At 42.5% G+C, this 72089-nt stretch overlaps 1 protein-coding gene across 10 annotated transcripts; it reads right to left on the reverse strand.

The window, feature by feature from the left end:
• Positions 1 to 1405: 1405 nt before the first annotated feature.
• GNE (glucosamine (UDP-N-acetyl)-2-epimerase/N-acetylmannosamine kinase) lies at positions 1406 to 34813 on the reverse strand. 10 transcript variants are annotated; one of them, XM_054811039.1, is made up of 13 exons: positions 25052 to 25114; positions 21331 to 21382; positions 20812 to 21020; positions 17559 to 18010; positions 16256 to 16408; positions 15604 to 15816; positions 14825 to 14912; positions 13553 to 13763; positions 9850 to 9979; positions 6558 to 6779; positions 5370 to 5552; positions 4596 to 4712; positions 1406 to 3875 (listed from the first exon to the last, which is right to left on the reverse strand). In XM_054811039.1, exons 3-13 carry the CDS (start codon positions 20973 to 20975, stop codon positions 3640 to 3642), a joined length of 2169 nt encoding a protein of 722 aa, XP_054667014.1. In that variant the 5' UTR covers positions 20976 to 21020; positions 21331 to 21382; positions 25052 to 25114; the 3' UTR covers positions 1406 to 3639. The 10 variants fall into 10 exon arrangements, with proteins under 10 accessions (XP_054667014.1, XP_054667015.1, XP_054667013.1 ...); XM_054811040.1 differs by lacking the exon at positions 25052 to 25114 and adding an exon at positions 24397 to 24686; XM_054811038.1 differs by lacking the exon at positions 25052 to 25114 and adding an exon at positions 23138 to 23230 and having other exon boundaries at positions 21331 to 21355.
• Positions 34814 to 72089: the final 37276 nt, after the last annotated feature.

Here is a 72089-nt window from a genome sequence, read left to right on the forward strand (position 1 = left end):
TCATGAGTGTTTTTAGTTGTTTCTGAAACATTATGTACCCACAGTGCAAAGCATCTGCTTTCAGATGATGAAGTAAATGTAGCGTGGTGCCAGGCTAAAACAACTGTACTTAATACATGGCTTTGGCACCTACACTTCAGCTGCCAAAGCACTAGTTCTAATGTGCCTTTGATAAACTGTTTTCCATACACAATTATCTGGAATGGTCCAAGGGGTATACAGTCCAGCTGTTTTACCCTTAATGCCTGTAAACTCTCCACAGCATTTGAAAGGGGCACAGCAATTAGATTTCACTGATGCAGACTGAATCAGAGTATAAACTCTGTCTGCACCTTACTGTCTGTGATGTGTTTCTGTGATACAAACCTGACAGTGCTTCCACTGGTAGTATGTCCTTCTGACAGTTTTGATACACTGAATGTAGGAAGGACAGTGCTTCAAGACCACCAGAAGGCTGAGGCAGTTGTTACTTTTGTGTCCTGATGGCAGATCAAAATACTGCAAAACTAAACTTGACGGTCAGGAGACCAAAAAGAAATTCCAAACCCTGATGCTGTACTGATTAGCTACATGGCTTGCAAAGCATCAGCAATAATCTCTAAAAAGACAGCTAGCAAAACTCAGCTGGCCTCGTGGTCCTTCGTTCTGGCTCGTTTGGTTTCTATGCTTAGGCAGAGCTCTTGTGGACAAAGCAGTCTTCTTCCAGATCTGGGGATGAGGAGCAATGCGGTATAGGGACTGATAGGAATCTTACATGGTGTTACATCAATTAAAAGCTACATCACCAAGACCTCCAGTTTTAAATCACTTTCCAACCTTTTGGCACTCTCTAAGTGCTGCTGGTTCTTGCTGACACAATGCTGATTATAAACATGCATGTCCATGAGGCATCTCCTCCTGCCAAAGCTCTTGAGTATGATATGCAATTCTGCTTAGAGGGCTGACAGTGGCATTCTTCCTAAGGCTTCAGCACAGTTAGGGTACTGTATGCACTTATCAGGGATACTGCAAAACCAAGCCTCTTCCTACAGCAGGTGGTATTAGCAGATGCTGCCAGTGCAGGTAATAAGGCACTGCTTCTTTAGGCTCTGAAATGCTGATAATAGCTGGGGAAAGAGTTCAGCTGTTGCTTTGTGCCTTTGCTTCTTCCCTCCCAGTAATGGATATAAAGGCTGGCTTGCCCTCTTAGATGGTATGGGCTGCTCTCAAGGACAGAGGGCCAGCATCAAGTAATGAGATACCATGGTACTGCAGGGGTTCTGTGAACACCTGATGTTCACTCCCTCCAGGGCTGGACACAATTGGGAGCTAGCGTCCATAAAAACCTCTGGTCCGCAATAAAGTGCGTGAAGCACGAGGGAGGTTGTTTAAACAGGGAAGAAAGGAGAAACACATGAAATCATTATTTTGCTATTAAATATTTTTTTTATTCTTTTTGATTTTTATAAACCCACAAACTTATCAGGGAAAACTGCAAGGACTTCTGCACCACTTGCACATATGCAGCAGGTTCTTGTCCAGTTGACAGGAAAAACCATGTTCAAAAGCATTTCAGGAACCATTTTCTTAACAGGATTAAACACCTTTACTGTTTAGAGTAAAACTTTTCAACTGTGTTTTAGTCTTTCATGTTTTCTCTAAGCCTGCACCCTCCCTTCAGCTGCTAGGGAAAAACATACCTGGAGTCCATCAAAAATATCCTAGCTTCAGGAGGTCTGGAAAGCAAAAGCCTGGTCCCACTTTTAGTCAGGCATTCCTTGTGATGCTAGAGGTTGGAAAGATGAAATGATAGGGCTCCTTTGTGTTCCTCAATACTGTTACTCCTAACCTGAGCTACTATCACCACAGAGCAAAGCTGATTTCTTCTTGACCTGCTCATGGAGCTACTGCTCTGGTATAGAAGTTACTGGGAATTGCCAAGTAAACCAAGACACATAGGAAAAGGAACTAAGAACCCCATGTGACATAAAGCCTACTCCAACTTTGCAAATGGTTAAGAGCCAGTATTTGCTGACTCTGAGAAAAAACTATGGTATAGAAGCTGTGCAATTATTCCTGGAGACATCAAGGAGGAGATCTGGAGGTGTTTCTAAAGTCTGCTGTGAAGATGTGAGTTCTCAGTAAGATTCCTTGTGCAAGAGAGGATCAAGTAAAGGAAACTTGTGCAGATTATACCCCAGAATTATCCAGTAGAATGGTTCACTACACTAACAGCTATTCAGTCCAAAATTATTGTACAGCAGAGCGCAGTGGTTGCAGAAGGTTGTTTCATTTTGGTTGGAGAAGTTTGAGTGTGGAAATATTTTATTCCCCTGTACTAGTACATTACTGGGCTTCTGAGAATATCATCAGTGGTGGCTGAGTCAGATGTCAAAACAGGCCATTAAATGCAGGATAGAGGATGGTCTTGTGACTGTTCCTCCACAGGTATCTTCCTTCTAGGATAGCTGATATGTTAGATAGGTCTGTTTTTCAGATTCTCCTTGTATAAAATAGTTGTCGTTACTACAGTATCTTGAAAGTGTGCTAAAAAGCAGCTGGATAAAGACAGAGCTAATCTCAAAGAAGGACTAGTTAAAGAAACATAAACCATGGTTTACCTAGGCAAGCCTTCACTGGTATTTGACATACTTTGTTCCCAGGCTTCTGAATATCTTGAAGGTAAGGATGAGGCTCAGATTTGACTTTCCATCCTGCGAGCTGATGGTGAATACAGGACAAGAACAGTGTACCTGCAGCCACCAGAACTGCTGAGAAGATGCACTATGTCAGTCTGCAGTGGAAGAGTTTTATTGACAAGTAAAGTCTTTATGCTCTGATGTGCCACATAGCTGAATTTCAGCTAACTGGCTACCAAAGAATAAACAGTCTCTCTCTGTTAATTTGGCAGACAAAGTAGTAGACTAAGTCCCTTGAGAAAACCCCAAACAATAAAATTCAAATAATTTACTGTTGGCCATAGCCAGAAGGCAAAGATGCTCATTGCTACACTTGTCAGTTTGGACTACTCTACAAGCTGTAAGCTTACTAGACCACGATCTTTTTCCTTCATGCGCAAAGCTTCTAAAATGGGTCTCTGCCCTCTAAAGATGATGTAATAAACTGCCTCCACCAAGGTCCTTCATGAACCACAATTTCTAGATGCAGCCTTTGTGATTGTAGAGGCAGCTTCCCTTGTTTCCACCCACTGAAATTACTACCTGCTATTGGTGATTTCATCATATTTCCTTTGTGGGTGGAAACCTGGAAACTGAAAAGCTGGTCGACAACATTGTAGACTTCTCATTTCACATAGGTGGGAAATGAGATATGGATCCCCAAATGTTAGCTCTAATTTGACACACCATACATCAAGATATGTTCATAAATAATTCAGCTGCACTTAAAACAACATACGAGCTTACTCACAGAGATGATTAAAAACAACAGAATTGCACATTAATTTCCATGAAGTCAGATGAAATTTCAGAAAAATACAAAAAGATAATACCTCAATTAGGAAATGCTGAAGTAGTCACTAACTATTCAGAACACTACTCTGATTCAGTAGCTGCTCTCATCAAAGAAAAATTTTAGGCAAAGTATTCCCTCCACCCATTAGGAATTTGAACAGTCCATTTCTGTAATTCTTCCAGGTATCTAGTATATTCTACGTGTAGTATAATCCAGTACCAGACTAGCAGCTCCAAGAAGAGCAGGATCTGCTAGATTTGAGACTACCACATCCACAGTTTTAACAGAGGACAGAGCCTGTCGATTTATCACATCTTTGACAGCATTAACATAGTGGCTAGCTAGAACTCCAGAAAGGATCACAAGAGAGGGGTTCATGGTGTGCAGAATATTCACAACTCCAAGGCCTAATGCTGTTCCAGCTGAAAAGATAAAATAAAAAGAAGTTAAATAGAATACTCAAAGCAGTCCAAGCATCAGTTGTTGAAAATAGGTCAGTTAGCAGCAAATGACACTGCCAGGAAAGTGTTCTATTCCATATGGCAGACAGTCTTGAGTTTATGGTATCAGACAATATGATTTTGCCATTAATTTTTCCTTCAAAAGTAAAAGGAAAAAAAAGGCAATTTTATTGCACAATAATGTGTTATCTAATGATATGGATATGAAAGACAAAGCAAAGCATTACCACTCTTGTAAGCTAAAAGAAAAAAGGAAAGCATTATTCTACCATCTTAGTGCTATCAGCACAGTGCATGAAGAAGAGGACTGTGTTTAAAGCTAGTAAAGCAGTACAATATCCTATGTAAAGTAATATGTAAATTGCCTTTGCTTACTCAGACTAGCCATTCACTTGCCTACAATGAAATGTCCCCAGATTTTCCAAAATGACAATGTTGAGACGTCACCTTTTTAAACTGATCTTTGCAGAAACTTTTCATCTTCTCATTTACTGGAACAGAGACTTGTAATACTCACTTCTGCTCACATTTCCTCCAACATTTATATTTAACATTTCATTACCATTAGTAATTTTATATAGAGAGGTCTCAACGTGTAGAGTTCTGTACAGTGTACAGTTCTTTCTGTATTCTCAAAAATCTAATCATGGGAGGGTTCCACACTTTGGGCTATGTCCTCACCTGTTCTCAGAATGCTGTCTGCCTTTGTGTTCCCAAGTTTAGCTGCTTGAATGAGATGTGCAGCGCTAACAACGTCCTCCTTCTTCATTGACATTCCTTCCACTAAAAGCAGATCCTCTGAAGAGGAAAAGAGAAAGCCAAGAGAAAAACATTGTAATATGGTAAGTCAAGAAATGGAGGGTGACAAACAGGCAGTTAAGATCTTTACGTCTCTCTTACTTGCACACTGAAGCCTAAATCCTGAGCTATCTACCCAACCCTGAGTTTAGTGAAAGTGGTCATATCCATATTATTCAGGAAAGTACCTGTAGAAGCAGGGCATCAAACTCAGACAGTTATTGTATGGGAATTCACTAGTCTTGTCAGCCCCAAAGTTAATAAAATAAAATATAAATGTTCTCAAACTTATCTAAGACTGAGAAGGTATTGCTGAAAGACAATCATTGTGAAACCAAACATCACAGAATGCCTGTCAGATTACCTCACACCATGCTTAAAAAGGAGAGACTAAACTCTACTACATACTTCTGGTAATTCTGAGACCAGTAGTTCCAAACGTGGCTTGCCTGGGGTATTGCCATCACTTGTATTACACAGGTTCTGGCAGCTCCTGGGTTGGCCGTACACAGGAATCCTATCTGGTTGCCTGTAAACCTATTCTTGTCTCCTCCTAGAAAAAGATGGCAAGTCTATTTTTCTTAATATTACCTTTGCAAATTTCTTTCTCTACTGCAATTTAGTAATCGTGTTTTCAAAAATAAAGCACATAGATACCATCATGCAGTTTCTTAGCTTCTCTCTGTAATGCTATTCCAGAGGCATATGCTTCTATACATCCTTGGCTACCACACAGGCACTCTGGTCCATCTAAAGATACAACAATATGCCCAAGCTCAGCAGCACAGAAAGAACTGCCATGGATCAGTTCGTGTTGATGAACAATTCCACCTCCAATTCCTGCAAAGATATGGAAACTTATATGATTAAAAAAAAAAAAAAAAGGTAAAATACATTTTTTAAAGGCCCCAATTCTGCAGGACATTGACATCTGCTTATTCTAATACAGACAAGACAAAACATTTGCATCAATCATCTTCCATACTGGAAACCAAAAATTACTGGTTATTGAAGAACTCTCCTCTGTTCACACACCTAATAAGCAAGCTTATAGTTCCCTCCTATTCATATATGTATCAAAATGGTATATGATGCTTCTCCTTTCTTAAAAAGCCTATAGATGGTACTGAACTACTATGGCAGATCTTTTAAGCTTGTAAGTCATGCTTTTTATGCACAAAACTAACCTTCGAAGTGGCTTTAAAATTTTGCATTTCAGATGAGATGTTTTAATGTTGTATTTAGACAGCTAAACCTGTGTACTAAAGAGCCAGGACACTTAAATCTGCAATCCTCTGTTGCCCCTTCCCAAACCCTGGGTAGAGATTCATCAGCTAGTTGCTACTGCCACCATTCTAAAGGGCTATCTACTTAACAAAGAAGAAAAGTTACCCCACATTTGCATTTGAGATATAATAAGCATCATCTCTCATATTCAATTGCTTATCTCTCATATTCAATTGCTTATCTTCTTGATACATATTCTGATCTGACTTGTATTTCTGCAGCTGGAAGAGAATTAAGCTATAAAGCTGGAAAAAGGAAAATTATTCCAGCTAAAGTTGCTTAGATTTTCCTTATTTTGAAAGGATAATTTGCCTGCATAGCTGTATCAGTAGAACTTCTTTTCCAAGAAGCTTATAGTATGCAAAAGATTTAATTTGCTTAAATAATTAAGAAGTACCCTAAAAGAAACAAATAGATGTAGCGGCAAAAGGATTTTTGGTTTAATATATGAGGGTTTTGCAGGCACAGTGGTGGTGTTTGTTTCTAAGATCAGCTAAGCGTCTGAATGATGGTGCTGGTATTTTGACTTTGGGTTTCATTGAACTATAACATACCTACCTGTACCAGTAATGAGTGTTACAAAATTTTCTATTCCTTTTCCGTGACCAAATTTCCTCTCTGCTAGAGCAGCACAGTTTCCATCATTGTCCACCCAGACTGGCAGGTGCAGAGCATCAGATATTGGAGTTCTGAGATCCACAGAGCTCCACTCCTGAATGAGTTTTGTAGAGTGAATCACAATTCCTTCTCGGGGGTTTACTCGTCCCCCTGTGGAAATACCTAAGTCCCAGAAATACAGGAGAGAAAAATCAAAACTAAGTCTTTGTAATACTTCAATTAACAAATCTGTTTTTCTCTTTGCAATGACACATATTTTAATTTCTAATACTAGGCTTTGAAGCAGAGTGTGAAAGTAATTATTTCTAAGTATTACTGGCGGTGCAGTTTCTGACAAGTAAAGAAAATTCACAGAACTCCATTGCTCTAATCACAATGCACCCAATATCTTAGAACTAACTAGATGGGTAATGGTTAGTGTTAGTCAGAGAGTTAATGTTCCTACTTCAGGCAAGATTGCAGCAAATCACTTAATACTTGTGTTTCTTTTTAGTCATATATGAAAGACATACAATAGCAAACTGTACAAAATAAATTGTTCAAACCCTGGAACAATAGAAGCGTTCTGAAATTTGTTGTAACTCTCAACATTTAGAATGACTAAAAATAATCACTGGACTTTGAGTTGTAAGTTCTACTTAAAAATACACTTTTTTCCAGAAAAATCAAAACTGTCCAGAGATTTGTCTACTTAACAGAATAGTGGCTAATAATAGGCACTATTAGCCAAACTAGTTTTCTCTAGCTGGAGAGGCTTCCAAAGTTCATGGACTCTGTCAGGACTTCCAAAAAGCAGGCCACTCTATTATGGAAGTATTTAGCTCTAGACAACAAAGTTTGAACATTTTATCTATTCTTGTATAGAGATTATATAATTGTGTCACTTATCTTAAGATGTTCAGAGAAAAGAGTCCCAGGGTTAACATTATAATAGAAAGCAGCACAAAAGCTACAAGACAAGCAGTTGAATTGAACATTAAAGCTGTAAGACTGCCCCCCCGCCCCCAATCTCACTTTGTAAAGAACAAATCATCTGAGAACCTGTCAGCAAGTACCTAATAGAAATGACATTCCCAATGTCAATCTGTGAAGGTCTCACTAAGATTTTAAGAACCAAATGTTTATTACAACAAAACCTCATTTAATACTTGGCTGCTAACTCAGCAATAGCTTAGTAAAATGTGTCTACTTTTTCTACATGCTGTAATTCTATAATTGATGTAAACAACTACGGGAATTAGCAGAAGCTATCTCTTCATCCTCTCTACTATCAGCTCCAGAAAGATAACTTAAATACTGCCTAGTAGCAGTAAATTGATAGCTCTCACAACTACCGCTATGCAACATTTGTGTATAGATCTGAGTCTCCTTTGGTTTAAAATTTTTATTTTGTAAAAGTAAAAAAAAAAATTCAGTAACAGCTGCTAGTGTTCTTTGAGCCTGATAGTCTTTACTTTTCCCTCACTTTCATAAAGCTGTTTAATATAAATGTTTTGTTTTGAGTGAAAACACGTAACAAAAATAACAAAATTGAAACTAACTGCAGAGCAGTTGCAATCTAGACTGATCATCAAGACAAAAAGATATTGAAAATGATGATTTTTTCAAGAGTCCTACTTTGCAAACCTGTTTGGTATTAGTGGGAGTTCTTCAATCGAAGTTACGCTCATGTAGCTAGTATTTTGAGTGCTGACAGGAGTTTGTAGGACTAAAGAGGAAAACACTTCTTTTCATTGCTTTTTGATAGTAGCTCTTTCTCCTTATTCATTTCCAACAGTTATTACTTTCTTACCTATGATAGCTGGAAGAAAAGCTGATAGCTGATAAAAAGTCCAGGATTAAGTCTAGCCCTTCTGCTCAGTCTTGCAAAAGTTTCTACAAAGTTGTAGGAACTCTCCATCTTATGGTTATTAGCCTTAACGAAATGACTAGAATCTAATACATTAATTATTCCCATAGAAATTATATGTCATTCTCTAAAGAGAACTTTCAATTTCAGCTAGTATTCCGATTAAAACTGTGAGTCTGAGTGAGGCAAAGAGCAGCTAACAAAAATAGCTGGGTAAGAAATTTCTGACTCTGTAGCACAACTCTTCCCCTCATTACTCAGTAATTGAACAGTAAGCCATCAGTCACAGAAGGAAGGGGGCTGAAGAACAATTAAGAATGTAATTCTATGTAAAAGGACAAAAAAAAAAAAGGAAAGATTTTTCCCCATATATAAACCTCCGTAAACCAGTTTATGGTTTCATTGTCCTAATAAGCTGTTCTTAGATACTTGCAATAGTGACTACTGCAGAGTTCACCATCTTTTCTACAGGAACTATGAGGCTTTCAAGATTTAGCATTTGGACACAATAAAATAATCTGGGTGGTTAAGTCATGTGTATTACCCAACAGATAGTCTGAAAGATTTGACTTGAAGGTCTGGCATATTTCTTCTTATGGCTTTGTGTACTTAAGGTAGTTTTGGAAAATACTTTTAAAAGAAGTTAAAATTAACTTTTTTTTCTATTGTGTGATTCAAGTAAGTTTTGATCTGGAGCAATCTACTTTTCTGGGGAGTATTTCTCAGCTAAAATGAGGATTTTATGTCCTCAAAAATTCAGGACACGTTAATCAACACCTTCATAAATAACTGCAATATCTAAGACCAAAATTTCCAGTTGTCATCAAACTGAAGAAGTCCCGTCTGGTATAAACTCTACTACAGTGTAAGTAAACCGGCCACCAACAGAAAGGCTGCTTTTGTCTCTGTTAGCTGCAAATTTAATCTAACATTTCAGCCTTTTAGTCTGCCCTACTGTAACTGAGGATTCTGCTGCACAGTTGTTCCTGGCCATAAAGAAAGGCTTACAGGCAGTAGAAGAAACTTGACTCAGCTGCAGTTGTTTCAAGAGCTGTCTCAATATACACTAAGCATCTGACTCACAATTTGGAGATGGCAGGGAACTTCAAAATCCACCAAAATCTGTATAGCACACATTTTAGATACAGTTTAGATATAATTTAGCAGATTGCTTTTGTGGCTGTTACAGACTGCAGCAACTTCAGTCTTTATAGTCAGCTTCTCATTTTGACAGACATTTTAAAAAGTTTTTGTGTTAAAAATGTAATTTAAGAGCTTAAAATACATGATTCATTTTAGAAAAGTGTTTTAAATTAATCAGTAGTGATTTCATTTCATGTGGAAAAACTTAGATGAAAAGACAGTTAGTATTTGTTAACTTACCTACTCCCAAAATTCTGCAGTTCACATTTACTGCCTCCGATGCAGCCTCTACACACATCTTTAGAATTAATTCTAGTCTGTCTTCATAAGTTTTAGGGTTGAGCTGGGTATACTTCTTGACTATTTCACCCTAGAAATTAGAAACAACAAAACATGCCCCACAGAACTGTATTTCATGATGAGATTTCTCTTCAATTTAAACAACAGGTCAACTTGGAAAAGGAGAGTCATAACTTCTCTTTTTAAAAAAACCCAACAAAAAGATGCGTGCCTTAGATCTTGGTCCTATAGCCTGTTTTGTGCAAGATTCCTGACAACTCTGGGGGACTAATTTGCAAGATTAGGCATCCCATTCTGCTTCTGTAATCAACCTCCCTTGTCGGAAATAAAATACATAGTTTAAGGAACACATGGATTGTGTAAGGAAATACCACAGGAGCTGCTGGATCTGTTGTTAAGAGTAAACTGTGATACAACAATGCACCTAAGCTCAATACTACAGTGTTAAAAAAAAAGTAAGAAAGTAGCAATTGCTGAAAAAGACAGAAAACCCACAGTGCTTGAAGAATAAAATGTTTCCAAGTTGATTAGATGAAAGTTTCACAGGCTGTTACATACACTGCTATTTTACCAGCAGGAGGACAGAAATGCCGGAAATTTCAATGCAAAATTTCCTTTCAGAAATAGCTTTTCTTTTAAGCAATTATACTTCTGAGTCACTTGAAATATTTCTGAAGTACCATCTACTGTGATGTATGCTGTACAGGGGAGGGAGGGACCAAGCAGAAGGGATTCCTTTCAACCCTAGGAGTCATGCAGCGGTAATGAAAGCATTCATTGTGCATGCCTGAATTTGTGGCTACTACAAAACTGATTTTAATGTTATGTTAATAGTGCAGGATTAGGCCAGGAAACTGCAGAAGATATGCTGCTTAACAGTGTTATTCTCCCTATTATATCCCCAGTATTCTACAATATATCTAAGCGAACAGCAGTGTATTAACACAACTAAGCCAAGAGGAGTAACAAAGACAGTCTACATGCAACTAGCCGAGTCACTGCCAAAGTGACTTAGAAAATTCCAAGATATCAATGGTTTGAGTATTAGATCCTACCACCTCAGCATCACATCAGCAATAGGTTTTGGGGATTTTTATGATGTTTAGTTTCCTCTTCACTTTTGGTTTGGAGGGGGAAGGGAATCAGAGGATGCTATTTTGGAAGACAAGGCTGCAGCAAACATTATGAGCAGACACAACAGCTCTTAAAAGGAGCTTTTGAAAACTCAGTTATTTTCTTCATGAAAAGAAAACTACACCTTCAACTCTGCCATTTCCTGTTAAATGCTTACATCTGTTGTGTAAATTTTATCATGAAAGTCTGATCCTTTTCTCTCTTACTTGCATTTCAACTTTTATAAATGCCACCCCAAGCTACAATCTGCAAAATGGACAAGATTTTTTTAAACTCTGTTTTTCCCCTGGCTGTGTTTGCAGAAAATGTGGTGTCAATTTTACTTCTAAAAAAAAAAAAACCCACCAAAAAAACCCCCAACTTTAAAAAGTTTTCTTTAAAACCTTAAAGATGTGCCAGATATCTCCTTTTAAATGAATGCAAAAATTCTGTAATATATCAGGTCAATTTACATAGCGTTCTATCTTTCTGCAGACAACTTACTTTTGTTTCTGGGTAACTATGTCTAACTGATCTAGTTGTCTGGAAGTATGCAGCGTAACAATAGGAGTAATTGTCCAATACTGTTGAGAATAAAAGCAAAAGACTTCTCAATATGAGTTTTATTCACATCTTTAAAGTGCTACTGAGTTAAGGATTTTCATGGGGTTTTTTTCCCCAAACAGTAAGATGGGTATCTAAATGAGTTAAAATTCTTCAGTCCTAACCATGCTTTCATTTATCAACCTGGATAAGAATTATTTCCAATATTTTTACACCATCGCCAAGTAATTTTTGTCCCATAAACTTGAAGCGCACAAGTTGAAATAGAAATTTTGTGGGTTTTTTCATTGATCTGGATAATTACCTGATGGACATGGGTGTATTTACTTGTTTCACTACACGATACCTTTGCAAGTGATCTGGCACCACATTGATACTGATGCCATTTTGGTGGCCTCACTTGCAGTTTTTTAAGACTTCAGGTTTTGTTACGTTTGCCAAGTATGAACTTTCATCTTCGTAAGTTAGCTGTCAAACATTTGTAATATGTTGTCTATGACTGGCAGAGCTGTGCAAGCAATGCATACTTATTAGTGCTATGACGCAGGCAAAGCAAAGCTTTCTACTGTGCCTCAACCAGACAAATGGGTTGAGGAACTTCTACGCATGTGACCATTAAGTCGCGCAGTATCCCTAAACCTGAACACCTCTCCATACAGCCTTCACAAGGCTGTAACTTCAAGCCTATTTCAAATGGGTTACTTTTACAGAAGAGAGGCACATCAGACTCAAAACTCACTCAATCTTTAAAGTCTCTATGAATTCTAGTGTATATATCAAATTCTACTTACTTCGATGATGGTATTAAACCATCAAGCACCTCTTTTCATACATCAAAGGATACAGTCAACACAATTAAAAACCAAAACCAACCAAAAACCCTGACAGGAGTTTTAGAAGATCAAATCCACCACCCTTTACCAATGCAAGATCACCAAACTGTAATTCAGCTGGTTTTGAGACCTCTTTAAACTGGTTCCTACTATTTTGGCAATGAAGACACCAGGCCCTTCCAGACTATCTATTCCAGCCTTCTCTTGCATTGACAGCTAAGCTGGATAATAAGAAAAACTTCAGAGTAATTTTACCTTCTACTACTCTAATACTTTACTACTTGTTCATGCACAAGTGAATCTGATTTTCCTCTTCATTGAAGAGGCTTCTACATTAAGGCTTTTTTTTTCCCCTCAGTCAGTTTCCTCTATTCTAGACTAAACAATTCTGGTTTCTTCAACTTTTTCCTGTTTTTCTTGTCTGTAATAATTACTGTTTTTCTCCTGATTCTCTCTCCAATTGGTCTACTTCTCTGTGGTGTGATGCATTACAGTGAACACTGTTCCAGCTGAGGCTCGGCACTGTCTTACTGATAATGCTTCTATGCAGGAAGATTCTGAGAATTTTTGCTTACTGGCTGTTCTTCTCTTGGTAGAAGAGATGCAAAATTCTGTACCTTGAACTCAGCCACCACTCTCCCTCAGTGAATTGCTTTGCTAGATGCTGATTGTTGCTCGAAATGGTTCTGTGTGTCCATTACATGGCTGTGTAAGGCAGTGGGGAAGTAAAAAGACTGCTCTTGGAGCCTTTCCCTTTTTTGCTTGACATATAAAAAGTTGCAGGGTGAACCAAGTCACCTTTTACAGGGAGCCAACACATCTGAAAGTTGTCCTATTCTCTGAAGTCTGTATGACTTCCACAGAGAGGGAGCAGCTAGGGCCATGCACCAGCAAATGGGCTTTGCTAGTTTAATAGCAGCCTTAGAAGAGCAAACCAGCAGGCGAATTTTATCAAGGCTGTATGAAAGGTGCAACAAGTGAGGGAAAATCTACTTTACCTCTCAACAGCAAAAGCCAGTAGGACTGCTTTGTTTTCGGGCTGTTTAGCATAAGCCTGTATCTTGACTGTAGGAACAAAACCACAAAGCCCAATGGAGTTTGCAGAATCTCTGTAAGCACAACAGAATATTTACCTTCATACTGACAATTGCTACTCGGAGATTAGTTCCACCTAGATCCACAGCCAGAGCACTCTGTGTCTCTAGAATATGGTCAATATCTTGAGAGATATTATCTTTGACAGGAGGAAAACAGAACTTCTTTTGCAATGGCTCTTTGAGGTCAATAGATTTGAGGAACTTCAAAATCCTTGGAACAGCATTACCATCTCCATATATTTTTGAGCTATAATATGAAAAAAAAGGAAATTACACTATAAAGTTCTTTATATGATAGAAGGCTGTAACACTGTGTCATTACAAAATTATGTTGTGGCTACTATGACAATACTGTAGTTGACACTACTCAAGTCTGTCATGGGATATGGTAGATAGTGTCAGTAGTTTGACGATCACACAACAGATTGTGCAAGCTGGGCATTAGCTCCATTTTAGAATACGAAACATGGAATGTAGAAAACTGGAAAGCTAATGATGACAAAAAGAAAAATATAAAAATTAAGAGTTTAATGAAATGACCCACATACTAAAGCTCTAAAATTACGGAAAGTTTATATGTGTGCTACATGTCCAGACAAGATGTACTTCTCACACAGATGACAACTATGTAATAATAAACAGTACATTCATGGCAGTTTGCAACGTATAAGTCTGGTTTAAAAATATCATCATACGTGCTGTCAGACATTTGGTATTACAGAATTCAGTTTTATTACTCTATTGAGGTTCTTAAGAAATAAACTTTTGATTCTTGTCCTTAGTTAGACAAATATGATCTCTTGAAGTTTCTAAGAACTTATACGTTAAAGAACTGAAGGTCAATACTGTATGGCTGAAGAATAAAGAAAAGCATCGTGCTGTGATCCTGCAGCTCCCCAGGAAACTTGCACTCAGGACTCTCTATATATGATGCCTGAGGTCAATCCAGCTATAAAGTAGCGTGTCCTTCAGGCACAAGCCAGAGGCAGGCACACAGGATGTTCTCCCTCATGTTGCTTGTATGGAACAGTCATGCTAGTCTAAGCTAACATACAAATTTTGTCGGATGTTAAATTACTATTTGTATCAAAACATTACTAGTAACATTTTGCTCTACAAATACTAATCTGCATACCAAACGTTGCACTATGATTCTGAATGAGACATGTGAAATGAAAAATAATTTTTAACCTCAGACTAGTGCATTAAAAGCACTCCAATCAAATATGATAAACCACCTCAGGACTAAATGCCTTTTACTCTACTGCTTTAGTATCCTCTCCAATGAAGCCAGATGAATGTACTTACCATGGATACTGTTTACCAAACTGCAGCTGAAGAGCATGCAGAATCTTATCCTGTGTATCGGCATCACGAACATGAAGAACATTTTCACCTAGATGACAAAAGTTAACATAATAGGACATGTCAGCTCCTCAAATTACATTAGAGGATAAGAACTGCTTAAAAAATAAATAATTATTTTTGTTTCCTTTGAGCATGAAAGACTCCAGCCAGATCAACATTGCTTTTCATCAGTTATGTGCCTCCCCCTGCTCCCAGTAAAGCAATGGTGACTCCTATGACACACTGTCATGCATTACAAAACACTAGGGAGCAGAATATTAGCCTTCAACGGAATTCCATTATTAAATGTAAAATGCACAAATGAAAATGGGCTAAATGGCTATTTGTGTCATATCTGCATATCTGTGAAATACCACAATGCAGTTACTTCCTGAAGTGGTGAAGAGTTCATCTTTTCTGAAGTGAAATTTCAATGCATGTCAAACATCAAATGAGCTATAAAGGAAAACAATTAGTTGCCTATTCTGCTAAATGCAATCCACTACAAATGGAGATATATTTTAACTTGTCTATAGATAAAAGCCTGATTATCTTACATGAAACACACAAGCAGTACTAACATCATACAGGAATAGCCAGCGAAGCTATAAAATGGGTCAAAAATTATGTTGCACTGATAGTGCCAGATGGCCTTTGTCAAGCATTCATTTGACTTTATCCTGTGGAACAAAAAAACCTCAGAACCATGAGGAAATGAAAATAGTTAAGAAAACATGTACCTGTTTCTCTTCCTGTCTGACGTGTCCCCAAGTTGATGACAGGTGTACCAAATGCTCCCACCTCTCTGACACCACAACTGCTGTTACCAATCATACAACCAGCATGAGCAACTAGCTGAATGAACTGGTCAAATGGGACATGCTTTACTGCCCGAAAATTGGGATGATGTTCAATGCCCTTCTTCCTCATCACCCGAACCATCTCTTTGCTTCCTAGAAAAAACAAGAGGTAAAATAAATGATTCGAGTTCTGTTGTTAAACTGAAAGTCCAAACATGCAAAGGAGTTAATAACTTTTCATTGAGTTGCCAGCTCTGAGCTGGTTTTGTTCTCTTTTTATCCTCACGCTTTAAGTTGCAGAGCTGGGCACATAAGCCCAAGTTTGATCCCAAAATCCACTGCAAAAATCTTTCTGTAGTTTTTAGTTAATTTGAGAGGCTCTAATATTGCTTTTGCATATCACATGGTTTCCCCTTCATCTTTGTCCACACACTGAGAAGTTGAAATGCAGCGGATGCACACCTGATGCTGAGACCATCCACCTATTTCCATCTGGCTGGAGGTTCTGGGATAAAAGTACTCCATAAGAACCAATGTATGCTTTAAAGACATTCTGTTATGTGTCCCTCTGTCATGAAGGTATTTTACTCACCTGCATCCACATTAGGAAATAGAACAAGTGTTCTCTTGTTGAAGGAGATGAGTGCATCTAGTGTCAGCTCAAACATCTTTATGGAATGTTTAATATCTGTGGTTACAGGATGTTGCAGAGCAACTATATAATCTCTGGTTTTCACATCTTCACCTGTCCAAATGGAGCCCAAGAAAAGTTTTTTTATTGGCACAGAATAGTAAGACGAAGGGAGGACATACTTTTGAAACTACCAATGTGAAAGCCTGAACAGTCAAAGTGCAGAATGGGATATCTAACACAAATTTCAATGCTATCATAAAACTCAAGGGAATACCAGGAAGATCTAGTTTGTTATCTGCTCTCTGAGAAAGTCCCAGAACTTTAGAGATCACTCCCAAAACCCCAGCAAACTGTTAACTGGCAGGCCTACATTTAAAGCTTTGCAAGACTATATCAGGGTCAAGAGCCTGTTCTCACACCAGTGTAAATCTGGAATAGCATGAAAGCCCTGAAGCTGCTGAGGTTTTCTGTCAGTTCTCCATCCTCAAGCAAAGACTTCATTCCCATTGCTTTAAAAAAAGTCAGTCATACCTGGTTTAGTACATTTGATAAAAAAGTTTATCTGCAAAATATTCACTTGCTGATCTAAGAAGATTCCAGCTTCTGACTATACAGGTTAATGTGCCATATAGGAGATTGTTTTGTGAAAGATAAGAAGCAAACACAATACCCCATTGTTTATAGGAATTATTTGTAAGTAAATGAACGTTAAACAACAAAAGCCTTTGTTGCATGTTGCCCTGTTGCAGTGTGTTCCTCAAAAGAATGTTCATAATATAAATTCCCTTTGATTTTTTTTCAGATAAGCCCTGAACAGCTCTGATTCATTTTAAATACGTCCTTTACACCAAAGTAACTGTTCATATAAGACTGTTCTGGTTTTGAATTGTTTAGCTCAGGGAAACTACCCATTCAAGGAGTTATTTTTTCAATTTGGCAAACAGACCAGATGTGTTTACTAGGGCAAATTTGTAGCTTTCTGGCTATACATGGTAGAACACAGATCAAAAGAAAAAGAAAGTGTAGAAATAAATAAATACTAGATACTATTACCAAATATACTAATTCTTTGAGAAGAAGCAGGTTGATGCTTGATAATCATCTCCAAGTAAGCAAACTTGCAACTTACTAGCAAGAAGTCTGTCCATTTCTTTCCCATACTTTTCTCAGAGCCACTGGTCAACAGATCCCACAGACCTTGTTACTGAGTTTGTCAAAGGTTGAAAGTCATAAGAAAAAGATTAAAAAGTGGACTGCTCACCTAGCCACATGCGTATAATACTCATGTAGTCCTTATTTTTGGCAGAGAGAAGCTTGTCATATGAGGGACAACCTGCTAAAAGGATGCGGTCATGGTCTTCACACATGGCTATCAAATGCTGCTCTGCACTCCTTGTGCAGCACACATGGTAATGGGCCAGTTTGGTTATAGCGTGTCTGATGGAGTCATCAATGGTCCCACTGACTTCCCCACCTTCAATGTGAAGAATGCGAATATTCATCAGGGCTGCAGATGTGGCCAGGGCCAAAGCATCAAATCTGTCCCCGTGAACTATCATTATGTCAGGTTTCAGGCGGTTCAGGACATCCGGCAACTTGACTAAGGCAAGGCCCACTGACTCCACCATAGCTGCCTCATCCTCCCCTCTCACAATGGTGTGCAATCTTGTATGGATATCAAAGTCATCTTGTTCAATCATACGATAGGTATTACTGAAGGGAAGAGGAAAAGGGTTAGAGTAAATACAACTTGGTTTCACAGCAACATAGCTCAACAAAATAACTGCACATTAGAGTATTTGTACTGGGGTTGAACAAAGGTCTGCTTATCACATCTCCTTCATTGAGGAAACTAGTTTTTAAGATTTTAATAGGATGTTCTCATCCATATGAAGATCTCCCCTCATATTCCAAGCATCAAGTTCTTCTAGACACCTTTATAAAGGAGGAGCCTTACTGAACGTGTCCTGGAAACCCTCATAAGTCAAACTCTTTGTTCATGTGTTTGCAGAGCCTTTCAGAGAATAGACATGGCATGATTTCTTTTCAGGAAAGGTATGTTGACATCTTGCAGGTAGCATCCATTTTTCAGATTCTGTATTTGAGTTGTAACAAGACTTATAGACTTAAGAAATCATTACACAAAGAGGCCTTAAGTTCAAAGGAAACAGGCTTTTGCACTGAAAAAAGTTTTTCCATACATACTACTAGCTTCATTTCATAGTGATAAAATTAAAATATTCCTTGAATAATGAGAATTGTTATTGTTTACAGTTACATATTTGAAATAGGAAAGATCATACATCTGTATGAGATTAACTACCTTCCACAGTCACTAGACCTGACCTAAGTAGTCTGCATACTCTGGCTGGAATAAGAGAGAAAAAAACCACAGAAATTTCCAATTTGTCTTCAACCCATCTGACACATTCACTGTCTTATTCAAAGGATCACACTTTAAAACTGATTTAAATCAGATTTAATTTTCATTAATTCCACTCTGCTATTCACATTCTGTGAATGAAAATCTCACAATCTGCAAGCTAAGCAAAGATACCAAAGATTCTAAAGTGCTCAAGAAGCAATCTCCATTCTGCGTAACTAAAGAAAACCCTATCTACTACTCATTCTGCTCACTGCTGTATCACAGAGGATATTTTCCTACAAGTAACTTGTCAAGTAATTTGTGGGTTTTTTTAAAGGCAAGTCCTTTTTATGTGACTGAGTGAAGCAGCTCAGATTTTTACAGCATACACTGCATTACATTTCCAACTCCATTCACAATTACCCTTCATAGACCTGCCTTTTTCCCTACTATGTGCATTTCTCTCAAAAAACTGAATTCTCTTTTCTTCTATATTCTTTCCCTTCTGAAAGATCAAAATCTAGGGAACAAACAAGACTGCATTTTTTGTGGTTTAGTGTCTTTTACTATCCTCGAGATGTTTCAGTAGTAAACATTTCACAGGATCACTATAATTTGAATTCTGCCACTGTTGATTACCCTACTCACATCACTGGAACACATAGTTTTGAGGACCTGCTAATTCTCTAGGATCTCCCAGATTAAGTAGTGCAGGGCTAGGTCCTGAAAAAACACCCAAGCAGTACCAGGGTTTAAGAATAGTTACCATAAAGCAACTAACAGCAACATCTGTCAGATCAAAATCTCTATTGCTTTGTGCATTAAAAATCATTTACATCAGAGAGACAGGTGTTAAACACTTTGGAACTGGAAAAGTAGTATTTCGTATTACTTTGCACCAGTCTTGTAGACAGCAAAGGGTTCAGGACTATATAAAAATCAGGGCCATGTTTCTCCTCTTCAGCAAATGAAACTCGATAACCTTATTTCTCCAATCAGGATGCAATTCAACATGCTAACCTGGCAAAAAGTTTGATTGGGTTTGGTTGGTTGGTTTTTTAAATCAGGTTAGCTTTGTGGTGTTGAATCCACCTTGCCATGTTATGTTATTAGATGGAAACAATGTCCCGCGCAAAGCAAGGAACACAGCACTATACTGAGAAAAGGCAGCAGTGGAACTTGTGGTTTTAGTAGTTGGAGATAATATAACTTCCTCACCCCCTAACTTATAAAGTGACGAAATTTGTCATTGGAAAGTCCAAAAAGTGTCTTTACTTGAAAAACATGCATAACATTTCTAAAAGTTCAACAATGCTGATATGCTACAAGCCTTATGCTAGTGTCTGATTTTGACTTGCAAACTAAACATTTTCCTACCTTATTTCACTTACTGGGCCCAATCTAGTAAATGCAGTCTGAGCAAAATCAACCAAACAACAACGACAGCCCCAGCAAGAATATGCATGCTGTTCCTTCTTCCTTCTCCCCAGAAAACAGGAGAATATTCACGCGGGATGTGGGAAGTCCTTCCAAAGGAAGAGATTTGGACCAAGACATTCCATTCTCCCAAGCAGGTGATCTGACTGCTTACTTACAGGGTGTTACAGAGGGGACCCTAAACTCTCCTGCCAAACCATACCTAACGTATCTATCAGTTATTCATTTTGTCAGAAAGAGACAACCACCCTTTCCTTCCTCCACAATCCTGAAAGGAAGAACTAACAGTATTCCCCTGGGATACGGAACATGTAGGTACTTTCTCCAATAACTATAAGGTGGAAGAGCTGCAACTTAACATGACTGAAGATTATCTTCTCTCTGTGAAAATTAAAAACTGTAGCACATTCTCATTTGATAATCACCAGACTCTTAGGGAAATCTGAACGAATTAAGTCTGTGATCCTACTGAAGATCTCAATTACGGCGTTTACACAAAACTTTCTAAAATTCCAAGACTGCATATTTCTGTGGGTTTTTTTTTCAACCAATCTCAGAAGGAGCTGCAAAATGCAATAAAATCTGAAAAAAAAACCATTTAAAATTTTGTTGTGTACATTCATGATGATAAGGATTTTGTTTACCTAACATTCGTGATGTTATCATTAACACCCCAGAAAGAGATTGGCAGAGATACAAAGATTCACCATACCCATAATCATCAATCAGGTGGGAACCAAGCACTACGACATCAAGCTCAAAGAACTGTGGTTCTGCCTTAATACCAAACATAATGGGAGCTAATTTTGAATAATCAGCACGGTTGCAAGTAGCAACACAAACACGAAGTTTGTGGTTGTTTTGATTCTTCTCCATGACTTCCTTTTGTTTCTGTTTTGAAAGATTCTTGAAATACACCTCCTGAAATAATAGGGGAAAAAAAGAAAGAAAAGCAGCGGCATTAATAATAATCTTTATAGAAAGTAAATGGTACACTTCACGAACAGCATGCACAAATGCAGCCCAGAATTGTGGACACATATTAACTCATCCATTGATAACAGACAACTGATACTTGACAGTACCTATCATTAGAACATTTTAGAAAAGGACAGATTTTTTTTTTTAGTTAAAACTCACTTTAATACCTCTAGTTCTATAAATAATATATGAAAATTTTATATAAACAATATCTAAGTATTATGAAATTCATTATTAAACAGTAAAATACCTTTTTCCTGGTCAGACGGAAACTTCTGTATAAGTGGAAAAATTATTGCTGCCTTAGTAAATGAAAGAAAAAAAAATCTCATATTCCAAAACCACACAGTGGAACAAACTGCTGAAAGATACATCCACTGACAGACTCAGTGAACAAAAAGAGAAAGTTTTTGCCCAAGTCAGTTTACATATCTGTTAAACACACTTTGGTAAGGTAAAGCGAGTTAAACATTGACTTCTAAACCCCTTCCATACTATTTTGCAGGCCAAAGTACACGCAGATATTAACTAATACAGTATTAAGTTACAGTAGGACAACAACTTTTGGAGACAATTAGACAAATAAGGATGATAATTATCATCAGGCAATTTGGGGGCTATTGAAAAAAAAGGGGGTTCTGTCAATTAAAATGCCACAGAAACTCAGTATTTTTACAGGCAAGATCAACAGTTACTGTAACAAGACGTTTTTTCTAATACAGTTTTACAGCTTGTTTAGTAGCTGATTAAACTATGCAATAATTTTTAATATTTACCTATCTTCTGTTTACCATTTTGCCTTACTGCTCTTATTGTGATTTGTATTTTGGAAAAAATTTTTTTTGATTTGTAATTGGAAAAAACATTGAGAAAAAGAAAAGCCTATAAAAAAAGTATACAGCAATAACTCCCCCAAAATAACCCAAATTTCCTCTCCCCCCCCCCCGAAACTGAAACTACTGAGTTGGTTGCAGAGGGCATCAGACTAGCTATTTATAACTTTTTTGTTGTTCTCCTTCAAAAAATAACTGGATTTTAAATAAGTACCATCCTTTCAGTATAAAAATCTAACATTGTGTCAGATTTTTACTCTAGTTTAATGTCAAGTAAACTTTTTCCAGATTAATGCACAAGGATTGCTCATCTCTGACTCAGACAAAGCAGTATGAATCTCTCTACTGGTTCTGACAGCTGGGGAAGCTCTTTCTGAGAAGCTTCTGTGCAAGCATGACAATATTGACATCTAATTTCATGCTCCTTTTATATTACATTTACTTTTTTTTTCCCCAGTAAATTTTTAAAAGAAAGGCTATTGTGACATCCCAGTCCTATGAAACTTATGAAATTCAGCAACTTTTCAAAGATTTCCCTGTTTTTAACACAGATTATCTTAGGTTTCATCACACATAATGAAACAATGTTTTGGTACAATAGTCATGTTAGGGTGATCAGGAATCTATCCCAAGTTATGAAAGCTAAGAGACATTTCTAGTCTCCCCTTGCAATCCTTTATGGCTCTGCAGAACTATGACTGACAGTGATTTTTTTTTTTCTAGTTTAACTCCAACAACCATGACTCCTGAGAGAGTAGTTTACACTACCTTTCAGAATGAAACTGAAGTGGAGAAAAGCAAAGAGGGCTGCCGTGACTAAGCTCAGAAGAAATGCCATTTCTCATTTACTGAAGCAAAGCAGCCATGGCAACGCCAACCAACTTCAGTAGGATAGATGCAGCCTGGAATTTCAGCATTTGATTACTATTGTGACAAATTAAGCCGAGTTCTATGGTTTTGGCCATAAGGTAATAGATACTATTTGATTTACATTGAGCCTCTTCATTTGAATTTACGTTTGACCCTTACTTCAAAAGTAGTATGTTAATTAGTTTTACACTTTCAAAGGGTCAGATGATAATCCTTCAGGCAAATTAATTATTTCCTCACACTGAAAACATCTGCAGTTATGTGCGTATATGATGGCTGTTTTAATTTAATTTTTGTCTTTCTTTTTGTCCAACAGGCTTGAAATATTTTAAATGTACGTAAGAAATTCAGTACCTCATGTCGAAAACGTAGAGAGTGTACTTTGCAGGATTTTAGATGCTGCATAAAGGTAGGTTAGAGAGCATGTCATCCTGTGTCACTGAGTGAAATCTGAAACCACATCAGCTAGATTCAGATCTAAGGGAACCACTGCTTTCTCATCTATAAAACAACCTCTTTTTGGAGATGGCTCTCAGCACTGCGTATGTAAAAAGAGCTATTAATTCAAATAAAATCCTGTTCAAGATGTGAAGGCCACTTCTGACATCCCTACAAGCTTTGTCTTCGAAACTGCATGAATAATGTCAGTATAGTGTCAGAAGCAAGCCTCTCACAAGACTCTTCAAGTCAGCCATTGCTGCGTACATATTCTATACCATACAAACTGAGAAGCCAAAGTAAAAGGGCACAGAATAGGGAAGTAACAAAGTGAGCTTACCCAAAGTCTGCTCACTCCAAGTTACCTGCCTGAGCTAGAACCATCACTTCCCCTCTGACAAAGCAGTTACCTCTTCATTTACACAAAGCAGGCTTTTGAGAAGCAGAATAGTTTTCTGTCCTCCTTTCCTCCTTGATCTTCAAGCAGTGTCTAAATTTTAGAACCCTTCAATCCAAATCCAGAAAATACCATCTCCTAAAATAGTAAGTCTGTGAGTTGTAAGGAAAAAAAAAAAAAAAGAAAAACTCATGGTTCACCATAACTACAGATCTACCAGAACTGAACTGCTAGATCACACATCTTTCTGGCCACACAGATCACATTTAATTACAGTTGCTATTGCCTGTAACAATGGTCTCTTGGAATAAGTTTGGAGGAAGACACGGAGATACTTCAAAGGCATATGAACTGACCAGAATCAAAAGCAATTTGTGCTATTTGTGCATTTCAGCTTCTGTTAACATTAGGCTTCAGCAAGCCCCAAAGCAGAATTATTTTTAGCACTGCCTTAAATCTCTATGACACAATAGTTTCAATAAGTTGCAAGTAAGGCACCCACAGGTCTTGGTGCAGACACAGTTTTTCTATTGCTGTCAGTTTTAACACCCGCTTTTCTGAAGACCCAGAACATTTACCCTAGCAAAAGGACTGGTAACAATCCAATGTGAGTGCTGACTGCATGGGGAAATTTACCACTAATTAAACCTGTTTAGTGTTTTTCAGTTTAAGTTGGATGATGATTTCTAAAGAAACGTGATGTATTTCCTCCTTTCTCCCACAGCTGCAAAGCGCCACTCCTGCCGTACACGCACCCGCAACATACGCTAGCACACACCTCTGCACGGAAAACCCTCCGGCCATCCGGCACACACGTGTGCGCCTATCTGTCCGCTGGGTCGTTTCCTCCACAGGCCTGTTAAATCCGCGTGCGGAACGCCAGTCCTCCAACACGCACAACCGCGCACGTGCCTCTCTGTGGACAGCCTTCCCATTGTCCCCGATTTGCACACGCGTACACACCCACACCAACGGCCGTTGTCTTTATTCCCCCGGAAAGGGCCGTCTCCCCAAGACACGTACAGGCACGCACGCCTTGACAAGGCCGTTCCCGCCGAACGTCACCACAGACCCGTGCCCGTGACCCCCACGCAGGCCCACTCGCTCCATACCCCGCCGCACACGTCCTCACACGCCCTGCGCGCTCCGGCCGGCACCACCCTGGCGGCAGCGCCCCGGGCGCATGCGCCCCCCCCACCCCCGCGGGCCGCGGCGGGTGACACCCCCCAGGCGCAGAGGGGGCAGCTCTTCCCGCCCGATGACGCCCCGGCGCGGTCACCGACGGCTCTGCAACGCCCCCGCGCCGCCGGGCCGTTAGCCGGTACCACGCGCCCCTCCCCCCCGGCAGCACGACTCGAGCGGCCCCGGTCCGTCTGGGCGCCCAGACACCGCGTAGGCCGGGTCAGGACTGCGCGGCCCCGCTTCACGGTCACCTCGCTCCGCGGCCACCTCACCGCCCCGCCGAGACCGCAGCGGCGGCGCTGGAAACCGAGCGCATCGCAGGCCGAGCCGGCACGAAGGCACCACCCCCGGCGGAAAGGTCCCGCCCCGTCCCGCCCGCCTCCGCGGAGGGCTGGGGGAGGGGAGGCCGGGCCCCGCTGAGCAGCGGGCATCCCCCGGGCTGCCAACAGCCGCGCCGTGATCTGCAGCTCGGGGACGGCCCCGGGGCCGGGGGCCTTCCCTGCTGGCCTGGCAGCGCGCACCTCCTGCCGCGGCCGCCTTCGTAGTGACAGGGCAGGAGCCGTGAGCACCGTCCAGCTGGGACATCTCCCTGACGAAGGGCTGAGCGGGGCGGCTGTCCGTGGTGGTGGTTCTAGGTCATACGCTGGTTTGCCTTCGTAACGAGGAACCGCATCCTTGTGTCAGGACAGCCTCTTACTGGCTGTTTATATATGGAATAACCTGATGGAATAACACATCAGAGCAAGCCACTTAAAACTGCTGAATGATCTCAGAGCTTCAGTGAGGACTACCATTACGTTAAAGGCTTTTAAAATGAAGGCTGTCTGAAAACTGTGGACCGTGAGGTTGCCTGTAGGAGATGAAAAGCGAGGACAGAAACAGAAAATAAGGAGGTTGCCTGAACTTGCAGGCCGTGATGAACTAGAGCCCTCTACAGTTAGAGCACCTGCCTGTAGGTCATGAAGAGTTTCTGGGCGTGCTGCTGAATTCTATGACTTTGGTCATTCAGTCAAGGAATACCTGCAGTTCCTGAGGGTTCAATACCCCAGGCACCACGGGTAACAACAGCAACCTATGCTCGCTGTATTTTGCTATGGAAGACCTAAATAAAGCATTTTGGTAGCTAGTGTCATGCAATCCTAGTAAAATGAGAATTCTTCACCCATTTTTCTCCCTCTGATCTGTGTGGCTGGAACCTGACAGTCTAATGTGGTAGGGCCATCCATTTGATCAAGCCTGTGCCACATTCAGCTGTTTGGTACCTGCACTCTGACAGTTTTTCCGTCCAAAATGTATCTTTGTTCATCCATATAATATCTGAGGTGTCTCAAATCCTTTCTACTTTCTCCCTCTACTTTTCAGAAAAATTAGCCTTAATAGTGACTCCTGTGTCTGACTTACCTGAAAGAAATCAGATGCAAGGAACGGGAATGGCTGTATTCTTGTCCTTTACTAGGGAGAAAAAGCTGACTTTTCTAGCAGTTAGGAAAATTTGTTTAGAAAGGCTTTGAGGAACAAGTACTGAAGTCTTCAACTAAAAGAGACTCTTAAATAGGAATTGAGGAAATGTAATCTAAAAAGTAAAGTAAAAAGCCTTTAGACTTGCCCTTGGGAATTTAAAATTCTGAATTGACTGTTTCCCAAGACAGACAGAAAGAACATCTTACGGTGACGTTCAGAAAGTCCTCAGACAGCTGTGGTCCAATGAGTCATAGCTCCTAAAAGCCTCAGTGTTTTGAGAATATTGCAGCACACCCACTTCTCAAATTACCGGGGATCTTAACTCGAAATACTGACCAGAGGTAGTAATAGCAACTGGAATGCACCTTAGGTTCAATTCATGTCCCACTTAAGTCATTTTCATTGTTCTCTGCATCACTAGATTTTCTTTGTGCATATTACACCTTGCTTAGAAAACTACGTGCGTTTCAGAAATGTCATTATAAGTAATTTGAATTGTCTCCTGTAAATGCTATCAGGTTATGATAAGCTCACCGGTATATCTACATCTGGTTTCACTGAAACAAAATGCTGAGGAAAAGCCTGAATCATACTTGAGCATGAGTGTATGAAAGTGTGTATATATTTACAAATTCAGAATTATACTAGTACTTACGCAGCTAGAAGCAACTGCATTGAGAGTCAATTATTCTTACAACAGCATCAGTGCATCTCTTGATGTGTTGGGTTTTTTTTTCCAGAAATGTTCTAATGGTGTTTCAGCATCTTGCAGCACAAGCTGCAGAAGAGGGAAAGTTTATGTTCCTTCTGGTTATTTCTCCCCCACAGACCTCACATATTACATAAATAGGACGAAATTTATCTCGTGTTACTGAGTAAGCCCTACCCCAAGTCTCTCCAGCAGAGAGACAAAGGCTCTCCAGAAAGATGAGATGGAAGGAGAAGCCTCAGCCCATAACCTGCCTGCTCCAGTTAGCCTTACCCTTTGCTGCTCGAAGTCTCCAATGACAGTGGCCCCCTCTCCTTGCCAAGCCCTGAGGCAGTGCTAGGGCTCATTAGAGGAGTAGGATCTCTGCTTTCACATTAATTCATTGGCGCTCTCCTCATCAAAAAGCTATGCAGAAATGGTAACAGCCCTGCAGGGACTTAACAGACATTAATACACAAAGTGTTGGGAAATGCTGGAGATGAGGAGCTTGCTTCTTTCTAGAGAGGTCTTGCTGCTTAAGATTTGACCAGAAAGACCAAGATCATCTGATTTGGTTTGCAGCTGGCTCAAAGATCATACTCTTTGGAAACCCATCCTGAAAGAGGTGAAAGGTGCTAAACTGTGGTCTGACAAGGGATTTGTCAGTGCATGACTATGTCCAGGAGATGGATAGTGTGGACAGACTCAGTAACACTGCGATCTTCTGCACTGGGGCTAAGCACCATGTTACTTCTTCCCTCCTGAAAGCAAAAGACTATGTCTTTTTAAATCAACATCTACATGAGGTGGAGCTTTAATTACTTCTTTCCTTAAGTCTTCATTTACATCCATTTTATTTATGTCAAAACCAGTTGCCGAGTATAAGAAAGTGAAAACATAGGCTAAGATTTTCAAAAGCAACTAGAGGCAACTGTCCATGTCAATTCTGTACTGTCCAGCCTGAAACACTTGAAAGTAACCTGAATTTTAAAGGTAAGGGTCACAGTGCATTCAGAAGAGCAGGTCCTTCTGACAGAGCCAAACTAATAACTTCTGAAGACTCTGGCACAGCGGTGCTCTGCTGGTGTGAATGCACTCCGTTATGAATATCCCTTATAGGAAAAGACCACGTGTAACACATACTACACGATATAAGGAGAATATAAACAGATACAGACAGTAGGGAAAGCATAACAAGTTATTACCTTCCTGCATTTTCCCATTTGTTCTTCCCAGTTAAAACTACCAGTTGACCTGTGCAGTTAATAGTAACTGCAAGCTAACACCCCAGCAGTGTGTTAGCTAGGCCCGTATCACATCATGGGCTTGCAGCTTATATCTGATGTTTCAAAGAAAGGGAAGAGATGGAGGATAAGACAATGACATACATGCTATGCAAAGGGAAAGTTGGGGGTTTATTCTCTCTTCATCAGAACATAGATCTCTCATATCTTTGCTCAGTGTCTTATGCTGAAACAAAAAGAGGAGCTGCATGTAGATAAGACTATTAGGCACAGAATTCCTGGCCAAGGGAGAGAAAATCCAAAACTCTGTGAAAATTTGTTCCCTGTCTCAGGGGGAATGTGTGTCCAAAGAAGAGCAACAAAGCTGGTGAACGGAGCTGTCTTATGAGGAGCAGCTGAGGGAACTGGGGTTGTTTAGTCTGGAGAAAAGGAGGCTGAGGGGAGACCTTCTCGGTCTCTACAACTACCTGAAAGGAGGCTGTAGCCAGCTGGGGGTTGATCTCTTTTCCCAAGTAACAAGCAACAGGACGAGAAGAAATGGCCTCAAGTTGTGCCAGGGGAGGTTTAGACTGGATATTAGGAAAAAGTTAATCACCGAAAAGTGTTGTCAAGCACTTGAACAGGCTGCCCAGGGAAGTGGTTGAGTCACCATCCCTGGGGGTATTTAAAAGATATGTAGACGTGGTGCTTAGGGAGGTGGTTTAGGATGGACTTGGTGGTGCTAGGTTTACGGCTGAACTCAACAATCTTAAGAGTCTCTTGCAACCTAAATGATTCTATGATTCTATGCTAAAATCAGGTGCATCAAAACCCCAGGTAACAAGCAGAATTGTGAATCTCATTGAAATAACTAGGAATTAGCTAAAAAATATCACAGGATTTTCTTTAGAGCTGCCAGTGTTCTATAACAGATTTACAGCCTCTTCTTTCCTATTGGAAAGATGGCATACGCTGATGTCTGGTATATTACAATAGAATTGAATTTGCCTATAACCTGTACAATTTGAGTCAAGTTTCCAGTAACTAGGTAGAGTTGTAGGATGTGATAGAGGCATGGTATGAAAAGCAATCTTCATTCTAGGGAATTCCTTGGTTGGGGAGGGTGTGTGGGGGCTGTGAGTATCCATCTGAAACCCATGCAAAGCACTGGAAAGAGTGCTAGCAACCTTAACAGGATTTCTTCCACTTCATTTGATCTCTAACAACTTGAGCATTTATCTTAATTTCAGCTGAAAAAACCCACAAAACTTTTCTTTGCTACTCCCTCTCTCTAAAAATAAAACAGTGGAACTAACCCACTTTTTGCTGTCATCATGTGATTCACTGCTTGTGTGATCTGTTTAATCCTTCAAAAGGGTCTGTTTTCTTTACTTGGATTAAAAGCTGTTAAGGTTATAGTTTGTCTGTTTCTTCTGAAGTTCCACTCCTGTTCAGTCCTGCTGTAAAAAATATGATTGCTATAGCTGGTTGTTGACACACGTCAAACATCCACTGGGGAATATGACACAGTTTAACATACCCAACCTGGCTTCAGACCAGTTGGTCTTGGACAACGACGGCAGCAGCCTAGGCTGGGGTGATTCTTGTGTTGGAATTCTTCCTCGTACTGTGCTGATGCCTGTGCTGTACATCTAAACCCCTTGATCAGCAGACGGTATGGTTTACTTAAAACAACATGGGGTATGTTCAAACAGGAATGAATAGAGCCACTGTACATAGAGTGTTTGGACAAAAGCCAGCAAGGAATCAACTTGATTGGAAGGTGTCATCACTAGGTAAGAATGGTGGGTAAGTTTGCCAAATACCAGATCCTAGTTTCCAGCTCAGCTACAGGTGGGCGTTACTTGTTATGCATATTTGATTGAGGAAACCAGAAGAAGAAGAAGAAAAGGAAGAAAAGGAAGAAAAAAGAAGAAAAAGAAAAGGAATAAGAAAAAGAAAAGGAAGAAGAAGAAGAAACAGGAAAGTTATCTGGATGCAAATGGCTCTCATACATGAAAGACCAGAAAGCAAGTTCCGTTAAGCTTTCTTAGTTCTGGTCACTTTGGGCTTTTATCACAGTAACAAGTTGTTTACATTTCTTTAAAGAGGCAAGTTTGCAAGACTGAGCGTAATTCTCTATCCAGATTTAGGTGGAAGCTAAACCTAAGTCGTTTCTGCTTCATTCCTACTGTGTTATCACAGTTTTAAAGATGGAAGATACCAAAATTACCATGTTCCAGTAGTGCTGTGGTTCTGATCTTGTGTTCTGCTCTGCACCATGCAACCCTCTGCCCTCACTCCAATCTTCCTTTTGGTGCATGCAAAGAGACTAAGGGTGGATTGTGTTGTCTGTCCGGAGCTGTGCATTTGGGTCTGTGAAGGCTTGTGAGCTCTAACAAAGGTGCAAGAGCTACGCTGTTGTGGAGTGGGAAGTCCAACAGGCCAGAAACTGGGAGGAAAGGAGGGCAGGAGCCAGAAATCTTATCTAGTGATAAGACTGCCTATTTTTTCCACTTAAAATTGACATACAGTGTTGAAAAGAAAGTTCAATGGCTGGCAGCAAGGAGGAATACTGCATCAAACTCTGGCCTCTTGTCACTATTAATAAATACCTCCTGTGTTGCAAACAGGTCTAGAGGTTCCTATTTGCTCTTTTTGTCCAACTAATACCTCTTTTTTACATCTTTCTTACCCCTTCTGAGGCTCTATGGCATCCTACTTACATGCAGCTGTGTTTTTAATGGGACTGACAGCTGACAAATATTTGAAATATTATGTCTTCACTGGTGATTCCTAATTTCTAATTTTAAGTGGTACTAGTGCTACTACATAATAAAAAAATAATCTGTTAAGCAGAGGTATAATGTCAGGACTAAAGAATGATAATAGTAAGCACATATTTCCACCTTTTTTCCATATTAAAAGACTTTGTTTTGTGTGTACTTTGTAGAATTTTACCTTGGCTATTAACTGCACTAAGACAAAAAATGTGATGAAAGAAGAAAATGTGATTGTAAAGATGGTTACACTACAAAGCGTACGGCCAGTTTACAATTTTGAAGACAGATGACGAAATTTTGAGAGAGCAAATAAAATGCACAAAGCAGTGCAGCTGTAGCTGTTCACTAAGCAAAGGGAATTATTCCTGTCTTGGAAGCTTGTAAGACACTAGGCATCATTAGCTGAGTTATTCGAATGTCTTCTTTAATCACGTGACTTTTACAGAAATCTTAGATCCTAACCTATTACATGGCTATTTCATTTGAAGAAGCTAGCAGAGATGTAATGGAAGGCTCAAACACTAGCCAAAAGCACAGTGTTTTCTGTACGAGGTGTTACACAAAACTACATCTTAGTTTTTCAATTCTGGGTCAAGAATAAAATGTCCTCATTTTTTTTGTTTGGAGTATCTGTAGCCCTTATTTTCATTACCAGCGATCTCCAGAAATGATTTTGTTTTTCCGAGCAAGAAACAAAAGTCAAGGAAAAGCAAAAACAAGCACACAATTTTAAAAGAGGTGCATCTCTGAAGAGTGCATAGAAAACCTTCAATCAACAACCTTCTGTAAATGTGCTTTACTTGGACAGGAAGCCAGGACCTTGTAAATGATGAAAAGCAAATCTTTGGTGTTCAGGATGACATTTAGGAAAGAAAAATACCCCACAAGTTAAATGGCCATTTACTTCTTTCCTTCCTTCTTTTTGATACTTATTTGGAAAAAAAGTCACATGAAGGGCATCTGAGTCAGCTGTTGTTCTGACTTAACTTTCAGGATAGTCTAATCTTCTCAGCTGGATTTGCTATCCATGTTCTTTCATTACAGCTTGGATTTAGTACTGGATACTTTAATGAAAGATGGTTTAGAATTACAAAGAAATAAAAGCAACTGCTAAAATATTCCCTCTTTTTGCAGGATGGGCAACTCTCCTGATAGATGTCCTAACTTTAACACGTGTCCATAGGCTATGCTGAGTCCCTCTGGGAAAAAGCATACACTGCTGCGTGACTAGCAGCCTCTTTTCCCAAGGCCCTCTATGTGCCAGGATGTAGGAGGTTACTGAAAGTCATATGCTTACGGATCACTTTCTGACTGGCCTGGCTGCTGAGGCAGTGTTTATTAGAAACTCGGCCTGAATGTCCCTGCCATTTGGCTAGTGAGACTCTATGTTGTGAGAGGCACTCCCTCTTACTTTTCCTGTGCTTTCTGAAACCTCCTTGTGCATCTCTGAAAGGCAGTTATGAAATACTGACATTGTGTAGCATGCTTTCATGCCTGCATTTCCTCATACAAAGTTCTATGAGCCATCCTAACCTTCTCCAATGAAATTGTAAGAAAAAGCATCCAATTTGAACAGAATTTTCAAAAGGACATTTTGTATTTTCAAAGCTAAGTACTTTGTGGGAAGATCACTATGATTAGCTTCTACCACATGAAATCATGTTGGTTTATGGAAAAGATTACAGGGACCCTTGACTCAGCACTAGTCTCAGTTCCACATAACCCATAAAAATCCCCTTTCCCTGAGCAGCACAGCATTGATGGGAATCTCCTTTCCTTAATTACCCCCCCAAGTGTGGGCTGCCAACCTTCTTACTAGCTAAAGTTCTCCAGGCTGCAGGCAGACTTGTTAAGTAGGATATATGCCAAAGGAACAACGCAGCAGAGGTGAGAAATCTTCTGGTAGAAGAGTGCTGCCAAGTCAAAAAGTCCATTTAGTCTTTGTGTATTAACATTCTAATTTAAAGCCTTAGGGGACATGCAAACATTCTATAGTTTACATAAGCACCCTTGATTTTCTTAATATGAATGGGGAGATTTGTTAATTTTCACTTCTGTTCAAAAGTTGGTTTGCTCTTTAGCATCTTATGTACTGACACATAACACGTGGTGTCACACTTGGACTTACAGCACCACAGGGAAACACTGTTACAAGAAGGCAAAAAGTGTTGTCAATTAATTTCTTACTTAAAATTAAGGACAATGGGTATGTTTTCAGTGCTTGTTGGAAATCCAGCCTAAATCTGAGTCCTAGATGGAAGCCTTCATTGGCGAATATCCGAGGTGATGGTATTTCTCAACACCTCCAGATCTCAGGGAAACCTGGAGCCAAATCAGAAGTCCAAGCTGGCTGGGAGGCAAGAGGAAAGGGAGGATATGTAAAGAAACACTTCAGAGAAAGAGGTATTTCCAGCTGACATGGTAAGACATTCAGATTCAAATGGGATAAGCCTTCTTTGCATAATAGGCACACACCTTTTGTTTTGTATTTTGTCGGGCATCACCTCCGATGCTTTTTCCATACCCTTCCTGCATGCAGAGCGCCATATCCCCTGGTAGTATAAAACAGCTGACAGGCAGCTACAAAACCTGCTCTACAGGTGACAAAGTCAACAGTCTGGGGCAACAGTAGCAGCAGCACTGCTTGCTGCAGTGGGAGTGCTGGCCAGGGGGCAAGGAATCAGAACAAGCCCTGGTGGGCTTGGCTGGCTTTTTGCCCCTCTCCCCAGTGTCACCTTCCCAACCTTTCTGGACCTGCTGTCACTCTTTTCCCTGCTGTATGCCTCTTCCCTGCCTTACCCTCAACGTTGTTGTCACTTCAGTTGCTAGCTGAATGCCTTCTAAGAAAACCTGCCTAAAAAATTACCCCAGAGAACTCAAGCCCCTTTGTTACCCTGCTTGCATTCATGTCTTTCTCCCAACCCCTGTCCATATCCTGCTTGGATGTGAATCCTTTGAGGGTCTGTGCCTTTCCTGCCACGGTGCCTGTACAGCACCTGGCATGGCGGGGCCATTCCTCATTGCCGCTAGTACATCAGCAAAATAAAACTGATTAATAATCCTGAAAGCCTGCCGAGACCACCCTCCAGGTCGTATCTCAACATGGGTGAGTCCAAATCTAATCTCTCATCTCCCACATAATCGACAGTCAGAGTGACAAGGAATAGAGTGCTAGCTTTGGGAAGGTCACTAGCTCCCCATAGCTTGCTACGGACTTAATAACGAAAAGAGAATCCAGAGAGAACGGGCACAAAGGGGCAACCATTTAGCACCGTTCTCCGGAGAACTTCTGAATTCCCAGCACATTAGCCAGCACGGCCGCGAACCCCACATGCCAGATGGCGGAACGGAGGGACAGAGACGGGTCCGCGTTGGCCCTGGAGGCGGCACCTGCCGTGACATCCTCGCCGAGCGGGCAGGGGAGCTCGCTCCCGGGGTTCACCGCACGCCGGCTGCCGGCTCGTCCTCCCCCGCAGGGCCGCCCCGGCTCGCTCCCTCGCCGGGGGTACAGCGGCTGGCAAAGGGCGGCTCCCGCAGCCCCTGCACGGCGGGCATGCCCGCAGGCGGTCCCCCGCCCGCACCGCCGGGCCCTCCCCCCTCGGGACCCCCGCCGACGGCGAGAGAAACCTCTGACTTACGTGGGGGCCGCGGGCGAGCGGCTCCCGGCGCGGCGGGGCGTTGGTTCCCATTGCGGCCGGCGGGTCCCCAGCGCCGAGCCGCTTCCCGGGTGGCTCTGTCGCTGCCAGGCCGGGGCCACCGGGCCGCCGCGGGAGCGGCACCCGGGTCCGGGGCCACGCCGGGACCGCCCCGCGCCGCAAGCACCGCCTCCGCCCGCCGCCGGGCGGGGGCCGCGCTCCGATGTGGAAGGCGCCGGAGGGGCCGGGGATGCTGGGCTTCTGCCGGGGCTTCCCGGCTGCTCCGGGCTGACCCCGCGCCGAACCCCGCCCGAGGTCGTCAGGCGTGCTGGGGGCCAAGGCTGTGGCACCGCACTTGCGAAGGCCGTGCCGGTGTTCCTGCAGGGCAACGTGGGAAGCGGGGGTCTGCCGTCAGGGTGCCCCGCGTGTCAGGCGGTATTGCCTCCTAGTGTGCTCCTGTGTCTCAGGGAGCCATTTCCCTGCTGGGTACCACCTGTGCGCGCACAGCAGTTAGGAGATGCAGGCAGCCTTACTGCTGCTAAGCCTACTCTGTGGATATTACCAGCTAGCATCAATGACATCTTGTATTTTTAACATTGCCGAGACTACCCACATCTGTTCAGAACAACAGAAACCTGCAGCTGTCTCAAGGCAAGGAGCTTGGGAAGCGTCTATGGCACCTGCATCAAACAAGCGAGTCTTCCAAGTGCAGGTCTGGAAGGCAGCAGCAGCCAGAACTTTAGAAGCTGTTTCTTGCCTTCACGTACGCCATTTCAAGGCTGTGTCTTGCTGTGTCTTGTTTGCAGCTGTACCTTTCAGGTCGTTGTGCCTGCATGTTTGCCCTGTCCCAAAGGAACCCTGCAGTCACCCTTCTCACTAGCTGGGCATCGGTGGTCTGCAGGTGGTGAGCAATTGTGCTGTGCATCACTCATTTTGTACATTATTGATTATTATTATGACTATTACTCTCTTGTTTTTCTGTCATATAAAACTGTCTTTATCTCAACCCACGAGTTTTACTTTTTTTTTTTCTTTTTTTTTTTTTTTTTCTGACTCTCTCCTGCCATCCCACTGGGGGCAATGGGACAGACGAACAGCTGTGTGGTTGTTTTAGCTGCCTGTCAGGTTAAACCATGACAAACACACATGTTCAACTCAGCACATAAATTTATAGCAGAAGCACTCTAGTAAGCAGGTCAGTGTACAACACCTGTAAATTTTACTGATTGGCTCTTCCTCTGTGACCAGATTTACACCTATACACAAACAATTCAACAGTAGTGGCCATGACTATTGCTGAGAGATTTTTTTTTAACGTGGGATCAACATGCTCTGTTGTATGTGTTTTAATTCATCCCTTTGCAGCCATAGAAGTTTATAATTTTTTTGCATTCTGTTAGCGCGGCATCTTTCTAGCTGCTCATTTTTTCCTGTTCTATATCTACAGGCTGCTAAATAAAGTATCAGAAGAAAAGGAAGAACAATAAGGCAGCAGCAAAAGACTACAAAAGAGTGGGCACTTGTAGAATCAGAGAACAAGGAGGTACTTTGTTAGTTTGCTGTGTGTTAGTTGCAATTTTTTTCCCCTATTTTTCACATACTTACATATCTGTGTGACTCTTCTTTCAAAATGTTTTTAACTGTGAGTTCTTTTGCTGTTATCTGCTTTCTTTGTCTCAGAAAAATACCTTATTTTTTTCTATCTACAATCTAATCTGAAACCCACCAGTGTCACACTCTGTTCCACAGAAGTCACATCCTCCACACACGTTTTTGCAGCTCCTACTGCTTCTCAGCATTGAAATATTCACTTAGCAGATTTTCTTCTGCCAGGGCTGCATTATGCATGTGTATATGTGTATGCATACACATAAATGTATATATGCAGGTATGTTTTGTAAATATGTTTGCCAGCTATGGGAGATTTCAGAAAACATGCTGTATTCAAATTTTCCTGTATCTGATACTTGGCTTCTAAAATTTCTCCAATGTTGAAAAAAAAGGATGTTATATGGAGCTTGAGGCTTTTTTCCTGCCCCCCCCCCCCCCCCCGGCACAACATTACATAGAAAGAAAAGCCCAAATTCCCTTGGGCTTCCCCAAGCTTAATTCCCTTCTTGCTGCACTTTTCCACTTTAGCAAACATTTGTCATCCTGTTTCTCCAAATCTCACTGATCATTTGTCTGGCATGGGACCTTTACTTCCTACTCCCTTAATGATTAATCCATTTCCAGAATGATGGCCTTTGTTTTGGATTGATACTAATGTAAGTTCATTTAACTCTATTGTTCCTTTAGTACTGTATTATGTAGCACCGTGAAAAAGTTAAGTCTGCCAGGAACTGTGTGTGCTGGGCCACTTCCGTGTTAGCTTTATCTCCCAGCATAAACTCTGTCTTTTGCTTTTCCTGAAACTTTGCAAAAGCAGGAGCCCCAGAGCACAGGATGTCAGCCTGAGACATTCCTGAGTCTGCTCTGAAAACTAACCAAATGCCTTCAGATAAATGAGCACACTTGAGTGCTTGCAGGGACAGTCAAGTGTTCTTGTCTTGGTCCCTTGTGCCACATAAGTTGTACTGGTGCTTTCCGCAGTGTGCAGGAAAACATGACCACAGGCTTTGGACGTGCAGTAAAGTACTGCAAGGTGCTTGAAGTTCTACACCAAAGTAGTATGAATGGCTCAGTGTTATGTCCTTTTGCCTTGGCTTCCCTAGCTGAAAGGTCACTCTTATTCTCAAGCAGGCTCTACAGACATACCTGTATAGGCATGGTAACACCTAAGTGTAAGGCTTTGTGCAGGAGGGATGGCTGCTGGATGCACAGAGTGAACCTTTGACAAGGTTTTCCCTCACTATCCCTTGACTCAGAGTAGCAACAGGTCCTTTCTTTGACATGTCCTTCTCTGCACAAATGACAAACGTAGGAGAAGGTTGTACTCTCCCTAATCTAGACTGGGCTTGTGAGTCACCTAAGGATGTACAAGTTATTTGGGCCTAACTGAGTGCCTATCTTCTCACACAAAATCAGATGTTGAGGTGCCATACATGGCCTTGTCTTCTGTCTCCTTTAGGGAACAAGTCTTGGTAAAATGTTGTTGCCCAATGTCCACTCAGTCTACAGTCTAAAAAATTATTACATTTTAATAAAATTTTGAACAATTTTTAACAATTTGGCAGTAGTTTCAATTCCTCGCCCTCTTCCCCCCATTTGATCAGAGCAGTGGCTTGGGGATGGAGATAACTCCAGTGAACAGGGGGGTTCTTCTGAGGAACAGGCTTCACAGTGAACTCAAATTGTGCTGCTTGCATTGCTGGCCAGGCTAGGCAGCTGGCACACAGCTGACAGCAGCCTGGCTGCCTGGTAATGAGAGGGGAGAAAAAAAAGGCTTTGCCTTTGTACAGTTCTACGGGATATTAAAATGAGGGATAGTATAGTGATATATAGGATATACATTCATGACTTCAATTGTCCATGCCTGTTCTCCACACCCCTCCACCATCCTTTCCTATTGGAAGGCTGGCAGCACCAACCTTTCCCTGCTACTTTTGCCTGGGCTTTCAGCAACGTCTTACAGGTTCACTTGATCTCTGTTTTGCAGTTTATACAGTCTGGAGTCCTCTGCCCTGCCCAAGTAAGGAGGCATTGGGCATGGAGGAAACTGAAATGTGGAAGTTTTGCAGAAGGTTTTTTTCTGTTCCTCTATGGGAGTTCTGAGCCCTGAGCTGGTGTTGCAGGAAATGGAGAGTGAATGTTAACTCCTCTGACCCCTTCTAGGATATACTTATTTCTCTGTGCTTTGGGGCAAGGAGGGATAGAAGTCACTTTTCAAGCAATCTCTGATTAAACAATTAACCTTGCTATACTAGCTTTTCTTGTTCTACCCTCCTCTTTGTCCCTTTATTTGCCTCCAGGCTGTTACTGTGAAAATGGCATGTGAACAAAATCCACCCAGAAAAGAACAGACACACTTAATGTAGCTCATGCAGGCTCAGTTACAAAAATGTTGCTGCAAACACTGCAGGAATTCAGTGTAACAGTTAGGGCAGTAAAATTACAGAAGGAGAAAGGAAGGATCTGAACTTCCAGAATGACAGAAAAAGAGTTGTGTTCTGCCAACGACTGCAGTGAGGGGCTGTGGACTCCTCAGGCCAGCTGGGACCTTCCACTGCCCTTTCCATCCCCTGTGTAAGAGCCTGGGCAGACTGTCTGGCAGGAGTAGAGGGGGGATCGTGGGCCCACAACGGTGGGGACTCTGGGTTGAGAGGGAGGCAAATGGGAAAGCTCTGTGTGGAAAATCCCTAGGCTTGCAGGCTTAATAAAACACAGTAGCTGGTTCAGATTCAAATGGATATTAGCTCACTCATATTTAAAAAAAAAAAGTCAAAGCTCTATACAAAAGTCCAAGGGTGTTAACATGCTAAAGGCACATGAGTTTCTGTAGCTAGTGGCATACGGTGTGGTGGATGGCTAATACATTTAGTTAGCCACAACTCATTAAAAGGAAAATCAATAGCATCTGAAATATAATAGCATCTTTGTGCCACCAGGAGCAAAACATTACGTTTATTTACATGTCAACAGCCTGTTCAAACACTCAGTGAAATCAGATCTTACTCCTGAGTCAGGTTTTGGCTAAGTTCTATATAACCCAAATAATGTGGCTGTATATAAATAAGGCTCTCAGAATAATGGCTTAGTACACAAGCTATGCGGTGCCAGAGGAAAGCATGCTTACTCCTGCTTTTCTAATTTCAAAAGATTCGAGCTGTGCTGGACCTGCAAGATCCTGCACAGATGGATTTCAAGGAGGTATTTGTAATGGTGGTTATCTTCTGACGACAGCATTGAACTACAATCCTTGTGAAGCAGGACTCTGGGAACGCTAGGTTCACATAGCTAAATATGTATGGAAGCAGGCTGCAGGTAGGATTCATTGGAGATGGTATGGGATATTTACCTAGAAAACAAGAAGGGCCCATCTGGTGTCCTGAATTTAAAAAAGGGTCACATTTTGCTTGCAGGTTTTTACCTGGGAAGATTGCAGATCCCCATATACTTTTGTGACTCAGATTGACACTTGCTCAGATGCTAGAAAAGACAAATATTTTGAGGGACTTGAGTGATTAGCTCAAGGAAAGCCACGTGGATTTCAAAAATCTCTAAGGAGGCCTGTGACCATATGCAGGAGTCATGAGGTCTAAGTAATCTTTCAGGAAACAAATCCATGTGACTCTTAGGCCCGCTAGCATGTGATTTTTGGTGAGAAAAAGCATGCAAAAAAGAGCACTTGGTTGTTACGGAGAGAACATCACTGTTAGAGGATGGTCCTCAGACAACCTCTGCCCTTAACCAAACCTGGGGAATATATCTTTACCTGCCTTCTGCCTCACTGTTGTAACGGGGTGATAGCCAGGGGACCAGCCAAGATCCAGCACTTTCCAATAAGCTCTGGTTCTTCACAGAAGAACTGTTTATGAAGGGAGCACCATGGTCAGGTGTCTGAGCATGAGAGAGCTCTGGCTGGTGGTCTGAGAGCTCCCTGTCAGGTCTTCCCTGACAGAGCAGTGAGAGGCACTGTGCGCTCCTGTCCCAAGTCTCAGAGAGGTGCCTGCTCTGAAGGCGGCTCACCCCTGAGGCAGCATATGTCTAGGCTTGAAAGTTGTCCTGGGAAGATTTAGCCAGCTGCTCTGGTATGACCCTGCAAAGTGCTCACTCCCCGTCCTTGGTCCAAGCAGTGAGATTTTCTTCCACAGCTGAAGATACCTGACCAGTAGAGGACAGTTAAGGATCGAGGTGTACAGTTTTTTGGTTAGTAGCAGATAGACAAGAGAAAAAACATGGTCCTGTCAGAAAACAACAGTGATCCAAATTCACATGGGTCTTTTCTCTGAAGGCTGGTGGTCACTCCAGTTAGCAATGAGCTGCTTCCCAGCCCTATGTGGAAAGTGTCATACTGCGTAAATGCAGGCATAGACAGGAAACAGCCCTCCCTATTATCCTGATCCTGCTGTTTAACATTATGTCCTTACTTCTTCTATGTGCATGCACAGAAGGGGCTGAATTATTGATACCATTGGATTTGTGCATTTCCCAGCACTTGGAAACAATCAAAACACTTTCACTTTGGTCCCAAATAACAAACCAAGGAATCCAGAGTTGGACACAGAAGACTGAAAATGCCTTTCATGCATTACCAACAGTAATGCTTTACCCCCCTGATCTGTGGTCAGTAAACAATGACTGCCCCATTGCTTGCAAGGAACAGCTTGGCCTCAGTTTCGCTGTTTGCTTATCAAGCACCATAGGAATTAATTTGTTTGAAAGTCCAGGATACTGTGAGAAAGTCTGAAGGAAGGAGGACTTGGTTGTCTTGTTGGAAGAGATTCAGGTTAGGGAATACTTCAGTAAATTGGACATACCTGAGGCCATGGGATAATATGCACCCATAAGTGCTGAGGGAGCTGGCAGATGTCATTGTGAGGCCACTCTTGATTATCTTTGAATGATTGTGGTGATTGAGAGAGGTTCCTGAGGACTGGAGGAAAGTAAATGTCACTCCTATCTTCAGCGAGGACAAGAAAGAACAAAGGAACTACAGGCCAGTCAGCCTCATCCTGACTCATAAGAACGGGGTGAAACAACTAATCCTGGAAACTATTAATTCCTGGAAAGAAAGTGGTTGGAATTAGTCAGCATGGATTTACAAAGAGGAAGACCTGCTTAATGAAGGTGATACCCTTCTATGATGAAATGACTGGCTTGGTAGATGAGGGGAGAGCAGTAGATGTTGCCTACCTTGACTTCAGAAAAGCTTTTGACACTGTCTTCCAAAAGATCCTCAGAGAAGCTGATGACATATGGGCTGGATGAGCAGACAATGAGGTGGACTGAAAACTGGCAGAACAGCCAGGCCCAGAGGGTAGTGATCAGTGGCACGAAGTCTGAGGCCAGTAACTAGTGGTGCACCTCAGGGGTCAATACTGGGCCCAATACTGTTTCAACATCTTCATTAATGATCTGGATGATGGGACAGAGTGCACCCTCAGCATGTTTGCTGCTGATTCAAAACTGGAGGAGTGGCTGAAACACCAGAGGGTCATGCTACTGTTTAGCGGGACCTTGACCTCATACAGTTCATCAAAGGGAAGTGCGAAATCCTGCACTTGGGGAGGAATAACCCCAGGCACCAGTATATTCTGGAGGCCAACTGGCTGGAAAGCAGCTTTGCAGAAAAGTACCTGGGGTCCTGGTGGACAACAAGTTGAACATGAACCAGAATGTGTCCTTGTGGCAAAGTAGGTGAATGGTATCCTGGGCTACATTAGGAGTGTTGCCAGCAGGTTAAGAGAGTGATCGTTCCCCTCTATTCAGCACTGGCAAGGTCACACTTGGAGTACCGTGTTGAGTTCTGGGCTCCCCAGTACGAGAGAGATGTGGAGCTACTGGAGATAGTCCAGTGAAGGGTCAAAAAGATGATTAAGGGCCTGGAGCACCTTTCATATGAAGAAAGGCTGAGAGAGCTGGTATTCTCCCAGAGAAGGCTCAGGGGGAATCTCATCCATGTGTACCAATATGTGAATGGAGGGTGTAAAGAAGAGGGAGCCAGGCTTTTTTCAGTGGTGCCCAGTGACAAGCAATGTGCACAAACTGAAACACAGGAGGTTCCTTCCGAACATTGGAAACACTTTTTTACCATGAGGGTGACTGAGCACTGGCACAGCTTGCCCAGAGAGGTGGTGGAGTCTCCCTCTTTGGAGATTTTCAAAAGCTGCCTGGACATGGTCCTGGCAACCAGCTTTAGATGGCCCTGCTTGAGCAGGGGGGTTGGACCAGATGAGCTCAGAGATTGCTTCCAACCTCAGCCATTCTGTGATTCTGTGACAGATGTTGTAAAGTATTGAAGACATGGAAAAGACCCTACAGGTCATGTACTGGCAGCTGAAGGCCATGAGGGATGCTTAAAGGTCTCTAAAATGATATCAGACACTGGTGTTCAAATGCCTAAATTACTCCTTGAGTGTGTCTTGGCAGTAACTTCTCCACAGAGCAAACCTGTTCCACTCAGTGTTGTATCTGTGGAAGGGCAGGGACAGGATGTGGATCCTGTTGAAGAGGAAGAAGATATTTGACTTATAGGTGTTGGCTCATTTGGTGCATCAAATGACACATTGCAGAAATTCCTGCAGTTTTTTTCCCAAGCATGAACTTTTTAGAGTGTTGGTTTTTCCTTTTTTTTTTTTTTCTTGGTAAGGTTTTGATTCTATTGTTTGGTGGTTCGGATCCTTGGAGGACCAGGTGTGTGTTTAGGTTTTATGGTGGCAAGGGACAATTTGAAACACGTGGCCTTGAGTATCAAGGCAGAAAAGGTCTGGGAGCCTAGATACCTTTACAGATCTGGGCCTCGCTGCTTGATACTTCCAAGGTGGAGATTACAGTCTTGGTGGCTCTGAGCCAAGTGCCTGGGACTTGGTGCTTTTGGAAAGAAGGTCTAGGCCAGGAGACTGATAGTAGAGTTGAAATCAGGATTGTGCACTGGAGTCTTTACATTGAGGGATAGGCTTGGGGTCCATTTGGGATTTGGGGTGTGCTGAATAGCAGGGAAAAAAGCCTTTATTGATGAGAAAAACTTTTCAGGATTGTACTACAGTTGCCTACAGGTACACAATCTTTCCATCCTAGAACACCTGCTGTCTCATCCTGCCTGTTTCTGACTATAAGCTAGACCAAAACAAAGCCACTGGAACAGATACCATTGTACTGGATTCTCCTCTGTGGAGAAATTTCGATCTTCGTTTGATTTGGGCTTTTTACTGGTGCAAACTATGATTGACAGGACAAGTTTCCTTTCATGACCATTTTTTACAGTTGGATCAGTCCCAAAACCAGGAGGCCTTATTCTGTCATGAAAGTTTAAGTGAAGATCTGAAATGTTTTGGATCTGAAACATACTGGATCTATACCTCCAACAGATCTTTGAAAATCAAAGGGTGGGAAAACAAGCCTTAGATGACGAAGATTTCCTTTATGTAATGGACAGAGTAGGCGTATTTGTGGGCATCATGCAGGAAGGAACATGTAATAGAGCCAAAGTCAAAGGAGTATTTATTAAGCAAGTTTTCCTTTAAAGACAGAAAGGCAGAGCCATCTTCTTGCAAGTTGCTATTCTTGCACTAAATGCAAGGGCAGCAACACTGATTACACCGTGTGAGAGCAGCCCTGATGGTGAGTTCATACTTGGTGTTTGAGATGAAGAAGGGACAGAGCACATCCTTCTGTTCTTGGCAAAGGTATATACAATGAGGTGTGTGGCTGATGCTCTTCTACAAAGCAAAGACAAAGCTTGCATACATACTGAGGCTAGTTTTTTTGACTTCACCTCAAGAACAAGTGAGGTCCCTACTTACTTCAGCACTTTGCTCTTCCAAAATTACAGGATGCTGTACCAGAAAAGTGCTTTGGCAACAGTGCAGCTCTGTGAGTAGACGTGTCAGAGGACTTTCAGGGGTGGCACGTCATGGCACAGCAGGAGGCAGAGCATGGTGAACAACACCTCTTTTGCTTCCTTTTTCCCTTTAGGACACGTAGTTGTTTTAACAAAGAGCCACAGTTCTCACACCAAGCCCCAACTCCGCCCTCTTGGGTATGTAGTCCCACAGCAGCACTGTGCTTAGCAAACTGCTGCTACATGTTCTGCAGCCAGTCTAATGGCATAAAGAAGAGGGGGGTGGGTGTGCTTTTACTCCTTGCATATGACTAGCTTTTCTTAGGACTCTGTTTAAGCTGCAAAACCCAAGGGCACATAGTTGTCTCAATGAAGGAGCAGCAAAGGATAAACGCAGCTTTGCTGTATGGCAAAAGTCTGCAGTCAAATAGATAAAGCTGTAATACTTGTTTGAGAATGGCATGCCTAGCACCCAAACAACTCAAGATTGCCAGTATATGGATAAAATCTGCAGCATATAATACCTGACAAGACCAGTCTTTCCCTTCTTGAAAAATACAGATGAGAACAAGTAAAAAATAGGTCAAGGAACCTGCTTCAAGCATTTGGGAGTGAGCAGGTCAAAGGGCAGGGCTGTGGTCAGATGTCCTGCTCTGGCTGCTGGTGATCAGGTAACTTCCAGCCACTTCTCCATCAGACCCTAGGATGTCCACCACCACGATATAGGTGGCTGTTCTTTGACATAGCAAATCCACATGACCCAGTTTAGACGCATATTTAAGCTAACCCTAGATCACTGTGACACCTATCTGTATGCATTTGCACATGCAAGTTGCGCTGGCCAGACTCAATGAGAAGAAGTTTTTGAATATAACTACTTGAATTTAAGCATATACTTATTCCCTATTGAAATCAGTATGGAGTAAACCCACACCTTGCTATTTTGCTGACTGTTGTTGCTCACTCATCTTCATTCTAGTTGTACTGTTGGGCCTCTCTTCTTTGAGAGGGCTTTGAAAAGCTACAGTGTGCAAACACCTTACAACTTTAATTCTGAGTGTCTTTCTCAGTCCTTAGGGGTGCTCCTCTTAAGGCCATTTGATGACCATAGGATGTGGCTTTTGAAACACACAGACAAGAATGTATGTGCATAACATACCCTTATTCATGCAATTTTATCAGTGTGTTCACAAGGAAGAATGTATTGGTAGGTGATATCATTCATGTCAAAATTAATGGCAGTATTTTATACCTATGGACACTTGTATAAACACAGAACATTTAATACCTAAGTCCAAGATTCTCAGTTGTTGAAGGCAATAGGAGATCTGTTGAATAAAACTCCCAGAGGACTCAACACAAGGAACTGTTCCCCACACTTCTACAAGAGATGCTATACTCTCCTCCCCTCACCCACGTCCTAAAAGTCCCTTTCCATTTCAAATGGAAAAATAATTCACTCCTGAAGCTAAACTTGGTCAGCTAACTAGTCATGACCACGTGAGTAGGATATACTTGCTTGTTGTTGGAAAGAAATGAATGCTGATTCTTCAAGGCAGATGAAAAGGAGTGATTTCATTCCCTTCCACCTCCTAGATCCACTGGCACTAGAAACTTCCTTTTATTTATCTTTTATTTACCTAGTCTACAGGGACTTAAGTTTTATTTGCCCCAAGGATAGCAACAGAAAGTGACTCACTTTTCCTTTTCAGCAGAGACCCAGCTGATCTGTACCTGAATGTTTATTGTTAGTCAATCAGTACCTTAATCAAGGTGTGTTGTGTTTGTGTCTCTTTCAGCACATCTTTCAGAAGGGGTTAGGACAGCATTGCATCCTCTAACAGAGATCAGGGAGGGATTTTCTCTCTAGAAATGAAGAAAATCTAAAATGCATGGCGTTAAAATCCTCCATTACCTTTTTTGGGAATAAGAGAATAAAAATAAAGTATCTGGGATTCTCTCTGTTTTCCCTTGCTCTCTTTCAGTTCATTTAAGCCCAGCGTCTTTTGGGGAGGAAAAAACCAAATATCTTTCCTGAGACTGCAAGGACCCTATGATCTAAGGAGATCGTCAGAGAAAACCTGTGCTGTATCCTGAAAGTCTGCATACCTACAGTTGCAAGAACAAGGGAGTACATCAGTGATTCCTTAATGGACTAATCTTAGGGACAGTTAGGAGGGCCATGAACATCTTACCATCGCCTTTTGCAGGGAAAGATTGCCTCTGAGAAATGCTGTGTGACAGGATACGGTGGGGACTTCCCTGTCTCTTTGCAACCTAAAACTGGTGCAAAGCAGCAGGGGAGGTACACGCATGGGTCAGCTGGGTTGTCTCACTCTGTGAAACTTCACAGTATGTTTTATTCAGGTCTTGCCGAATAGACTGTGCTAGGATGTAAGAAGTCAAAGTGCAGATGAGGTGTGCAAGGACCAAGGACAAGTGCTCAGAATTCATCTGCAGCAGCAATGAAGGGACCAGGAAGTGATTTTAAGTAGAGAGCGCCAAGTCCCCTTTAAACTGGCTAGCTCTGGCACTGTTACCTCTCTCTTGATGTGGCTGAACACAGCTCAGTGTAGGCTAATGGGGTCTTCCCAGGAGAGTTCACCACAGATCTTTGTGTCACTGCTATGGGTACAGCATTTGAAGCTAACATGGGTATCATGACACATCAAGGTAAACATGACCTCCCCAGAAGATGAAAGGACAGGTTAGGGACAGGAAGGCCAGGCATCAAGGGAAGCTGTAGGCAGGCTCACCTAAATCAAGCTGAGTCTTTCACAGTGGGGAAATTTGGGTTGGGTTTGGCAAGGGTTTGCTTCCAAGGATAGTCATCAAGAAGAACAGTGTTGTCAGTGTTAGCAATGTAAGTGCCAGTCTCATGGTACATGATGTCTGAATTTGGACTTTAAAGAAGTAGCAAAATGAATTTTTAGCTCTTGGGACTGGAATATGGGAAATGTTCCCTGAAGCTAAGGGGAACAGTGAGACCTAAAAGGGCTCAAAGTAATTAAAGGGGGAAAAAAAACCTGTCTGAGATTGGTATTTCTGTGATCCTATTCTGTTTGTGTCCCTGGGTGACCAATCCTCATTTCCTATCCATATGTTCCAGGCCTGAAAGAAGCAAATGTTAACCTTCAAGATAAAATAAGAATCCACATGCTGGGCCTTTGGACCTCTGACTTATATACGTCTGATACAGAATAAACATCACGCAGTTCAGGTGGACAGCAGCTCTGTTCATTGGCAGAACGGTGAGGCTCAGAGCCCAGTATGCTGACAGTTACAGCTTGCTATGTGGCTTGCATACTGACAGTGGACTAACTCAAGCATTTTTCTAATGCTGTTCGTTTGATCTGCCAGTCCAAGGTTTTGTTCCAACTCCAGCTACAAGCACTGCACAACAGGAAAGCCGCAGTGATACTGGTCAGGGCTTAGAGTACGCTCCTCTGTGGAACAACATGTGCTTGGAGCTGATGGGCTGGTACGGCCTGGGTTTTTATCCTCAGCACCTTCCTACTGTTTCCAGGACAGTTAATGAGCAAAGCAGTGATGGAACCGTGGAGATATGTGATAAATTCAGCTCTCTTGAGTAACTTGGACTGGCAAGCAGGACCTGTCCCTTTATCTTCTAGCAGAGCAGAATGCTTCAAAAAACTGCATGAGAGCCTGTGGAGGCATTTCCTTGCTTAGCATGTGCTAAAAACTGTAATATGAGGCAATAAATGGTTTCCTCCTCCATAAAATTTATTTTCCTTGATGTTTTTTCTGATGTTTACTTACCAGTATCTTTTTTGCATTGATTAGTCAGTCTCATTTTTAAATGTAGAGCTACATTTGTTTTCCAGCCTGGGTTTTATTTCTGAACGTGGTGATGGTGTCCTGTAGTGCAAGGTACAGATAGGAAATTCAGGGCACAGCTCCTACCTCACACAGAAAACAGGCTCAGTATCAGAGCTACCGTCATGTGGATAGGCCAGCCGGTGAGGACAGGAGAATGAAATAACATATGGACCTTGGCAGCAAAAGTCAGCTCTTCTGCAGGAGGCAATGGGGACAATGACTAATTGTCTAGAAATCGTGTGAAAGGGTCCCAAAATGCTATGTTTTGTACACTTCATTACCACCTCCAAGCAATGTTCAACTGATACAAAGGTGATCTAGGTCAGAGTCACAGCTGTCTGAAGAGCAGTACTCGCTGTACTCACCAGGCCGTGCCGCTCCAGGCTGTGGAGTGTTAATAAATAGTCCTGACGGCTACCGTTAGCGAAGGGAATCTTTCCACTTTTCTAACCACCAGGTCAGAGCAGTCAATTATTGAACACATTGAGTTAAAAATAAGCACAATGCAGTAGTTCTGAGAACACCATCTGTTCTACACAAGGTAACTAAAAGGTGTTTCTCAAATCGATGGCAGTCATGCATGCAAATTTTCCATGCGAGCCAGTCTTAACTGGTCTTTAAAGGTCATCATTTCTGTGCAAATGTTTGTTTAAAAGTAATTTCTGTTTCTGAACCTGGCTCTTTGTCAGCTTTCCTCTGGCTGTGCAGAGAGGTGAGATGGTCTATGTCAGAACCTCAGCTGCCTGTGCCAGCCTACAAGCAGCAGTCGCCTCTCACATCTTGCGCCTGTGCTGGGGGTAGGAGGACAGGGGTGTGACAGCTCCTCTCTCCTGTGGAGCAGAGCAGAGCTCTGGGAAACACCCAGGTTGGCACGTCCCCACCAAAGGCAGAAACGTTGCATGTTGCTTGTTTCCTGTGTTGGCTGGATCACACCTTGGTGGGCTATTCAGAGCTGGCTGAGGCTAGGTCGTTAAAGCCCCAGGGTGTGTATTTTCCCTTTTCATCTATATTTCATCTATTCCTGTATGGCTGGTTTGCCATTTGATGAGATTTTCCTGTTGGGACTGTCTTCAGTTTGCACTTGGATCCTCACTGTAGTTGCTCCAGCTCCTATGAGGTCCCCATAATATTTCTAGGAGTTAGCAGAATGGAGTCCTAATTCCTGAGCAAAAAATTTATTTTTACCTTGCAGACATGTATATGACCAACTGTAGTGGACCTGGGATTGGTGAACATTACCAGAAACTGAGTATTTCATAGCAAAATTACTACTCATCCTTGCAAATCAACAGAGATTTTTATTTTAATATGCTGGCCAAGCTGAAAAATGTTTTCATTTTAGGTTGACTGAAAGCTCACCAACCAAATAAAAATTTCCGTCTGCTGATGACCCAAAGCCTGCAAGAGTTTTGTTCAGGGACAAAAAATTTCAATCAAAAGCAAAACGTGTCTCTCTTTTTTTTTTTTTTTTTGAACCAGGACTATCTGACATTTTTCAAGAAAAACAAAACATTTCTTTCTTGGTGACCAGATAGATTTGCATTTGAGCAAATTAATTGTTTCACTGAAATGTTTTCCTTTCTCAGCAAAAAAAGTGAGTTGAATTTTTTTGTTCCACTCCACTTCTCAGCTGGGGCTTAAGAAAACATTCACAAGCTCCTTCTGGGAACAGCTGCTAAAATCCTGCCTGGCATGGCAACTCTGACTTATTGAGCTATATCCTAGTCTCTGTAAATTTAGGGAGGGTGATATCATATAAAAAGCTCCCTGTAATTAGCCAAACCAAACCTATGCAGTTATCTCATAGGATTTGCTGTCCTCAGGTGATGAAGCTACAGAGTGAGACAGTGGAAGGTCAGAAAATGTTCCAGTGGCTGAGGCTGGAAAAATGATAGAGGTATGGTAGTACATGGCCAGGACACCCCCACAGGTCTTTCCTTCCTCCTACTGTAGTCAAATCCTGGTTAAACACTAATTACACTTTCACATCTAGCAACCAGAAATTGTTGGGGGGTGTCCTGGTTTCAGCAGGGAGAGTTAATTTTCTTCCTAGCAGCTGGTGTAGTGCCGTGTCTTGGATTTAGGATGAGAATAATGTTGATAACACACTGATGTTTTTAGTTGTTGCCAAGCAGTCAAGGACTTTTCAGCTTCTCATACTGCCCTGCCAACGAGAAGGCGGGGGCTCCCAGGAAGCTGGGAGGGGACACAGCCAGGACAGCTAAAACAAACTGACCAAAGTGATATTCCATACTATATGACATCATGTTCTGTATGTAACTGAGGGGTGGGCTGGGAGGTGGGTGAGTTCAGGGTCTTTCAGAGCATGAATTTAGGATGGTGAGAAATTGTGCTGTTCATCATTTGTATAGTTTGTTATTGTTGTTATTATTATCTTCCTTTTCTGTCCTATTAAACTGTCTTTATCTCAATCCACAAGTTTTGTTTTTTTCTCTTTTCTGTTTTCAATTCTCTTCCCCATCCCACTGGGAGGGAGGGGAGTGAGTGAATGGCTGTGTGGTTGTTTTAGCTGCCAGCCAGGTTAAACCATGACCGGGAGAAACAGATGTGTGAACCACATCTGGTGGTCCTAGGGTAGTAGCTCTGCTGGTGGATCAAAGGAGTAGGTAATATGGCAAGGGAGTGTCGAAGGTCATGTAGGAGCTGTAATGAGCTCCACTGTCCTTGCTGGACCAGGGAAAAGGTGCAGCAAGCACCCTGGTATTCCTTCAGGAAGTGCTCCATCCTCCTGCAATGGAAGTCCTGCAGGAGGTCTACAGCCTCGCTGCAATCTCAGAAGCCAACTGTTGTCCTGCAAGCGCTGGGAGAGAAGCACACTGTTGTAATCTCAAGCACTATGTCAGTAACACTATTCTGCAAGTTCTCATTTCTCAAATTCCAGTAGGAAGCATGTCTTAGAATTGTTTATCTTCTGTCGAGAGAGGGAATAATTTAACTCAGGAGTTTCAGTGGAGTTTCTACTTCTTTAGTGTTAGGATTGGTTTGCATGTCAGATGCTCCAAGAATATTCACTATTGATAATTAACCCAGAGACCATGTGCCACAAAATACTGTATTGCTGAAGGCTTGTGAATGGGTTGCAGGCTGTCATTCAGGACAGGAAAGACATTTTCAAACACTGTGAAAAGGGCATCTAAACTTTGCTTCGCTCTCATGTTCTATTCAAAGGGCATCATGAAATTCAGCTTAGAAACCATTGTCTATAAACTGATAGTCAGTTTACAAAGTTTCCTGGTGGGACTTAACATTCAGTTCCTACTAAGAAGAAATTGGGCAACACTGGTCACCTCTAATCCCCAAGAGTTCAGAAAACCTCAGTTATTTTGCAAAGTAATTTTAAATTCTTTGCTTTGAAAAGTATTTTCAGTCCTCTGTATTCCAAAATACTGATATTTACTTAAAATCATAAAGCAATATATTTTGCCTTCTTACTGTCCTCTTTGGGTCTTTCAGTCTTTTGGATGGCTTTTTTTCAAGGTTTTCTCTGCAGTTGTGAAGGTCAGAACCTTAATTTTTAGTTAATAAGGAGCAAGGCAGATGATGTGACTTCAGGAGCCGGAAACTTAGGCAACAAACGCAGTGCTTGCCAGTATAGTTCGTTCAATCTTATATCTTCAGACAGTACCAACTGTGTATTTGAGACTCCACATCAGGCTCCTAGCATGGCCTGAGTTTTCTGCTCAGTGGGCAATGTGCCTCAGAGGTTGGTTGTATAAACCACAAATCAAGTGACTCTGCACAAAACATTCCTTTTTATATGTAGGGCAGAAATTCTTCTTTGACTGTGGTAAAAAACAACCAAACCCTACCACATTCCCAGCATTCACTGAACAGGAAGCTGAGGTGACCCTGCTGTTAGTCTGTAGGGGAATTGGAAAATAGTGCCAGCTTTCCCTTGCACATTTTCACATTAGCTGAAGCAGGAATCCACTCTTAAGTTGAGCCTCATTCCTATAATTGCACTGTTATCATATCCTGGGTACTAAGTTGTTGCTGACACAGCCTAGGGATGGTGGGCAGAGGCTAGAGGGGGTGGTCAAAGAAGGACTAGACTCTTTGACCTTTTGCTCCTGCCCTGCATTCCTCCTACATTCTTCATTGACAATTCCATTCATGTTTCAGTCTAGAAGGGGTGGGAAAGGGCTTTTCCCATGAAGGTAAGTGGGATTTCCTCCAAAATGTTCCCCAGCGTGTGTGCAGGAAATTTTAGGTGTCTCTGTCATAGGTTAAGACCAAGATGCTGGTTATCACAGAACCTGGAATGTGGATGGAAGAATCTTTACTGCCAGAGTTGAACCTCCCTGCTGGAGCTCATGGGCTGTTTCTCTTGGTGACCCTTGCCTTGGACAGCTCTCTTTGGGAAGGGAAAAATGCAGCAAGGGCCTCCCTGACAAGCAGCAGACTGTGGCTGAAAGACTGCCTGTCTCCCTGTCTTTCTGCAGTCAGAAAACAGGCAATGGGAGATGTCTGGAAATAGTTTTCCCCCCCATACTGGCAAACCTGTCCTGCACAAGCAATCCAGGCATTGTAACAGGGAGTGTTTCTGTCACAGCAGGTTGCGATTGCATGCAGTCTATCAGAACATGTTGGGATTGGATACTGCAGTAAGAAAAACAGTAGTCTTTTGAATTTGCAGGGGAATAAACAGTAATCCAAGAAGTCTGTCTCCAGAATCAGTTGAGCATGTTGTATAGTTTCACCAAACCGGATTAGCAATCAAATTGGGAATTCTCCAGGAATGCACCTATCCAGCCAAGTCCAGTGAATCGTTTGTGAGATCTTACGAATATCTCCAGTGCTACAGTATATTTTTCTAAAAGCCTGCAACAGAAGTCTGTCATTGCTGTACTAGATGCTATAAATACTCATAATTTCATAAAATGCTTTGCTTCAAATGAGAAAAAAAAACCCCAAACAAACAGGAGTAGTAGGGCTTTTTACAAGGGACTATTTACAAGGGCATGTAGTGATAGGACAAGGGGTAATAGCCTTAAGCTGAAGGAGGGTAGATTTAGATGAGATATTAGGAAGTAGTTCTTCACTGTGAGGGTGGTGAGACACTGCAACAGGCTGCCCAGAGAAGCTGTGGATGCCCTGTCTGTGGAAGTGTTCAAGGCCAGGCTGGATGGGGCTTTGGGCAATGTGGTCTAGTGGAGGGTGTCCCAGCCCATGGCAGGGGGGTTGGAACTAGATGATCTTTGAGGTCTCTTCCCACCCAAACCATTCTATGATTCTATGATAGGAGGGACATAAAGCCATAGAGACATTAAACTGTTTGCCCAAAAAGTTAGTGATCGTGCCAGGAGCATGTCCTGCATTTCTAGACTTCAGTTATCACCCTCTCTGTTGAACTATGCTTCCCCCAATTTTGTGTTAAGGTTGTGTCTGAAGCCACTATAATCCTATCCACCTCACAAAATCAGTTAAGGTGCTGAATCAAATCAGTATGTTTGGTGGCTTAGGTTTCCAGCTGAATGTCACTGTGCGTTGACTAGGCAGGAAGAGGGATACCTTTGCTTGTGGTTTTTTTTGACTGTTAGGCCACTGAGCAGAGCTGGATCACAGTAATACCCTCTGGGAAATAAAATTTTGAAGGAGTCGAAGTGATCCACTATTGCTATAGTTTCAACAACATTTACTTTAAGAAAACCAAATCTAAATAAAAATTGATCCTAAAATCTGTGACCTTCCATGTGAATCAGTTTTATTTGACTAGGTCCATTTGAAGAAATAAGACTAAGCAGATCTGTGTTGTAGGAAAGTGCTTAGAATCCATAGAAACAAAACAAAACAAAACAAAAAAGTCATTGGTTACCTTGCTCTGCTGAAAGCAGTCAGGCTAGACAGTGATGGCAATGGTGCAGACATATGGGGTCTGTTGCGCGGGTAGAGCCTGGGTGGTATTTCTCAAGTGACATTGTCACTATCTGATGGTCATCTCTCTAGAGTGATCCTGACAACCATGAGTCCTGGGGTGCTGCTTTTACCCCTGACCCCAGCAGAACCATTTCTAGTGTCAGGAACCTGTGCTTTGAAGCTAGAGTTTGCAGGCATCTTCAAGTGATTACAAGAGTACAAAGGTGGAAGATTAAATTAAACTCAGCAGAGATAACATCACAGCATGGGGAGGAGATCTCCTGCTATGCAAGGGGAATGATTAGTAACCTGCTGGTAGTGTTCTCCGGTGGATGGCAGTGAATTGCCACACATAACGAACAGCTTACGTGTAAATACTTTTCTGAGACACAGAAACTGACTGGGTCCTCCAAAAAGTGTTGATTTTCCCCTTTTTCCAAGGAAAGTACCAAATTTTTCATATGTCTCATCAAACCGGAAGTTGCAAGGGGAAATGTTTGGTTATCTGCAATAGGACCAGAAAAAAGCTAACCTTTGTAGGCAGGATGCCAGTGTTTATCCAGATGGACCTGTGAGAAAAACAGACAAGGCTGGTTTCACGTTTTGATGGACAGTTATCTTGTCATTCCACAGTTTCAGCCTACTCAGCAAGTATCGCCTTTAGTCTTTCAAGGGGTCCTAAGAGAGCTAGGTATATACATTTTCATTGGGTTTTCTCCCATTCCTCTTTTTAAGTGGAGTAGTGGTATTCCTTCTAAACATCTGATCTCCTTGGCATGCTAAACCCTTTTGTTGTAAACTGGATTCTGCAATGAAATGCCCCACATTTAAAAAAGAAAAATATTGTCAAAGTTATGTAATGATTTTATCTTTCTTTGACTTGTTTTTAGTGATACTGTCTTCCTTCTTCATCTTTTCCTGCAATTTATTGCTCTTACAAAGTCAGCAGACAACTGCGTTTGTTATGATAGGATTGTATGATAAATGTGACTGAAACTTGGAGGTTTTTTCAGGCCAGAGATGGCATTCAATTGTGCTAAATATTGCAGAAAATGCCTCACGTAATTCATGCATGCCTTAACACAGATAAAAGCATGAGGTGTGTGCAGAACATATGGCAGTATCACGTGCACTGGCCTGTCATTGTAATTAAACTGGTTCAACTGGTCCGTGATAGCCTGGTGTAAGTTTTAGATGTTATTGATACCATAAACCCTCTTCTAATCTAATAAAAATAAGATAACAACCATAAGGAAGTAGACTTGTGGAAGCCTGCATCCCATCTGACCGTCCCAACACATTACAACAGTGACGTTTCCCACAAAACAGTTTCTTACTGTGTGAGCCTATGAATCCAGTGTGAGTCTTTTTTAACCTTGCAGGTACCACCAGAGATGGTCATTACTGCCTACATGGCAGCACACGTTTTTCTACACAGGCAGGGCAACTGGGGTGTGGTGGTGGGAGAGAATCTAACACTCAGACTGGCAAGCATGGGGAAACTGCACAAGCTCCTGAAGGCTCCTCTGGTTTTCTGATGGTGAGGTGTGGTTTAGAGGGAGTGGAGCTCATCTGGGCCACGTTGCCATCAAGGCCACGTGAACAAATCCCTGCCATGGGCACAGGTGAGGAATAGAAACCAGCTGTGTTTAGTGAAAAAGACTGCCAAAGTTGTGAGGAGTCAGCAGTTCACTGTGGTTTTGACCTGAGAAATGCTAGACCTATGGGACACTCAGTCAGCAAACCTCTGTACTGTAAACTACAGTAAGAGTTATAGCATTTCCAGAGATTTCTCAGCTCCCTTATTTACAAAGATTGTTTAAATATGCATAAATTGAATTTAAAATATTTTTAAGGGGTAATTCTAGCAAAACGAAACAGTTTGACTGCAAATCTGCTTTTGGCCTTTTCAGTTTGTTGCTAGGAGTCAAGACAGATTTTGCTTTTTTTATAAAGTTGAAACATTTTGTTTGTTTTGGGAAAGCTGACTTCCTGCCTAGCTGGCAAACACATAGTTCCTCCCACCTCGGGCTTTCAAAAGAACCATGAAAAGTACTCAAAAAAGACATTCAGCCCATCTGATTCTGATCCCTCAGAAACTTAGTCTCCATTGACAGCTGTGAGAAATCTCTCCTCTCTTCCTTTCTCTTTTCTTTTTCTTTTCTTTTTTCTTTTCTTTTCTCTTTTCTTTTCTTTTCTTTTCTTTTCTTTTCTTTTCTTTTCTTTTCTTTTCTTTTCTTCTTTTCTTTTCTTTTCTTTTCTTTTCTTTTCTTTTCTTTTCTTTTCTTTTCTTTTCTTTTCTTTTCTTTTCTTTTCTTTTCTTTTTTCTTTTCTTTTCTTTTCTTTTCTCTTTCAGAGTTCTTCTCCAAACTGGGCCTGGGATTTGCTTAAAAAATTGACAGTATTTGTGATACCAGTTGCAGACAGCTGAAGGTTGTTGTGTTAGGAAACCAGACAGGATATGAGTATGTGTCCCACACTCCCACAGACTAGTTTCCCTGTGTGCACTGAAAGGCCTTTCTGGAACATTTTCCTTACCAGAAAGAGGAAGGAAATTAGCCACTTTTGCAGAGACTAAGTTCAGGACTGAACTTTGTTTTTCTGGTTGATTTTCCTTGCTGCCAGGCCCATGAGACCAGATTTCTGCTTAGAAACTGCTATGTCTGGCAAATGCAAGGAGTACTATACTTTCACAACCCACCTCCTCTTATTTCTGCAGCTCCACAGCTGCCTTTTCTACTTCTGGACCCTGTGCAGCAGGGGCAGGTGTCTGGTCTTGTCTGTGTGCAGCCAGACTGATGCACGCAGCTCCTTTTGCCGCAAGAGCCAAGGGGAGGATGGAGCACATGCAATGGCTTGGCATTTGCCTTGCAGGAACTAAGTGTTCCCTATAGTCCTCACCGAGCTCCACCTCTCCACACTGCCTAGATTAGGTTGTCTACTCTGTGTGCCTCCAGGTCACACCTGCCAGACTGCAAAAATAAGAGAAATCAGAAAGGAAAAGTCTTATAGCCTATTTTGGGAGGGAGGGCTCCTATAGGAGGTAATGTGCCAATCCTTTTTGCAGCATAGAGAAGTCCTCCCTTAGCGGAAAAACAGAAAAATCACTTGCGCTCAGAACTTCCCAGCACAGCTGCGACCTGTCAAGAGAGAAGAGAGAGCACAGGTCAGCCCAAGTGGTGCTGTGTGTCTTAGTTCTGTGCTTGGGAAAGGCAGATCTGTTTCCTCTGAGTATTAGCTATCTTTGAGTGCATTGAACAACATGGGGATTACAGAGCCAGGGGAAATGTCTGGAGATGAGCCTGCATAGAGAAGAGACTCCTGGATGGGATAGAACAGCAAATAGAACACTGGGAGAGGTGTTGTGCATTTATGACAGCTAAGGAAAAATAAGAGTCACTGTGTTCCTGCCAGCTGGAAGCCTCCCTTGGCACACTGAGCCAGGGGATGGCACATTTGGCTTGCAGCAACAAGGAGCAAGCAAGGAATCCTTATTTCTGCAGCCAAGAGGATCAGGAAGGTTCAGCTTACAGTGAGCATGGGGAAGTGCAATGAGACAGTGCACCAAGCCAGAGGAAGTACAGAAACCAGTCAGCTTAGATCAGTGAAGACCCCCTTCCATCCCTGGGCTGCCTGCTCTGGTGATAGAGGTGGAGGAAAGAGAGAGTCTGGACAGTAGACCTTCATCCACCAATCATCCTGGAGGTCCCCCTGGCCTGTATGTTACTTGGAACATGGCTCTTAGCAAACCAGGTAATGGCTAGGCTGGGCCTCAGGAAAGTTCTGGTAACCACCCTTGTCTGATGGCCTCACATTCCCTGATGCAGTCAGAAAACTGGAACAAAAGGGGCATCCACCCCAGACAGGGACACATTCCCACCCATAGCCCAGACAGCAATTTCTGGAAAAGGCAGAGCTGTGCACAGAGCCCTGGGCTGGGGAAAAGGCAAGAAGCAGCTGAGAGATTATGGTTCAAGTGCTGGCTGAGGTGAGGGCTTTAGGTTAACACTCCCCTTTCTTACCTCCTGTTGTGGTCTAGGATAGGTAAACTTTGTGCCTCCCTTGGAATGGGAGCACAGAGTTACCTTCCTTCCCATGTCCTTTCTTTTCCTAATGGAGATACTTGGCAAGGCCTTAGGTTTTAGCCAGCCACTGCTTCCCGCTGACGAAGAGGGCAACTGGAGCAATAGTATGGCTGCAGTCTGTACCAGAGAGAGTCTTTGCTGTCGTGGGACATGCCAGCACATACAGCACACTGTGTAATGCTAACAGCAAGGTTACAGTCCCCTAAACTGAATGTCTCTCCAGGACTGCCCTTCCTTCCATAGTAGAGAGCCAGCTTTGCTGCTGATGACCTGCTCGAAACCCCCACTCTGAACTAAGATTAACATTTACCCCACCTTGAACTCCCGCGCTCTCTGGGAATCGCCCTAGCCCATTCTTTTCTTTGGAAAGAAAGCCCCCTTTTCTTTGGAAGACCTTACTCCTTTCCAACTCACCTTCACCGCTCATCAGGCTGCCACAGTCCTTTAAAAAAGGTATCTGCTCTGAGCAGACGCAGGAGTCCCTGAACCTTTGTTACTGACAATAGGAACGCAGCTGAATTTCCAGACTGAGATCACCGTCCGTCGTTACTGTGGAGGCGATTATTTCTTGTGGCGTAACAGTGACACCCAGTGGCTATTAAAATAAATTCGTAAAGTCCCTTACACCTGAATTCCACCTTCCTCCCTCCCTGCCCGCCCTTGGTGCATTTGCAGGGACATTTAATACAGGGTGCGGTTACATGACACTCACAAGCTCTGCAGACAACCTCATTCAGCTCCTTTACTCCTCTCTCAGCCATCCAAGACAAACCGTGAGCAACAGGCTTCTTTGGTCTCCTGAGAACTGTGGAATCAAGCACCAGCTGTATCTATTGCACTAAACAAGAATTAAACATCTCTGGGAGATGAAAGATCAGATCTTAGGAAGAGGGTGTCTGCAAAGGAGATGACTCCCCTAAATTATCTGTACCCAGTTTATAATCCCTAGCAAGTAGCAGAAGATGAAAATGATTGTGAATTGTAACAACGTACCCCAGAGCTGCCCAGAATATTTTTGCAAACCTTGATGGATTCAGGAGATAGACTGATGTACACAGGACAGCTTATCTTTGCAGTACAGGCAAGTACTTGACCACAGTTAGTCTGATCATCAGTAGATTTTATCCCCTTTCCTTTTTGCTTTGAGAAAATTCTATGTTATGTGCAGTGTACCTAATTGTCCAGAGCATTAATGAAGGTATTAAACAGTATTGGCCCCAGTAGAGACCCCAGGGGTGACCAGCCTCCAGCTGTACTTTGTGCCACTGTTCACAACCCTCTGGACCAGCCGTTTGGCCAGTTTTTAATCCACCTCAGTGCCCACTTACCTAACCTGTTTTTTTTGCCAGTTTCTCTTTTAGGATGTTATGGAAGACAGTGTCAAAAGCCAACCTAAGTCAAGGTAAACATCGTTCACTGCTCTCCCCTCAGCCACCAAGGCAATCAACTTGTTGGAAAATGTTATCCAATTAGTTAAACATGACTTCTCCTTTGTAAGTCCATGCTGACTACTGATCACCTTCTTGTCCTTCATGTGTCTAGAAATGGTTTCTAGTATTAGTTGTTCCATCACCTTCCAGCGACTGAGGAGAGCTGGACCAGACTGTGCTTCCCTGACTCTTTCGTCTTGCCCTTCTTGAAAGATTGACATTTTTTCTCTTCCAGTCCTCAGAACCTCTCCAAGTTGCCTTTCAAAGATAATCAAGAGTGTCCTCCCAATGGTATCTCGTAGCTTCCCTCAGCACTTGCAAGAGCAAGCTGTCTGGCTCCATTGACTTCTGTACGTCCAATTTGTCCAAGTGTTTCCTAACCTGAGCCTCCTCCAGTCTTTCCTGCTCCAAATTTTCTTTCTGGTCTCAGAAAGCCAGGATTCCTGAATAAGTCTTACGAGTAAAGGCTGAGGCAAGGAAGGCATTGAGTATCTTGGCCTTTTCTGTAATAGTATAATACTAAAATAGGCAGCATGAGCTGCACTGGTGACACTAAATAGTTTTTCACTTATTGGTGCAGAGAAACAACATGCAAACTTGCTCCTTTGTTCATGTTTTCCCTTGAGTCACAAGGAAAGCAGTATTTGTTGTTCTGTGTTTCTGCCACAGAGCCACAGAATCATCAGCCAGGTCTTAAGTGCAGTGAACAGTAGGCAGATGAGCAGAACGGGCTGAGATGCTGGGGTCTCCTTATGGCAAAAGGCCTCCCTGGGAGTAGTTCTCTCCTGTCCTCCAGGTAGGCATGGTCCACTGGGATTCTAGATGGTTCCCTGCTGTGCTGCAGGTCAGATATTTCCCTTGCTGCAGATCAGAGAGGGAAAGGAAACTGCAGATTTTTAAAAGAAACCAGATGGCAATTTTCCCCGAAACTCCTGCTAGAAGATACACTCTATAACCACTTAAGAGGATCTCAAGGACTTTGCTCTTAAATGACTCAAAGGCACCCAGTGGAGACAGTTTTCCAAATGGAAAAAGAAACTCTCTGAAATATTTACTAGAAAAGTTAGGAGAGAGCTGTCTTACCTACAGTTGTGCTAGTTGTGATGTGCTCAAGATAGCCAGATTTTTTTTTCTCTCACAGTAATTGCTGGATACTTCTCTGCAGTGATCATACCCTACCCCATTAAATAATAGAATCATTGCTACTCTGAGTGACATATTCTTCCATCCAGTGATTTTTATGAATTACTGCGTAGCTCAAAACCCAGTTCACCTCAACTCAACTATATCGAGCAAGGATAGAGGGATCAATCCAGAATCCAGCTAATGAATGCTACTGAGAAAGGTCATTGTTTATGTGAATTCAATTTTAGCAAATAATTTTATTTAGGCCAACTCTAACTGCTTAGATCAGATTTGTATTAGTCATTTTTATGAGCTATGGTCTTCTCAAGCTTTTTTATTAGATTTGGTGCTCACTAAACTGCTGATGAAACTGGAGTTTCAAGTTCATCACTTGTTACTGAAATGCATTTTTATGTCATATATAAAATTCAACTCTGCTGAGTTGTGACCGCACATTGGTGTTGTGGTGATGCTCTTGGGTGATCATGATACTGTGACTACCATGGCTTGTAGCCTTTCTTTGTAGCCAAAGATAAGGCGAAAGGACGTATATCTCTGAAGCAATCATGTGAAGTAAGAGTTGTTTTTTTAAGCAGATACCCTCAAAGACTTGGCAACCCCATGGCTCACTCTGAACAGCTCTGGCAGCTTGATTGCCTTAGACTTAGTTGACCTGGCCCTTACTCAGTTCTTAGCTCTGCTTCTTTCTCTTCTCTGTGCTACAATCTAATGCTGGTATGCAAAGGATGATCATAATATGTCAAGGCCTTACCATAGTTTTGGTGAGGACATTGAAGAGAAGGGTATTTCCTGAGAGGTGAGCTAATTGGAACTGATCCTAAATACCAGTGTGGGTCTAGCCAAAATTTTTATTATTTTTTTCAGTAAGGGGGAGCTCAGCTCAGACCTTATCTGCAAGACTTGTCTGCATCTGTTCTAATCACAAATCCAGTCACAGAGACATAGAACAACTTAGGTTGGGAGGGAGCTCCAGAGTTCGTGTAGTCTAACTGCCTGTTCAAAGCAGCTCTAAACACATCAGGATCTTCAGGGCTGTGTCCAGCTGAATTGTGACTGCCTTCAAGTATGGAGATCCCCCAGATTCTGTGGGCATCATCATCTGATACGTGACCACCCTTATGGTAAATCTTTTTTTCCTAATATCTGATCAGAATTTCCCAAGTTCCAACTTGTGCTCATCACCATTTTTCCTATCGCCACGAACCTCTGAGAAGAGTCTGGCTCCATCTTCTCTGTACCCTCTGACCTTGTAGTTGCAGAGAGCAATGAAGCCTCCCCTTCACCTTCTCTTCTGTAGGTTAAACAGACCCTGTAGCCTCTCCTGATATGCTATGTCATTCAGCTCCCTGACCATTTTAATGGCTTATACTGGACTGGCTCCAGAATGCAAAATCTGGAATGAAGATGCCTTGCAGTGACATCTGCATCCTGCTGGATGCATTCCATATGGACCCATGGACTTGTGTATGCCTAAGTGACACCTAGCCCTATCTTCCTTTTCTGTGCATAGTTCCACAGACTCTACTGGGAAGCTTAGGGACCTGAGAGGCCTGAAGACAAGCCTTACCAGGCAAAAATGAGGCAAAATGGCACTGAATACTTCAGCAATTACTGTGTCCTGTTTCATTAGATCTCCTGTCCTAAGAAATGGGCCCATGGTCTTATTAGTCCTCCTTTTGCTGCCCATTTTCTTAACCAAACCTTTCTTGTTGGCCTTCAGACTACAGATAAGCTTTGACTTTCCTGATCCCACACCTATGTTAGTGGGCGATGTCTCTGTAGTCCTCCCAGGTAGCCTGCTTCTACCTGCTGTGTAGCAGGCTTTCTGCATTTGAGCTCAGTCAGGATCTCTATGTTTATCCATACTAGCACTCTGACATGTTTGCTTGACTTTCTGTATATTGGGACAGACTGTTCTTTTGCTCTGAGGAGGCTGGCTGTGAAGATCAAACAGTTCTCCCAGGCCCCTTTAATCTCCAGAGTCATTTCCGTTGGGATTCTCCCAGCAGGTCCCTGATGAGTTGAAATTATGTTCTTCTGATGCCCAGGGTTGTAATTCTGCTCTTTGTCTTGCTAATTCCTCTCAGAATCTTGTACTCGGTGGTCCTATGTTTGCTGCAGCCAAGAATGGCCTCGAACTTCTCACTTGTAACTAGTTCTTCCTTGTTTGGAAGTCGCAGGTTGAACAGAGGATCTTTCCACCTCATTTCATCAGTCACCTTTGTCACAAATCGCCTTCAGCACTTTCCAGACATATTGTGGTTTCTTTCTACCAACCGTGTTGCTGTTCCACCACACATCAAGGTGATTAAAGTCATCCATAAATATCAAGGCCCGTGATGGTGAAGCTTTTTCCAGCTGCCTAAATAAGGTTTCATCTGTCTCATTTTCCTGATCAGGTGGTGAGTAGCAGACACCTACAACATCGCATTCACTGACTTGTCCTCTACTCCTTACCCAAAAGCTCTATACTGCTTTGTCACCTGTCCAAAGGCAAATCAATATGCATTCAAATTACTCCATGTCCAGTGCAATGCCTTCTCACATTCCCACCCTATCTTTCCTAAAAAGCTCATATCCCTCCATTGCAGCACCCCACCATTGCAGCTTATCTCACCTATACCAGCTTGTCTCTGTCATCCCAGTGAGGTCATAGCTCTGCAACTGTGCATGAACTTCTAAATCCTCTTGCTTGTTCCTCATACTTCATGCATTGCTGCACAAACATTTGAGATAGGCTTATACAGTGGAAGTGTGAGAGCTTCCCTTGTCATGTTATCCCCCGTGTTTGCTCAGCCCCATGTGCCCTCCCTTCCCTTCAGGTTACGGTAGTCCTCCCAGGCATCGCGATTTTAAAGCGCTCCTCTCTAGGTTAGCAAGTCTGCTTACAAAGACAAATCTTGCCCCACTTTGTCAGATGTATCAACTTCTTGCTGAATACTCCTCATTTCTTACAGAAAGTCAATGGTCATAGAAGCCAGAACCCTACCTTGGACACTTGCTATGCAGCCAGGTGTTGGCCCACTCAGTGAGTCCACTTGTGCTTGTCTTTCCCCATTACTGGTGGGATTAAGGAGACATCATCTGGACACCCATCCCCTTCACCTTGACCCTTACCCCAGAGGTCTTTAGTCACTCTTGACATGCTTCAGGTTACCCTGGCAGCCTAAAATATTTCTCAAAAATATAGTTTTGCAGCCTAAAATATTTCTTAAAAGTATCATAAACCCTCCACATTTTTTGAAAAAAAAAAAAAAACCAACCAAACCTCTGTTTCATGTGGAAAAGGAAAAAGAAGAAAAATTCCAGGTCTGAAAAGCCCTCTCCATTACTGGGCTACATGGACAGAATCTGGCTTTAACTGTAATAAACTGCAAACTGTTCAAGGCAATTTGCAAACAGAAAAAAAAAAAAGTTCATAATCTATAATATTTACTCTGAATTATTTGCTAAGCTCCATAGAGGGAGCTGATATTCCTTCTAGAGCTCTTAAAATCTGCCTGTTGTTTCTCCCTGCCAGACCTATATCTTCCAGATATGAGTAAATAATGATTTACAGTGTAAAATTTATATAACAAAGTACACTAATTTCCCTCTCTCTAGTTCATGAATTGTTTGTGAAGTGATAACAAAATCCTCATTATTTTGGCAAGCATTTGTGAATTTTCTTTAGCTAATCTTTATTTACTGTAGATATTCACAGCCCTCTCTGATAGTCATGAAGGCCCTGTAGGAATATTTGAGTTTCTTTCTTGGGTGACTGAAATAATGATTAGAATTTATAAGCATTTCAGATTACATGCTTGATTTCTGAAAAGAAAATGGCACTAAAAATAGATCCTTACATGTAAAAGTAAAAATTAAACTCCTTAAACTGAGTTTGAAGGCTGAACAGGAGTATCTATGGAAAAAGAGGTTGACACAAACCTTATTGTAGATGAATGCTGAAATATAGAAAAATAATTAGAATAACAAACTTTCAGGCATTCATGATAAAATGTGGGCAAAGTCTAGATATGGCATTACTTGATATAAAGGGAACAAAGTATTTGCAATGCAGATTTATTTTTTTGTCCCACCCTCCCTCTCTGGATCTCTCTCTCTGCCGTCTGCCTCCCCCTCCCTCCTCCCCCCTCCCCGTCTTGTCTTTCTCCGTTCCTTCTGCCAGCCTCTCTCAGACTCTTTGTACCCCCCATCTTCCCTCTCTCTTTCTCCTCTTATTCATCCCCCTCCCCTGCCACCCTCTCTCTCTTTCCTGTCTCTGTCTCTCTAAATGACTGCCCAAATGTGAATAAGGACTTCTCCCAAAAACTTCCCTGTTTTTTCCTGCGCTATTGGGTGTTCTAATTAAATATACTTTTTTCTCTGTATACACTCTGCCTGGTTAAGTGGAGTGTAATGCAATCACATAGTCATGGATATTTTAAACCTACAGGAAAGCAAGAAACAACTATTTCAGTTGAACTACCTGCATTAAAGACATAATCCCCAGCAAGAAAGGGATACTCAGAAGCAAGACGCTGCAGCTGAATTAAATTGTTTGATGAAAACTGGCAAGGTCAAAATGGACTTTGGAAGCTTGCAATAGCAAGGACCAGCAGGAGGAAGAGACTTGCTGAACCCTGAGGTGCCCTTGCAGAACCGCTTCACCGCTCTCATCAGGAGAGATGCTGGAGCTGAGTAAGGCACCCCGAGCTGCTCCTTGTGTAACAACCAGCATGACTAAGAACAGGCAACAGGCAATGGTAGTAAGCAACTGTCTTCTGAGAGGTACAGAGGCACCATTTGCCCACTTGATGCACTCTCTGGAGAGGTGTGCTGCTTACCAGGGGCTTGGGTAAGGGATGTCACTGAGAGACTACCAAGCCTTGTACAGTCCACTGACTATTATCTGCTGCTGTTGTTTCACGTGGGCACCAGAGATACAGCCAGAAGCAGTCTGAAGAGCACTAAGAAGGATTAAAGAGCCCTGGGAGTGGCAGTAAGGGACTCTGGAGTGCAGGTAGTTTTTTCATCAATCCTCTCCATCAAAGGGAAGGGGTATGAAAGGCCCAGTTGAATCCAGTGAGTCAACAAATGATTACAGGACTGGTGCCACAGCCAGGGCTTCAGCTACTTAGAGCATGGGATTTGAGAAACCTGGTGTACTAGGGGTTGATGGGGTCCATCTGTCAGAGAAGGGGAAGAGCATCATCAGTCATAGGCTTGCCAAGCTGTGAACTAAAGTTCCTGGGAGAGGGGAACCTCAGTCCATCGCACTCCTGCCAGTCTGATGCCAGTGCCAGCAACAGATGCCCAGAGCCAGGAGAAGGATCACAGGTCAGCAGGAGAGCACTTGAAGTGCAGCACAAGGGAATTGCAGCCACTCCAGCCAGTAAGTCAACTTCATTGGGCACCCAACTGAAATGCCTCTATGGAAACGCACGTAGCATGGGGAACAAACAAGAGGAGTTGGAGACGTGCACACACCTGCATGGTTATGATCTTATTGGCATCATGGAGACGTGGTGGGATAGCTCCTATGATTGGAGTGTTGGAATGGAAGGATACAGGCTCTTTAGGAAGGAGAGGCAGGGGAGATGAGGAGGGGGTGTCACCCTCTACATCAATGACCAGTTGGAGTGCATGGAGTTCTGCCTGGGGATGGATGAGGAGCTGACCAAGATCTTATGGGTCAGGATTAAAGGGAGGGCAGGGACAGGGGACACTATAGTGGGGGGTCTGCTGCAGGCCACCCAACCAGGATGACCAAATGAATGAGGGCCTCTATAGACAGATAGGAGCAGCCTCACATTCACAAGCCCTGATCCTCATGGGGGACTTCAACCACCCCAATATCTGCTGGAGGGACAACACAGCAAGGCATAAGCAATCCAGGAGGTTCCTGGAATGCATTGGTGATAAATTCCTTCTCCAAGTGATAGAGGAGCCAACGAGGAGAGGTGCTGTGCTACACTTTGTTCTCACCAACAAGGAGGGGCTGGTGGGCAATGTGAAGTTTAAAGGCAGCCTTGGCTGCAGTAGACATGAAATGCTGGAGTTCAAGATCTTTAGCACAGTGAGAAGGGCAAACAGCATACTCACTACCCTGGACTTCAGGAGAGCAGACTTTTGCCTCTTCAGGGACCTGTTTGGTAGAGTACCATGGGATAAAGCTCTGGAGGGAAGAAGGCCCCAGGAAAGCTGGTTAATATTCAAGGATCACCTTCTCCAAGCTCAAGAGCGATATGTCCCAACAAAGAGGAAGTCAGGCAAAAGCATCAGGAGGCATGGATAAACAGGGAACTCCTGCACAAACTCAAACACAAAAAGAAAGCCTTCAAAGGGTGGAAGCAAGGGCAGGTAGCCTGGGAGGAATACAGAGAAACTGTCCGAGCAGCCAGGGATCAGGTTAGGAAAGCCAAAGCCCTGATAGAATTAAATCTGGCCAGGGACATCAAGGACAACAAGAAAAGCTTCTATAGGTATGTCAGTGATGAAAGGAAGAGTAGGGAAAATGTGGGCCCTCTCCAGAATGATATGGGAGACCTGGATACCTCGGATATAGAGAAGGCTGAGGTACTCAATGACTTTTTTGCCTCAGTCTTCACTGGCAAGTGCTCAAGCCACACCATCCAAGTCACAGAAGGCAATGGCAGGGACTGGGAGAATGAAGAACCACCCACAGCAGAAGATCAGTTTCGAGAATATCTAAGGAACCTGAAGGTGCACAAGTCCATGGGACCTGATGAGATGCATCCATGGGGCCTGAGGGAACTGGCGGATGAAGTGGCCAGGCCTCTCTCCATCATATTTGAGAAGTCCTGGCAGTCCAGTGAAGTTCCCACTGACTGGAAAAGGGAAAACATAACCACCATATTTAAGAAGGGAAAAAAAGAAGACCCAGGGAACTACAGGCTGGTCAGTCTCACCTCTGTGACTGGCAAGATCATGGAGCAGATCCTCCTGGAGACTATGCTCAGGCACATGGAAAATAAGGAGATGATTGGTGACAGCCACCATGGCTTCACTAGGGGCAAATCATGACTAACAAATTTGGTGGCCTTCTATGATGGGGTTACAATGTCGGTGGATAAGGGAAAAGCAACGGATGTCATCTACCTGAACTTGTGCAAGGCATTTGGCACTGTCCCACACGACATCCTTGTCTCTAAATTGGAGAGACATGGATTCGCTGGATGGACCACTTGGTGGATAAGGAATTGGCTCAAAGAGTTGCAGTCAACAGCTCAGTGTCCAAGGGAGACCAGTGACAAGTGGTCTTGCTCAGGGGTTGGTATTGGGACCAGTGCTGTTTAACATTTTTGTCAGTGACATGGACAATGGGATCGAATGCACCCTCAGCAAGTTTGCCAATGACACCAAGCTGTGTGGTGGGGTCGACACGCTGGAGGGAAGGGATGCCATCCAGAGGGACCTTGACAGGCTTGAGAAGTGGGCCCATGCGAAATGCATGAAGTTCAACAAGGCCAAGTGCAAGGTCTTGCACATGGGTCGGCTCAATCCGAAGCACAACTACAGGCTAGGTGGTGAATGGATTGAGATCAACCCTGAGGAGAAGGACTTGAGGGTGTTGGTGGATGAGAAGCTCAACATGAGCTTGCAATGTGTGCTTGCAGCCCAGAAAGCCAACAGTGTCCTGGGCTGCATGAAAAGAAGTGTGACCAGCAGGTCAAGGGAGGTGATTGTGCCCCTCTACTCTGCTCTGGTGAGACCCCACCTGGAGTACTGCATCCAGCTCTGGGGTCCCCAGTACAAGAGAGACATGGAACTGTTGGGGCAAGCCCAGAGGAGGGCCACGAAGCTGATCAGAGGGCTGGAGCACCTCTCCTATGAAGACAGGCTGAGAGAGTTGGGGTTGTTCAGCCTGGAGGGGAGAAGGCTCCGGGGAGACCTAACTGTGGCCTTCCAGTACCTAAAGGGGGCCTACAGGAAAGCTGGAGAGTGACTCTTTACAAGGGCCAGTAGTGATAGTACAAGGGGTAATGGCCTTAAACTAAAAGCGGGTAGATTTAGGTTCGATATTAGGAAAATATTATTCTCTGTGAGGCAGGTGAGGGACTAGATTGCCCAGAGAGGCTGTGGGTGCCCTCTCCCTGGAAGTGTTTAAGGCCAGGTTGGACGGGGCTTTGGGCAATGTGGTCTAGCGGAGGGTGTCCCTGCCCGCAGCAGGGGGGTTGGAACTAGATGATCTTTGAGGTCCCTTCAACCCAAACCATTCTATGATTCTATGATTCTGTAAGTAAAAGATCTATTTCTTCTAGTACAGGATATCTGATAACGCTAAGAAGCAGTCTACTGAAAAGCAATATAATTAACTCACTTATGACATAAGGCTAACTCACCTGGAGAGGCTAAACTGCATGTTTGGAACTGCCGCATGCAGTTTACATGAAGAGTTGTCAAAATTTGCCATGTCCCAGGCAAATGGAGAAATAGTTTGTCAAAATCTTTGTTGCATTATCCTTTGCTCCCACTTTCCATGTGAAGGTAGGGCATCAATAACCTCAACACAGCACATCAGGAATCTAGGCCCAGATTTCAGTCTCTGTTTAGAGGACAGTCATTGTCTTCGCAATGGCCTAGTTCAGACGTTTGCTTTATCACATAGCTTTGAACCAGGAGTTGTCTAAAGTGGGTGCCTGAATTTGTCAGAGTGGATTGTTTCCTTTTTTTAATCCACCTGTTGCAGAGACTTCAATTCTGCCTTTTTTTCCCCCCTATCTTTCAACATGATCTTCTTACAGACTTTTCTTGTATTAGATAAAACCATGAAATGGAAGCCGTAATTTCACAAATATATTAAGCTAGTATAGACTGGCACTCTAAGCTGAAGAGGTTGTTGAAGACAAAAATCTAGACCACCCTCCTAATTCTAATTTTTCATGTGTTTGAAAATGTGTTTTTTGCTGGTACAACAGAGGAGACGGTTTTGACGATGGCAGTGGAGAGGAAGAAGGAAGTGGGTGGTTTCTTTTGAGGCCATGATTTTGATACATGACCTCCTAATCAGATTTCATTCCAACCCCTGATCAGATTTTGACCAAAATGAAACCTTGAACCAAGCTTATCTGTTCTCTCTCCAATGTCTTGTGTCAGTTCTTAGATACTGTGATCATGGCTCAGAAAATGGTCAAAGAAACCATAAGACTCATATCCCTTCTGTAGATTTACAGAAGGGATTTGGTAGCATGTTTGCTTGTGATAGCAGGATTGGTTTTGATGATCAGAGAAGCCTCCTTCTGGCTCTTCTTTCTGTATCCTTGAAAGGTACACCTGCAGAGATCTGGGCTCATCTTAGGTTACTAGTTTGTAGAACTAGAATTTATTGAATACTGGTCACCGTTGAATTCTGACTGAATTAGAAGCTGATTTTTTAAACAAGCCCTTCCTGGCTGTTATTTCATCCTATTGGGTCTTGCTTCCTTCTCCTGTTGAGGCTGATTTCCTACTCTGTCTTCTACTTTATCTCCAATTTTTGTTTTTGATAAGACAGCCACCTGTATGAGAAATTGTTCCAGGTAATTTCTCTCCTTTCCACATGCCCATGCCTTGATATGAGAAGCAGCATTTTCCCAACTAATATTTCCCAGGTATTTTCCAGTACATTTCTCAAAGAATCTCCATCTTCTACCTTCTGTTTTTTGCCCCCCACACCTCTGGCTTTTATATTCTTGGACTAGTTTTTGTTTTTGCTCTTTCTCTTCCAAAATCATTGTTTCCTGACCTTGTTTTAATTCTTTTCCTCAAGGACAGTTCAGGCTTAGTTCAGTAGAAAATGGTCACAAGGTCATTTAGTTAGCCCCAGATTTCTTCTCTGCCTTGGCACTATGGGTAATTGTAAGGCTGTGGAGAATGGCCCTATATGGCAGGTTTGTTTGATCAGGTGAAATACCACTATTAGATGTTATGATGCCAGACAGAAGGTATTGCTATGTTATTTGGGCACTGCATAGCATTTCCCAACATATCCCTAATTGTCTGTTCAAGTATTACACAACTCTTTCCACTCCGGTTTTCTGCAGTGGTGATCCAGTGATGTCTGACTGAGACTTTCCTGACAAGCCTGTGTCCCCACTGCCTCTTACTTGTCCAGGCACCAGCCAAAGTGCTGGACCTGGCAAATCATGCCTCAAGTACATGTAATCCTAACACTGATTTGTGACTCAGCTATTGGTGAAATAGGGCTCTGAGCTAATGCCCAAAACAGGATACTGGCATGGAAACTGCAGGTGATCTCATTTCCTTATATCTGACTCTGTTGCTGGTGTGAGACACATTTATGGGAGAGTGATTCCCTTCGTTTTCCCTTTGCAATGGGATAGGCCTACCCCACCTTCCTGCAAGGAGCCTGAAAAATCTCCCTGGATACATGTGTCTTGACAAGTCAAGTGCCAAGGAAACTCAAGGGTGAACACTTCAGTTTGGGGATATTTTGGGAAACAGCTGCTCCCACACCTGCCGACAACCTGTTGTACGTCCCTGAGTAGAACTCTGCCAGGAAAGGACATGGGTATTGAAGATGACTTCAGGAACAAAATAACAACTCTGAAGGACTGAGCTCCTTTCCTTTCATCTCTGCACTGGTCACTCAACACTGGGTGAAACAGCAAGACAAGGTGAGGCTGTCCTTTTCCCACTCATCACATCTTTGACATAGGAACTTTGAAGATTATGGGGTGTCAGGGGTTGCATGTGCTGGGGATTTTTGCTAGAGGAAAGCAAGTGCTACTCAGAGTTGCACCACAGGAGACTTACCTGTTTATGCAGAACTATTGGAACATAAAGTACCAGCTTGCCACTGACCTACACGCAGTGACCCTAACTCTTATGTTTGATGAGAGACTTCTATGCTGTATTTGTATTCCTGATAGTAGCACCCTGCTGCAGGACAAGGCAAAAACAATGGTCTGCTCATGTGGATGAATCACATCCTCACCCATGTTGGCAAATGTCAGAAAAACAGGCAGATTGTATGGTTATGGCCATGCAAATTTGCATTTGGCGGGAGCCTCTTCATGCATGCAGCTTATCACATTAGCTCTGGTCATCCTTCAGTGGCCAGTCAGGAAGCAGAGTCACACCTTGGAAAGTCACACCTTGGTAACACAGAAGGATATACGTCTTCAGTGAAGTTGCTTAGAGCGCTCCTAACAACTTTGTGAATTTTGCAAGGAGATGCACCATCCCACCAGTCTGGACAGTAGTTTGTCCTCAGGGTCCTTCTTACTTTTCCAAGTTAAAAAAATCTTGATGATGCTTTCAAAAGGAATTGTTACTTGTAATTCTTTATTGTTCTTCAAGTGAACTATACATAGAAGTTTTATGTCATGCCCAAGGAATATTAGAGATATCTGAAGTCTTTCCAAAGGGTAAATTTCCTGAAAGCTTATAGTCTCAGGAAGCTGAGATCTGTTGGCAGAAGTATAAAGAGGGGATTTTCTTCTTTACAAATAAGGGATTCAAGTACATTCAGTCTATTTTTTTAAGCTGCCATGGTAAATCAGAAGAGACAATCTGAAAAAAATAATTTATTTAGCACAGAGAAAAAGTGGCTTTTAAAAATACCTCCCTCTGAAACAGCTTCTTGCATTTCAACTTCTGAATCATTATTCTCAAGTTTTTGCAAGTGCCCAGTGTGATGGAAATTCACCATGACAACCCCCACACCTTATTGTA

This window comes from Grus americana, chromosome Z, assembly GCF_028858705.1.
Source record: "Grus americana isolate bGruAme1 chromosome Z, bGruAme1.mat, whole genome shotgun sequence".
NCBI lineage: Eukaryota > Metazoa > Chordata > Aves > Gruiformes > Gruidae > Grus > Grus americana.

Excerpts from the sequence above, each read along its gene's own strand:
- GNE (XM_054811035.1), bottom strand. The coding sequence starts at position 25,231 with ATGCCCGCTGCTCAGCGGGGCCCGGCCTCCCCTCCCCCAGCCCTCCGC. Across the intron at positions 18,011-20,811 it reads CACCTGATTGATGATTATGG|TAATACCTATCGTATGATTG; the intron begins GTATGGTGAATC and ends TCTTCCCTTCAG. Across the intron at positions 16,409-17,558 it reads TATTATACGCATGTGGCTAG|GTGAAGATGTGAAAACCAGA; the intron begins GTGAGCAGTCCA and ends CCATTTGGACAG.